General features: G+C 39.1%; 5 protein-coding genes across 15 annotated transcripts in view; 1 reads left to right on the top strand and 4 right to left on the bottom strand.

The window, feature by feature from the left end:
- The window catches only part of LOC113530632 (glucose-6-phosphate 1-dehydrogenase), an 8,135-nt gene extending 5,835 nt beyond the window's left edge, over positions 1 to 2,300 (bottom strand). Inside the window, exons 1-5 of one of the 3 annotated variants that reach the window (XM_034311925.2) lie at positions 2,262 to 2,280; positions 2,017 to 2,095; positions 1,764 to 1,908; positions 148 to 185; positions 1 to 51 (exon numbers count right to left, since the gene is read on the bottom strand). The exon at positions 1 to 51 is cut by the window's left edge and continues 58 nt beyond it. In XM_034311925.2, the coding sequence (XP_034167816.1) occupies positions 1 to 51; positions 148 to 185; positions 1,764 to 1,877 (203 nt within the window). In that variant the 5' untranslated portion in view covers positions 1,878 to 1,908; positions 2,017 to 2,095; positions 2,262 to 2,280. Of the gene's footprint in view, positions 52 to 147; positions 186 to 1,763; positions 1,909 to 2,016 lie in introns of all 3 variants that reach the window. The other 2 variants (XM_026920803.3, XM_026920801.3) reach the window with 2 other exon arrangements.
- Positions 2,301 to 2,936: 636 nt separating this feature from the next.
- Positions 2,937 to 18,904, bottom strand: galnt6 (UDP-N-acetyl-alpha-D-galactosamine:polypeptide N-acetylgalactosaminyltransferase 6 (GalNAc-T6)). Its single transcript, XM_026921242.3, has 11 exons — positions 18,593 to 18,904; positions 15,487 to 15,970; positions 14,186 to 14,358; positions 12,189 to 12,338; positions 11,410 to 11,644; positions 7,827 to 7,944; positions 7,542 to 7,742; positions 5,688 to 5,819; positions 5,495 to 5,596; positions 5,227 to 5,385; positions 2,937 to 3,718 (listed from the first exon to the last, which is right to left on the bottom strand). Exons 2-11 carry the CDS (start codon positions 15,960 to 15,962, stop codon positions 3,605 to 3,607), a joined length of 1,860 nt encoding a protein of 619 aa, XP_026777043.3. The 5' UTR covers positions 15,963 to 15,970; positions 18,593 to 18,904; the 3' UTR covers positions 2,937 to 3,604.
- Positions 18,905 to 21,914: 3,010 nt separating this feature from the next.
- Positions 21,915 to 38,241, bottom strand: nol9 (nucleolar protein 9). 6 transcript variants are annotated; one of them, XM_026920862.3, is made up of 15 exons: positions 37,540 to 37,587; positions 37,367 to 37,419; positions 37,231 to 37,272; positions 35,330 to 35,891; positions 33,760 to 33,982; positions 33,538 to 33,668; positions 32,613 to 32,757; positions 31,474 to 31,570; positions 29,317 to 29,414; positions 29,009 to 29,170; positions 28,622 to 28,874; positions 28,305 to 28,419; positions 26,864 to 27,038; positions 25,404 to 25,537; positions 21,915 to 22,440 (listed from the first exon to the last, which is right to left on the bottom strand). In XM_026920862.3, the coding sequence occupies exons 4-15, from the start codon at positions 35,837 to 35,839 to the stop codon at positions 22,312 to 22,314; spliced, it is 2,172 nt and encodes a 723-aa protein (XP_026776663.3). In that variant the 5' UTR covers positions 35,840 to 35,891; positions 37,231 to 37,272; positions 37,367 to 37,419; positions 37,540 to 37,587; the 3' UTR covers positions 21,915 to 22,311. The 6 variants fall into 6 exon arrangements, with proteins under 6 accessions (XP_026776663.3, XP_026776660.3, XP_026776661.3 ...); XM_026920859.3 differs by lacking the exon at positions 37,231 to 37,272 and having other exon boundaries at positions 37,540 to 37,615; XM_026920860.3 differs by having other exon boundaries at positions 37,367 to 37,604.
- Positions 37,820 to 46,652, top strand: zbtb48 (zinc finger and BTB domain containing 48). 2 transcript variants are annotated; one of them, XM_026920864.3, is made up of 10 exons: positions 37,820 to 38,007; positions 38,925 to 39,671; positions 40,550 to 40,933; positions 41,074 to 41,166; positions 42,311 to 42,397; positions 42,943 to 43,097; positions 43,608 to 43,744; positions 43,922 to 44,086; positions 44,386 to 44,474; positions 44,811 to 46,652. In XM_026920864.3, the coding sequence occupies exons 2-10, from the start codon at positions 38,934 to 38,936 to the stop codon at positions 45,132 to 45,134; spliced, it is 2,172 nt and encodes a 723-aa protein (XP_026776665.2). In that variant the 5' UTR covers positions 37,820 to 38,007; positions 38,925 to 38,933; the 3' UTR covers positions 45,135 to 46,652. The 2 variants fall into 2 exon arrangements, with proteins under 2 accessions (XP_026776665.2, XP_026776666.2); XM_026920865.3 differs by having other exon boundaries at positions 37,820 to 38,002.
- A 1-nt stretch (position 46,653) lies between these two features.
- klhl21 (kelch-like family member 21) lies at positions 46,654 to 59,797 on the bottom strand. Of its 3 annotated transcripts, none has more exons than XM_026920753.3 (5): positions 59,639 to 59,797; positions 53,742 to 54,830; positions 51,969 to 52,374; positions 50,854 to 50,926; positions 46,654 to 50,280 (listed from the first exon to the last, which is right to left on the bottom strand). In XM_026920753.3, the coding sequence occupies exons 2-5, from the start codon at positions 54,766 to 54,768 to the stop codon at positions 49,939 to 49,941; spliced, it is 1,848 nt and encodes a 615-aa protein (XP_026776554.3). In that variant the 5' UTR covers positions 54,769 to 54,830; positions 59,639 to 59,797; the 3' UTR covers positions 46,654 to 49,938. The 3 variants fall into 3 exon arrangements, with proteins under 3 accessions (XP_026776554.3, XP_053096521.1, XP_053096520.1); XM_053240546.1 differs by lacking the exon at positions 59,639 to 59,797 and adding an exon at positions 55,185 to 55,327; XM_053240545.1 differs by lacking the exon at positions 59,639 to 59,797 and adding an exon at positions 55,106 to 55,263.
- Positions 59,798 to 60,948: the final 1,151 nt, after the last annotated feature.

The following is a 60,948-nucleotide window of genomic DNA, read 5'->3' on the forward strand; positions in this document are numbered from 1 at the left end:
AACCCAACAAAGTAGGTCTCCTCTGGTAGGAGTCCATCCTTAAAGAGCCACCTTAAAAACAGGATTAGTTGAATAACTGAACACACACACACACACACACACACACACACACACACACACACACACTACCAGCGTTCAGAGACTCACCAAAGGGTGGGGTAAATCTTCTTCTTGGCAAGATCCCCCTTTAAAAAGAAAGAGAGTATAAAAACCAAATGATTTTCCTTTTTTGGCTTGTAACTGCTACTTCATTGGAATGTGTAACACTGCCCACTCAGTGTAAGTGAAGAGCCAGTGTTCCCTGTACCAAACCTAGTGACACTTTGATATGGCTCAACCCAAAGTTAACAGGCCGTGAAGCATGAGTCTGCAAAACACAACATAAAGGAAGCCCTGTCCTTCACAAAACCTGCTTTACAACAACCATGGAAATGTGAGTATGGTTCTCTGTATCTCTGTGGCACAGCCCTTTAAATGAGGAAGTGGAGTTTCACAGTTCAGACTAGTTCATAAATTTATGTATGAAGATAGTCACTGTATACAGGTTATGTCTTAAACTGTACAGGACCATATTAAATAACACGTCAAACATGAATGAGACAGTTGCATAGTCATCTACGCTGACAAATTTGAGAGTAGTATGTGGTTTAGTTGTAGTATTTATTATTTTTGACACCTGGCTACAGTGACACAGGACACCTGAAAACTACGCTGTTCTGCTTTGTCAAATAAAACAGAGGTCAAACTGGATGCTAATATAATTAACCTGGCAGAAAAGCTACTGATTTACTGAAGGGGAAAGGACGTGAAAGAAGTGCATTTACTTCTCGTAGCAGGTTTTCACTCTGCTCAAACTTTATTTAGGTGAACTGTGATCTTAAGTCACAAACTGTGTTTTGCAGACTAATAGAAAACCAGAGCGTGGGACTGTGATCTCTCTATTTATTTATTTTTTTTGGTTGATGTCCACCTGGAAAAAAACAGCCATCTCATTCACTACCATCAAGGGTTTCTTGTTAACAATGTTAGGACCACTGAATCTGATTAAATAGACTGGTGTTGGGTAAAATTTAATAGCATTGTGCTAAATTAAAATTCCCATCTATAACAGAGACTTTCTCACAACTCATTCAGGAAGCATTATATATGAACTTAGTTAATGAACTCCAGAGACGCAAATGTGAGGAAAGGTTCAGTCATAAACCTGCAAGGTAAGCTAGCTAGCTACATAAAAATACTATAACTAAGAACCAAATTGTGGTTGTTATGGTATATTTTGAGTGGTGTTAACTGCTGTTAAACAATTCACTGAGAATATGACTGAAAATATAGAATATGATATATAATGTGTGTGTGTCGAGACCCCAATACACAAACTGCCCTGACAGCTGAGAGCTAGTTTATTAGCTAGTTTATTTAGCAGCTAGCTAACAGGCTGGATAAATTAGCTAAGGGGATTGAGGATTTAGGGATTTGGGGGCGTGTCTACTTTGCATATTGCATATTCAAATATCTTAATGAGGGTGGAGGTGTTCCAGTGGCAATTGTATAGTCACTCTATACAGATTATTAATAGTTTAAATTTACACGTTCCTGTGACTCTAGCTTTCTGCAGAATTCAGTTCCAGCCCTAATCCAGTACACCAGCTCCAGATAATCACTGAGATTAGAGCTGTAGCTGAACTCTGGAGGAAGACAGATCTCCAGGAACAGGGCTGATGATCACTGTACTACAGTAAAGCACGAAAATTACACTTACTTACCGAGGCGCCCATGATAACAAAGACATGAGTAACCTGTCGAAATTCATGGTCATCATACAGCTCCTTCCGGATTTCTCCAAACACCTCGGACCGAGAGCGAGCTAACGAGCTCATACTCCTAATAACGAGCAGGACAAGCGATCACCTGCAAGCGCCCAATGAAAACGAAACGAAAACACACAAGCAAGAGTTTAACGACACCACAATCCTACTTAACAGTTATGGTAACATACAGTAAGTAAGCTCGTGCCACCTTGCTGCACTAACGGGCCGGTAGAAACGCTTCAGCTTCTCCGTTGGAGATAATCCGTGAGCCGCTATAGCTTTCAGGCCTGCTCATGAGATTAATAGGTGTTAGCAAGCTAGCAACTGGCTACAAACGCTGACAAATAGTTCTCTTTTAAGCTTACATTCAATATTTTAGTTAATAAACTAGCATACAAGTAAAATAAACTGGTTTATAACAGCACGCGAGAGGACACTATACATGTGACTCACTCACGCCGCACGCGGAGCATTCCGTGTAAAGACAATACGAGCTTCCAGCCAATAGGATTTGTCGTGTCGTGACCATCCAACCAATAGGATTCGTCGTAGTGAGCAAAGCGGGTTACGTCAGTTCAAGTGATAGAAGAATGTAAACAACTGTAGAAAATCCAACACCAATAAAATAGAGCATTATAGTAAGTAAGTAAATAAATAAATAAATAAATAAACACACACTTAATTAAATAATAATAATAATAATACATATTATTATTATTATATAAATAATAAATAAGTAATTACTAGCAGGGAAACGCTATAATTTCAGAAAAAACATTGAAAATAACCAAAGACATTAAAAGTAGAATAAAATTAACTAACAAGACAAATATTAAGTCAATAAATCTCACTATTTTTAATTCAAATCATTGACCCTAGATTAAAAGGGTAACTAGTGCATTTGTTAATTATTAAACATTATCACATCCAAAATAATCTCCAGGTCACTTACAGTCCCAGACACTCCCTCTTCCATTAGTGCAGCTTATTTATGGAACAATACAGGGATGAATAAGAAGCACAACCTGATAGGTCACAAATACTTGGCATTCATTAAAGCTAACTAAATATATATCTATCTATAAATATCCTCCAATTAAGAAAAAAATGTGACCACGCAATCATGGAGAAGAATGAAATGTCACAAGAAATCTTTAATTACAACAAGGACAAAGAGTATCCATTTCATGTGTTCACTTAATAGTCTTGGAGCTGTTTCACAATCATTATCGTCGACTCTGTCATATAACTTATAGAATGTCCGGATAGACAAGAGTACCATGATTTCTGACTTAACTAAAAAAGAAATCTTTCTTGATGAAACACTCCACTGGAGTTTGGCTTGTCGCAGGACAACAGAATCATTTTATGACAAAATAATACATAGTATGTCTTATTGGCAACATATAGTCTGTCTCATCCAGCTTCAAATAAAATTGAAAAATAAAAATAATTATTACACACTTTTTAAAACATAAATAAAATCTTTAAAAGTAGCAGTCTGAAGGCTGAAACACAAAGGTTGAAAGCACACGGTTGGTGAACGCATGTAAACAATACTGCCGTCAGGTGATTCTGTCCCACAGTCCATCAGTCCCTCCACTTGTTTTCCTGAGTCTCATAACAAAGTTTTTTTTTTTTTTTAGTTTGGTCCATTGCATGGAAATGCGACCCATATGCTATCAGTTCACACTGATGGGCCAGGAGTGAGGTCCGGTGTGTTTCAAAGCACATGAGCCTAAGTAATAGCTGTCCTTCTGGCTGGGTTGTCAACTTCACTCCAACAGAGACGGAGATCAGCTGAACATCCAGCGTTGATACAGGTCTCTTGAGTCACATGGGCTCATGACTATCTTGTTGTTCTTCAAGTGCAGGCACTTACCTGATGAAGGGTTTTTTAATAACTGCTCCTACAAACAGCAACAGAAAGAAGCAGTTTGATTAGTAGGCACTGCAGATTAGGGCTGCAAAAAATGAATATTTTAATACTCATTTATTCATGTAAAATAGTCCAGAAATATTCGATTAATCTGCTAATAATGAGAAAGGCTTTAACAAATACCATTTGGCATTTGAGTTTGCTCATTGTCTTTTCTTGTTACTCTCCTGACTTTGTCCTTTAACAGTTATTCCCTGTTCCCAGTACCAATACCCAATTTAAATTAAAAATAAGACATTTGATAATTTCACTTTGAGTGCAAGTGCTGATATGAAAGGCATCTCTGCTTTGTGTATGCTGCATTGTACCATGCTTTAACTTTAAGTAAAACTATCACTGTGATGAGTTTTCTTCCATGACGTTGCATGTGGATATGGAAACTAGTGCATAACTTGCCTTCGTGTTTTCTATCACTCATGTTTAAGTTCTCATCAACTCAGCATGAAACATTAGACCTTTTTTCCTCTTTTAGTCTGATGACTCCTTTTAGCCAAGAATAATGTTGTCTTGCAATCAATTAGTCAGTCTGTCTGTTTTTTTGTGTTTTAAGTGTTTAAAAAAACATTGGTTTACGTTTGCCATAACTGGGCTGCCTGAAAACAGTTTTGCACACAGTGCTATGTGGTGCAACAGAAGCAGCAGTGTGTCTTTAGATTCTACCTAGAAATAGAGACCTATGCACTCTTACAAAATAACATGTTTCTGGTGTTAGTTAAGTAAACGATGCATTGAATATAAAAATCCAGATTGATATGTCTGGAAATATGGATCTATTTGAAGCTTCTTGGAGGCCTCTTTTCAATCACCTGCTAGAAATTTCCAATAACCATGACACCGCTTGAATCTTTATAGATTAGTAGTAGTTTTGTTTAACTTCTGTGTCAATGTTAATACACCCATATGTGTGTGTGTGTGTGTGTGTGTGTGTGGTTTTTTTTTAAAATACCACTTTGAATATATGAATCTTTCTATTATTTTTTTTTTTCTTTTCTCACTTGTCAAAGCTAGTGACAATGCTGACACTTGCAAATCTATCTGCTCTCTATTTTTAGTGTCACTTTCCCTACCACCCTTGCTTTAAAGTTAGGTGATTATATATTATTATTTTTATTTTATTGTTATTACTATTATTTGAACTTGTCCATAATGTCACATTGAGCAAAAGTCTGTGTTGTCCTCCCTTGCCTCTATCTGGTGTTGTGGTTAACTGCTAAATTGAATCTGAAGGAGATCTTTTTTTTTTTCTTTTCATTTCATTTTATACCTGTGTAGCTGTGTTTTGTCTTGTTTTGTGACTGTTTTTTGTGTGTCTGAAAATCTAAAAATACCTCAATAAATATAATATTCAAAAAAATAAATCTCATTTTTCATAATTGTTGCAGCCCTAATGCCAATTCTAGTAAACACAACCCTGCACAATTTCTGGAATTACACCAAAACCCGCAAAACTCGCTGAACTGAATGTTCAGTAAAAAATACCTCAGTGAAGATCCACTCTTGCTGAGGGGCGACGCTGGTACCACGACCCTTCAGCCGGCACAGCTCGATCTTCACTTGCTCTGGGTATGAGGTGGCATGCAGGCACAGCTGTTTGCCCACATTATGCCTCAGCTCATTGTGTGTTGAGTACTCAAAGTACTGAAAAGAACCAAACACTCCCATGTCACTGAGAGAATGAACCTTTAACCCCAGGTTTTCAATTCACAGAAACTAACTTGTTTACCAACAGCAAAGATACTGGTCATACCTGGTTTCCTCCCATGTTGTGGCACACATACATAATCACTGGCTTTCCCCCGTTATTACTCTCGCCCACATCCAGACAGTTCTGAGACCCCAAGTTTTTGACCTACATGCCGATACAAAGAACGCAGGGTCAACACATATATGATGAATTGAAATCTGTAAGAGTTTGTTGGCAGGTTGAAATGAAGACTTACTGCTCCAAATTTAACAGGGTTAAGATCAGGAACAAAGGCTTCTGGGTAGACGTTGTTCAAATACCAGGTAAAGTTCTTGCAGCGTAAACTTTCCCGGAGTTTCAGTCTATCTGTGATATCACCGTAGTTCATCTGCAGGACCCAAAACAAAACTGTGTTGGTTAAACAGGAAAAAAAACAACAACGTAATTTTACTCATCTATTAGTAGTAAGTGAAGATGATGATGATGACTTCACTCAGTTTATTGGCTTGCAACTCAACCTCTGCTCGAACATTGGCACTGGATTACACAACTCACCCATCCCAAATAGACAATGACTGTGTTCCATCAGAGGGCCATGGATACAAAGACATTAAAATAAAATCAAACAACATGTGGTCCCATTATAGCGTTCCACATGAAAAACACCAGATGTAAATGAATCTAAAACACCAAAAAAAAAAAAAGATTTGCTAATAAGTTCATACAAGTTAATGCACCAACACCTGCTAGTTAACATATGCAGTTAACACTGATTATGTTTCAGTTATAACTGATATTTTACACTACCACACAAGTACCCATCCATTTTAGGGACTCATCAAAGACCCAAAAATGATTTAGGGCCCAACTCGCTAAAGCTAGAGGCTCTGGACTCGACTCGGACCATAAAGCTAGAGACTCCAGACTCGACTTAAACCCTAAACCTGCAGACTCTGACCTTGACATGGACCCTAAAGTTAGAGACTCCAGACTTGAGTAAACCCTAAAGCTAGAGACTCCAGACTCGACTTGGACCATACAGCTAATGACTCCAGACCTGACTAAACCATAAAGCTAGAGACTCCAGACTCGACTTAAACCCTAAACCTGCAGGCTCTGACCTTGACATGGACCCTAAAGTTAGAGAGTCCAGACTTGACTAAACCCTAAAGCTAGAGACTCCAGACTCGACTTGGACAGTAAAGCTAGAGACTCCAGACTCGACTTGGACCGTAAAGTTAAAGACTCCAGACCTGACTAAACCATAAAGCTAGAGACTCCAGACTTGACTTGGACCATAAAGCTAGAGACTCCAGACTTGACTTGGACCATAAAGCTAGAGACTCCAGACTTGACATGGATGCCAATGCTGCAGATTATGTGAAAGGAACTCAGGATACATGCAGCAGCTATCTTCAGTCCCAGGTACCAACATTGCTAACAAAAAAAAATCCTAGCAGGCAGAGAAAAATTACATTTGACCAGAAAAACCCTAGTGTATGTCAGTGAACAAAATTGCTAATTTTTTCCAGATGTGCACAAAGCAACAGTAAGAAAACAATGAGGTAAAAGGCCGGTGTTAATAATAAGCTTAACCACTTTTTTTAACTAACCAAACTGCCTTCTTTGCTATTGGCTCACAAATCTGAGGCTTGCGAATGAATTCAGAGGTCAAGGTTCAGCCAGACAAAGTCAGCACAAGGCAAAAGTAACCACTACCTGTGTCTTTCATGTGCTTTCACTTCCATCGAATTGACTTTTCTGCCGAGTGACTTTTGTGTTTGGTCTGACTGCTGCTTTATTGTAAACACTATGGCTAAACTGTAGATGCTCTTTTGCGTAGTCGCAGTTAAAAACAAGTACAGCCCCAGCCATAGTAGACAATAAAAAGCTAGTACATGACCAAGCCTGGTGAAGACAACTTCAATGAGGTACAAACCTGAGATACAGTTGCAATCATTCAAGAAGATTCATGGGAAAAATTGGGATTTTGCCATAATTAGTCATCTCAACTAGTTTACGACTTTACATGCTCAAGTGTTTTTATTTTTTATTGTAAAGCCTAGTAAATGTGAATTAAAGGAACCTCATCTCACAAAGACTTATTTACCTCTCTGGCCATCCTGGCTGCATTCGGGTTGCGGCGGTAATAGATACGTTTAAAATCATCCATCCACACCTCAGCCAAGCGGACCTGGTTGCGCACGATGACTTCAGTTCCTTTAGGGAAAGTGTGCGGACTTTTCATCCGGAAGACATGACCGACCACGGAGCACGGGATGATCTCCAGCTGGCCTCCACATTGCCACACCTGAGTATTTATTTCCAGTGAGCAACATGAAATACAAAAAGGGAAACTTCGTGTAATAAAACTTCTCAGAGAGATTTAACAAACCCTGAAGGACATCTCTACGTTCTCGCCACCCCAGATCTCCATTTTGTTGTCATAGGTTCCGATTTCCTCAAAGTAGGCTTTGGAAATGGAGAACAATCCACCAGCAAAGGTTGGTGTTCTGAAGGGAAGAGGAGAGAAATGCAAACAATGAATGAAATGAAAACCAAAATCAACCTAATAACAGTGGAGGGGAAAAAAAATTTGATTTAGAGAATTCCCCTGATTTTGTTGTGTCTGTTAAGCAGGGCTTTTTATAGACAGAAACAGTAACAGCTCACTGAAGAAAGATTGTGGGAGGAAAAAAAAAGAACTTAAGAACTTAAGTTCATTAATTAATAATTTAATAACCTCCAATATGGAGGTGGATTCAGACAGGAACTAGGAAATAATTTATGTTTTTCTTATAATCTTCTCAATGAATTCAAAGGATGAAAGCTAAAAACCTTTGACATTTGGTAAAACTATCTTTGGTACATAGTGTCTACCACATCAAAGCTACGTCTGGCTGCAATCTGCAAGTCAGCAAACTGATGGTTCCTAAGTGGAACAAATAATTTTCAGACTGATTTTTTAAAACCACACTGACATTTCTTCATTGTTTTCATGAAACTGATGATATGGTATGAGATTTAACTCGCATATTCTGTTTGGGGTCACTGTGAGACAGGAGCCTGACTAAAGAAAACGTTAACATTGTTTTATCTGCTTAATACGTAATACTAAACCTTTCCATTTTGGGGGATTTTTCTCTGCATTTTTTTCTCCAATTTTCTCCACAATTTGGTCAATTGCCAATTCCCATATAATGTAAGAGCTACCAACCAACTAACAGTTGCTTCCTCCAAGTCAAGCCAGCCAACTGCCTCTTTTTTTGAACTGCTACTCATGCAGAGTCACAGGTCAGAAAAAGAGGAAAGTGCTATATACCCTCTTTTGGATACGTCAGCTCACAGACACCCATGATTGCCTGGTGCTGCTAGCACCTTTTCCAAACTATATGGCCAAAAGTTTGTAGACACCTGACCAGTCACAATCATATCTGCTTGTTGAACATCCCATTCCAGATTTAGTCCCCCTTTGCCATTATAACTAACTCCATTCTTCTGGGAAGGCTTTACACTAGATTTTGAAGCGTGGCTGTGAGAATTAGTGCTCATTCAGCCAAATTTTTATTCCTGAACTTTCCACTTACATATTTCAAACATATTTTATTGAAATTGTCATTAATTATAGCTTGTTTTTGAGTTACTGAGGTTTGGAATAAAATCAATCGAGTGACCAGTCACATCAACGAATAACTGCACTACATAGGCAAAAGTTTGTGGACAGCTGACCATCACACCCATATGTCGTTCTTCCCCAAACTGTTGCCACAAAGTTGGAAGCACACAATTGTCTAGAATGTCTTTGTATGCTGTAACAGTACAAAACAGCCCCCTTTCACTGGAACTAAGGCAGATTTTCAGTCTACGGTTAGGGGGGACTAAATCTGGGATAGGATGGCATGTTCAAAATGCACATATGGGTGTGATTGGTCAGGTGCCTACATACTTTTGGCCATGTAGCGTATAAGAACTCAAAAATTAATATAATAGCTTTAATAATGGTGGGTTATGATTTCCTCGACTGTAACTACCCTACTTTGAGCACCACGGGCTTAAAGGCATGATTCTGTTTCAGAAAAATAAAATCAATTATTCAGGTGTGATACATTGCAAATTTTGATTTGTTTTATAGATTTTGATAAGTTTGATTGTTTTATTTTTTAATAGGGTTCCTCTCTCATATATAAAATGTTGCTTAGTGTTTCTGTGACAAACCCTGAAATATTTCATTATTTGTTGTAGTAATAATGATTTATGTTCATTTACAGATTTCATCACCTTTCTAAACTGTGCACATCTACGTATAGAATGTTAAAGCTAAATTTTCAGTCCACTGTGGATTCGTTCGAAAAAAGGGGAAAAAATCTGACAGAAAAAAAATTGATTAATTTGTATCTAAGGTATTATTATTATTATTATTATTATTATTATTATTATTATTATTATTATCATACACACCGGGGTCTCCCAGTGAAGTATAATTATAAGTATAAAACAATAATGAAGTAAAGGCAATCTCAATAAAACATAAGTGTTAAGAGATGTGAATGTCCTGGGGTTTGGTCTAAAAGAAATGAAGAGATTTCAGAAATAGAAATAAATGGACTTCTCCCACAGAGGGAACATGATGACAGCTACATCCTAAAGAAATAATTGAATTCATATACCTTTCAAATCATCGGTGTGAAAGCTGTGTGAATCTAATTACTTCTGTAAAATGTGGCTGTGATTCAAGTTGGATTCAACTTTAATAATAATTGTTCTGTGAGTGGTTCAAAAAAACATTATATATATTCAAAGTATTGTAAATGCTTTAATAATGATCCTAATATTTGAGTAAATGGATGATGAGAATTTAAAGGGGTCTCTGTCTATAAAAATTTGAGAACCCTTGCTCTATTTTCCATGAAGACTGAAAAATATAAATATGACACCCTGTTCGATTGTCACAATTTCATCAGTCTTATTTATATTCTTCAGTCTAGAGGGAAAAAGGTTTTTCTTTTACAAGTAAGCTGCACATAATAGCACCATAATAGAATGAACATTTCCTCATTTTTCATTCCTTGACTTGGATCTTTTCAGTCCAGGACCCAAAACAGTGTCATTTTATATATCAGTTAATCCTATAGATTAACAAAACCTTTAAAAAAAATCTTTTTTCCCCCTCAGCTTGGTCATAACCTACTCCTGTGCTGTAGATCTCCCATTATTTATATTTCAGTGCTCACTTAAAGTGTATAATCCCTGATACCATGTTTTATGAAGCTACTTGCCTATAAAAAGGAAATGGTTTTATTCTTTATACCCAAATGTCCAGCACAACCTTTGGACTCATATGGCTATAGGAGCTACTGACTCCATCAGTGCTTTTACTGTAAACAAGAAACTACACCTGCAAACATTCATTAAGCACTATATTATATTTTCAAATGTTAATTTACTTACTGATCCCTATCTATTTCAGGTCGTTTGAAACTGAGTGCTGCAGTAAAACACGGCCATGAGCAATAACTACCTTTACCAACGGGAAGACTTGAAAAACTGTAGACACAGCAACCTTATCTCTGTGACATGGAGCTATAAAATGTGTGTTAAGACAAAACAGAGAGGGAGAGAGACAGCGAGAGAGAGAGAGAGAGAGAGAGAGAGAGAGAGAGAGATAATACGGACATAGACAGAGATACAGAGAGACAGAAAGAGAGAGAGAGAGACAGAGACATGGAGAAAGAGAGAGAGTGACAGAGAGACACAGGCAGAACAAGAGCAAGAATGAGACAGAGACACAGATAGAGAGAAAGACAAAGACAGACACAGGGAAAGAGAGAGAGACAGAGAATGAGACAGGGAGAGACAGATAGAGACAAAGAAACAGAGGCAGAGATAGAGAGAGTGAGACAGAGACACTGAGACAAAAAAAAGACAGAGTGACAGACAGCAAGAGAGAGAGAGAGAGAGAGAGAGAGAGAGAGACTCACTTGACAGGGTAGGTCTCATCTTTGCGCTTTGCCTGCTCATACTGAGGAATGGACTCCCAGCCAAACGTCAGGCTCCAGTCGAAGTTTCCGCGGTTTTGAGCGCGTGCAGTGGCCACAGGCTTGTTAAACCTAAATGTGTTTAAGTCAATGGTGGTGATTTCCGGGCTCACGACTGCCGTCGGCTCTTCCACAATTCGAGCGAGCAGTGGTTCAAGCCAGCCATGGAAACACTCACCTGAAAAAAAAAGCAAAAAACAAAAACACACTTGCGTCAGCTTAATGCATGGTTGCCACAAGAATGCAAAATATGAGCATGAATATGACCACTGGCTCTACAGGTTTTTCATGCTCTTTCAGGTTTTTTTGTACGTCATGAAGGAATCTCTGTGATTCATGAGGGAGGGTAGCATGAAAGCAAACCATGAACATGTCTGCCAGTTGTAACCCTGTTCTGAACTAAACACACCTCATGAAAATATTATCTGACACGAGATCTGAGAATAAGACAGAAGTGAAAATAGGCTGAAATTTGGAACTGGTTTTCCTCATTTCCTTGCACCCTCAAGCTATTTTAGACATGCCTTTATGAGTAATGTTACATATCTCTCTTGAATGTTGAATTTATGTAATCACAAATACCCAACAACCTGTGCTACCAAAAGTAGGTATAATTAAGTGTAATTGAACAAACTGTGTAATCAGGGCTGCATATAATACACCAGAGAAATTATAGTTAAACATAATTGTGAAAGGAAAATGATAGCAATGCGTGATCTTACAGTGAGCATCGAGGAAGGTGAGGATCTCGCCCTGAGCTTGACTGGCTCCCAGCAGTCGGGCCGTGATGAGTCCCTTCCTCTCCACCTGACGCACGACTTTAACCACCTTCAGCATCTTTACATACTCATCCAGCTGAGAGTGCAGGTGACCTGCAGCAGACACCAAGGAAATGAAAATATATGTGTAAAAATATAGCAACAAACCAACAACAACCATACATAAAAAAAAAAACAGAGCGATTACGCAAATTTGATGTTTTTGTCTCTGCTCACATGAATTCTATCAAAATGATTAAGATGTGATAAAATGTAATGTAATCTTTCATGAAAGAAAGATATTACAGAATGTAATAGCAGTCAAATATATCTGACTAAAGTCAGCTTGAGTGATGCTTTTAAAATATGCCTTAAAGCTTTATAGTAAATGGCATCCTAGGAAAAAGTAAAGCATGGTGGTGGTAGTTCACAGGAATGTTTTTTTTTTTTTTTTTTTGAGAGTCTTGGTAGGGGTGAACAAATCATAAATTTGTTTGCCCAGTCCCATGTTTTGGTTGCTGACTGACTAGGCTAAAAATGGTAGAATGTAATGTAATGTAATAATGTACGGTGAGCTAGTTAGCTAATTAACTGCACTGTACAGACTAAGGGCAACAAATGCGTATATGTTCATCATCTTCTAATAAAGTTATTAATGTAGTGCATTGTGTTAGGCACCTTGACAAAATAAATAAATAAATAAAGTTGTTGGCCAAAATTTTGGATATGAGACAACTGACTATCACATCCACATGTGGTTCTTCCCCGAACTGTTGCACAAAGTTCGAAGCACACAATTGTCTTTGTGTGCTGTAGCATTACAATTTCCCTTCACTGGAACTAAGAGGCCCAAACCTGTTCCAGCATGACAATGCCCTGTGCACAAAGCGTGGACCATTAAGACATGATATGTCAAGGTTAGAGTGGAAGAACTCGAGTGTCCTGCACAGAGCTCTGACCTCAACTCCACCGAACACCTTTGGGATGAACTGGAACATCGAATGCACCCCAGTTCTCCTCGCCCAACATCAGTGTCTGCCCTCACTAATGCTCTTGTGGCTGAATGACCACAAATCCCTACAGCCACGCTCCAAAATCTAGTGGAAAGCCTTCTCAGAAGAGTGGAGGTTTAAAAAGCACATATGGGTGAGACGGTCAGGTGTCCACAAGCATTTGGCCATATAGTGTATTTAATATTCATGCATGAATATACATGGATTGTCGGTTTTGGCCGTTTGTGGCCTGTGGAAACTTTTGTGCAGATCTGGTAAAAGTCCCAAAATCTTTACTCACGTAATAGTTCAATTCGTCTAAATAAATCCTCTGAAGATTTTGATCCTGTACTTCGACTGAAACTTTTATCACTCATATACCAGGAAAGCATAAACTCAAATTTACTTAAAGCTTGAAAGTAAAAGTACAGGAAAGATTCATAAAAGTAAAAGATGGCTGCTTCACACACTGATTTGCATTACTGATGGTAACTTAGTACCTCAAATATTTGCTAAGGCTTTGCTAGTTTTGGAAAAGGCAGTCTATACGAATGTGGCTCTTACAGTTTAAGTATTAACTCAAACGTTTCAACAGAGATGAGTTCTGCACAAAGGCAAACTCTAGATGACTCAGTTGTGTACAAGCAAGTAAGCTCTTTTTCCATCCTCCAACTTCCCCTTTTCACAAAACCTCCTTCCTACAACATTTTACCCACAACTTATACCAGATGCATTAATGGCTGACATTCCTCTTTTAGAAAACGTGGCTCATGCATAGTTTACGCCTGAAAGTGGCTTGAGAGCCGAGACGCATTGTACAAATACAGTTACAGGTGTTTGGCATCGTAATGGTGGACTTGTTTGCACTTAGGGTGGAGGTGCAGCAATAAAACTGAGTGCAGAGCCAAGATCCTGGCCTTATTATTGTGCTAAAGTGTTATCTGCGCTCTTGGTAAACACCGCACCCACCTGCTGTGCTTGCGTCATCCACCAGTATGATTTCTCGCAGCAGGATGGCCGGAGCAGTGTGAAGCACGCTGTAGACGGTGCGCAGCAGTGTGGACCAGGCCTCGTTGTGGAACACGATGATCACGCTGGTCGTGGGAAGAGGTGGACACCGGCGGAATTTGCGCTCCACACACCTGAGGGATGGAAATAAGTGGTGTAGTGATAACATCAGTATAACTGGGATAAAATAGAAATACATAAGTAAGGAATAAAACACTTGGGGATGTGTTGTTATAGGAAAATAACCAACGGTGGGGTAGTGTGATGGGGATAGAGTGGCCTGAAGCAAAGCGAAGTTGATTATTTTCCAATAACTCCACGTCGCAAAGAGTTTTATTCCAGCCAATGCAATTTTTTTTTAATTTAATTTATTATTTTTATTTGTTTAACGGATTATAGCTATCATTTGGCAATTTGTGATTTATGTCCTGAAATATGTTGCAGGAATCACAGGAATTACAGAACAGCATGTTAGAAACAACATATCTGGCATGTAATCAGAGAGAATATAATTTCTACACTGTATAGAAAATAATTGCTCAATAGCGCAGTTATATCAACAAATCGTAAATTATTAGATGAAGATATTCTAACAGCTTTCTTGTGCTAAATTTATGAAAAAGCATGATACATGGTTGTACGGATATCACATCTGAAATGGAGGTCTGGATGAATACACTAACTTTTGTAGAGGTGACACTCTACGAGCATTAAAGGAACGTCTTTAGTGCATGAGATCATTCCAGCTGGCACAACCGAGATGCCACGTTAGCAATGTTGGCTAACCCTAACCCTAAGTTTCCATAAGGATGTATCTTATTTCTAAATATCCAGGGAAACAGGTTTTGTGCAACATTTATCTAGTGGACAAATAAACATATAAATATCCATTACACAGTACAGAAGAGTTAAGCCTGACATCAAAACAGTTCCTTCTCTTGTTTTTAGTGACAAAAGCACAAGTAAAATCCTGATTTAGCAGGTCCTTTAGTGAAAACTCTACTGTACATAACATTATCAACAATGAGTGTTTGGCTAACAATAATAAATGTTCAGGTTCAGCCCTTGAGTCAACACAATGCTGCTCAGCTAAGAGAAAGTGTGTCAATATATCAAGTGAAACATGAATGCTTGCACTCGAGCACCAGTATAAAGTACCCAAGACTGTTCTGTGATATTTTATGTAGTCAGATAATAACTATAAAGACCTTGGATTGAAAAAAAAAAAAACAAACAAAAAAACATATACAAAATGTTCTTACTCTGGAGGTCGGGTGTCCTCTCCAAGGCTGCGGTGCAGAGAGATCCGATCACTAGCGAACTGGTTAAAGCAGTGCCTGGTCATGCCCTCTTCTTTCTCCTTCTTTTCATCCGGAGTGAGATTGTCCTTCTGGAACGCACTCCCTCCAGCCCCCTGGCTGTGCGGATCCTCCGGTGGCCTCTCGAACCACGGTTTGAGCTCAGCCTGGGTGTAGAAGCCTGAGGGGCAATTTTTATCCACCTCCCCTCCTGCAGGCAGCTGTGGAGTGCCTGGTTGGCCTGGAATCTGGAAGGCCAGGTTGTTGACGGCACCACGGACTAATTCCAGCATTCGTTCCTTCCGGTTGGATAAATCCTCGAACCAGGGCTCCTGAATGCCACCACTCACATCCCTCTGGAGCACCACAAGGACAAACATGAAGAGCACACCACCCAGCACGGCCAGCTTCAGTGGGGACACACGGCGTCTCAGGCGCATCCTAAAGGCTGAAAAACAGGAGATATAACACCCAGAATAATATGGAGGCATGTAGCAGGTTTCCATGGAAATGCTAGAAAGGGTTTGAATATAACTTCTGTATTATCCTAATTTTAATAGCTGGAGGAGGTTCAGCCAATCTCATTATTAAATGAAGTGGCTGAAGTGAAGTGCACCATCGACTGGACCCCATCACACACTTTGCTTCCACACACACACACACACACACACACACGATCCAATAGTGCCAGGCTCTCGTTTTCAGCTGTCTATTGTACCATTGTACCAAGCAACACATCAGATCACTTAAACACAGGACAAGAACAAGACGCATCCCAGGTTACAAAACTCTAAACCTGAGTTTGCTCAGTGAACAGTTTAACACTGACTGTTGCCCCACGTTATTTAAAAAGTATATTTAACACAAAAAGGAAGGAATTACATTTCTTATTGTTAATTCATTTAGGTGACCTAATTCAGATACTCCAATTCCCAATGTAAATACTGAAAAGTTTAAAAACATACCATGAATAGACAGATAGATTATGAGCTTTGATTTGACATTAATTAAATAAATGAAATTCCTTTTTATAAAAAACACCCCATAAATACTCAATACCAAAAAATAGATCAATTAAATTTCATGGATATCTTTTGTGAAATGAATCTGTTTCGTTCTGTTAGACAAAGAATTTAGCCAAGATGTTTTCCGATACATTTTTTTAAACAAGTAATCTTCAGAATAGTTTTCCTCTTGGTGTAATTTTATATCAGGACACAAATATATATATATTTTTTGTTCCAAATTTTATCAAGAACCATCGAAAAACCACCAGAGCAGTCATTTATACAAAACAAAATAATAATAATAATAATTTATTAATTTATTAAATAAATATCCTAGTGCAAACAACAATTTTATTTAAGGTGTTTGGATAAATGGAATCCATAACACTGTCTTCACTTAAAATGTAGTCATACAAATGTCAAAACAACTGATTTAATCTTGCATTCGCATCGTTATCTGTGATGACGTGTCGACTTGTCACCTGTATTCGCATTATCTCTGTGTGCCTGGGTTTCCTTCAGGTTCTTTCGTTTCCTCCCTCCATCTAAAAATACCGTTAAGTGAATTGGCTTTGGTATGAATGCGTGTGTGAATGGTAGCCCTGTGGCAGACTGGTGTTCCAGCTGGGAGTGAATTCTCTCGCCTTGCATCAAGTGTTCCTGGAATAAGCTCCGGATTCCTGGCAACCCTGACCAGGATAAAGCAGTTCCTTAAGAAGACTGAATGAATGAATGACTCCTGATAAAAAAAAAAAAACACTTTTTTTTTTTTTTAAAACAGTATTTAGTGCTACAAATACAACAATCATCTCTCAGGCAGGAACAGTGCTTGAAAAAAGGTGTTATGTTTCATCAGACTCAGATCAAATTCCTATAAACAAAATCACAAAAAAACAAAACAAAACAAAAAAAACCCCACAAATGTTTAATAGAAAAAATAGAAATTTTTCATTCATTCATCTTCAGTAAGGCCTTTTATCCTGGTCAGGGTCATGGTGGATCCGGGAGACATTCGGTGCGAGGAGGGAAGACATCCTGAACCGGATGCCATTCCATCACAGGACACACACACACACACACACACACACACACACAGTTTTGCATCTATGGGCAATTTAGAGTTCCAAACCCACCTACTAATCCACTTTTTATTGGTCAGTCTTCAGAAACACGTCGGTGTAATGGACTAAGGCAAGCCAGGTGAACAGACACTTGAGGTTTTGGGGGGGAGGTTTGACAAGTTCTTGGAATTTTGTTCTTGGAAAGTCTATAAATCAGACTTTGGGTTATCCTCCATTTCTTGGATCCCAAGGAAGCTACGTACCTGTCTTACCTGTCCTGCTACACCTACACACATACTACTAGCATTATTTTCACTAGTGACTAAACAGATGAGTCAAAAGTGTAGCAGAGGTATGAGCATTCATATGAGACAGCTAACCTCACAACAACAGATCAGCAAAACAGGTTCACCTGGGATTTCTTTTCACATTATCAACCAAGACAATGTAAAGTATTGAAATTCAAATTCCATCCTTCCTCCATGTCCAAGTGACCTATTTTTCTTTCTTCACAAAATACCACCAAATACCTCTAGAATGTTGTGAAATGCTGTATATTTTATGCTAGTCGTGTATATAGGCTACTATGAGGGGTAACTTAACAGTCACGGTTGTTATGTTGGTGTTTTTTTTTTTGTTAGAGATGTGTCAAGCACTTCCTCATGAACGGAAAAACGGTGTCACAGGAAATCCGACTCATTAAATACATTAAAACCGCCTTTCTTATGTCTTTATTAGCACCTTGAGATAAACTAGTGATACTGTTTATGTAGCTGACATTACTGCCAGAAGTACAACAGGTTGTTTAAGGACGAATAACTGAAGAGTTCACAGCCTATTTATACTTTCATATACTAAAGCAAACTCTCTTGTCTAGACGAAAAGTGTCTGAAGTGAAGACAGGAAGGAAACTGAGAGGAAACTGCTGATAGATATTCCTAAAGGACATATGGATATTAATACACATGACTAATCATCAAATCTTAGACAGCTTAGACTTACCTGGAGGTAGCGTCACTCAGATCGCGTGACCGATCAACTCGTTATTTCCCGTCTCTCGCGCTGAGCTCGTGCGTGCGTGCATGCGTCCGTATGTGTAGGTGTGTATATGTGTGTGTGTGTTCAGCAGGGATGTAGTAAACTCTGACTCTTTGGCTGTTTGTTGAAAGGCTTCTCCCAGCAGAAAGACAGCACATCGTCCTCCCGGTTTCCCTTTGAACGCAACAGGTGCCACTCGGCGGAGCATTTAACCAGCGTCCGCGCGGTCCTAACGCCGCCCATAGGCAAGGCAAGGCAAGGCAGGGCAAGGCAGGGCAAAGCGCGCGAGGAGGCAATCGCGTGCAGCGCGGTTTCATTTCATCAACAGGGCGGTGCTTTGTAAATCTCTGAACCACGTCAGTACGTCAGCGTTCTCTGAAAAACACACTCTGTAAAGAACACACTTTCTTTGCAAATTTCACTGACAACTTAATTAAAGTTCTGGAGTGGGCGCAATAGGATTACAAGCATTACCTCGGTAGATATGAATAATGAATAGAGAAGCGATTAAGTACCATCTCGGATGTCGCCGTCTCGTGCTCTCAGGTTACTGACTGGTGAGAGTCGAGATTGTGATCTATTGATTGACATGTGAGTGTTGAGGCTGGGGCCTACCAAATGGCCTAAATATGTAAAGAAGGTTTTTACTGGTGGTCTAAAGTCCAATGGAGTGGCAGGATTTGTAGACATCTTTGAGTGGCAATGTCGAGTGAAAAGAAGCACATTGAAGTTACTTGATTAAATGGCGTATTTATGGTCCACGTGATTGAATTGAGTTATATTAACGCAATTTGTTTTCAGACACCCAACATGATTTGGTCATGTATTTTTAAAGGCCTGAAATAAGACCAGGTTGCAGCTCTTAGCTGACCTGAGGCTCGAACTTGGGTCGTATTGTTCTGGAGCGTGCACGTTACCGCTACACTATTCTACCACACATCTAGTAAATAGAAACTTGTTTAAATTAAGTTTAATATAAGCAATGGAATCACGTTTTGATTTGGTTTTGAATATTTTCTCTAAACTATATTTTTTATTTATTTTTTCACAATATTTTTTCACTTCCTCCTTTTTGGCCCTTGATGCCTACAGTGCACTTTTTGAAAGTTGTATTTGTTTGCTTAAAAACCTTGGAGTACCCATGTACATTTCAGGGTTCTCCCTCAAAATGCTAAAATGGGCTCCAGGTGAGGTGGTACTCCAGGACCACAGTTGGGAACCTGTACACAAGGCCCTTATCAAGAGAAGTCTGCTCCAGTAAGGTAGAAAACACTTGAGGGTGTGCTGTTATAGATAAATAATCAACAACAGGCTGATGTGATGTGGCCCAACGTGAAGCAGAGATACTGTTACTGATTATTTCCCAATAACAGCGCATCCTGAAGTGTTTTTCTTCTTTTACCACAGCAACTTGCCAACAATTACATTTATTTTATATTTATTAAACAATGACATACTTTTTATCCATTTATAGTTCCATTTAATGTTGTGGAAAGTCCCAATGTTAGCACTGATTAAAAATTTATGTAAGGATGATTATTTATTAATAACTATGTATATGACAAGGTTCCCATTGCCAGAGTATATGATTTAATCTGATCTCTGTATCCTTATGGTCAAGGGAGTTGGTCAACACACCCCAGTGGTTTTAAAATTAGCACAAGCTAGGCATGAATTGCACAGGAGCACTAGACCTCTCAGAGCTGGTCAAAGTTCAAAGGTCAGGGAGCAAGGCTTATTTTCAGGGGTGTCTCCAGCAGGCCATGGTAAGTACAGATCCTTTGTAGGCCAGATAAGATGGTACTCAAGGATAGCTGTTAGAGAGATGTGTACACATTTTTTTTTACTTAGCACTAGAGAGATTGTCCTTGATCTTAGAGTTATTATGGAGATTTTTTAAACTGAGGTCACTATCAGGAAGGATTCCTAGATTAATGACACTGTTTTCTCGCCTTCAGAGGCAGGGATTTGAGATCGCCCCTTCATTTGATCTTCCCTTGCAATAATAAGGATCTCTGTTTTTATCTTTGTCTATCCTCACACACGTTAACAAGTTATCTAAACAAATCCAACAGGGAGCTGAAAGACCTCTGAATACCAGGAATTATACAGCTGTGTATCATCTGAATATAGCTGGTTATATTTCTTTATTATCCCAGCTAGTGATTAGTGGAGGCATGCTGGGTGTCTAAACTTTGACATGGTTCAAAGATGACTAAACAGGAAGTTATCTCTGGTGAGCTGTTGTCCCTGAGCAAACAGTAACCTGTATGACACATCTAATATTTATGTACTATATCATCCTTAACATCTTTTGTACATGAACACACAAGCGCACACACATACACAGCTAGCTGTCAGTCAATTTAATATCGCTAAGCTACTACTACTAGATATGCGAAATTAAGTAAGAAAGTAAGAACACTAAGAAAGTATGTTAAGTAAGTAAAATATGAAAGTAAGTAAAGTATTTAAGTAAATATAAAAAATGAGTACATGAAGTAAGTAAATAAAGTAAGCAAGAAAGTAAAGTATTAAAGTAAATATGTAAATAAGTAAGAAATTAAGTAACAAATTAAGTATGTAGAGTAAGAAACTAAGTACAGTAAGAAAGAATGTGTCAAGTAGAGTAAGAAATTATATACACAAAGTTAGAAAGTAAGTAAGTAAATTAAAAAAATATGTAAGTAAATAAGTAACTCTAAATCAGAACAAAAATGGGTAAAATGCATGTAAAGTAACAATTGAATTTTGTCCCTTTGGACAATTTTTAGAAATTAATGCAGTCTTGTCTACAGATTAATGCGATTTATTTTTGTTGTCTCTTTCACATTTGACTCTTCTCAATGTCAAAGGATAAAAATGGGAGCTTTGTACTTAATACCAATTCAAAACATGCAGTATATAAATAATTATCAAAACACTTTTCTAAGGTGTTTTTAAATTCACATCCTTTTTCATCTCCTTCCTTCCTTCCTAAAAATACTTGTCACTTTAATCCTGAACACTGCGTTAACCCTGAAGAACAGTATTCATCCTTCTAGCACAGTTGAAGAGACATGTAGAATTGATGCTAAGGCACAACATCATGGCCTAACACCTTACTAAGACTTTGTTGTGTTTTTTCCTTTCACTTTTCACCATCTGTATTATCTATAACCAGCATGTGCAAAACCACTTGTGGAGATAATTAAAATAGAGTTTTGAGTCATTTTCGTTCTTCAAGGGGTTTAAACACACTCTTTCATAAGTTTGTTGCAAAAGTCAGTGAAATAGTCAGACTTTCTTGACAAAAAAAAAGTGAAACCCATTTTAATATCTTACAGTCTGTACAGTCCGGGAATGTTACCTGAAACAAACTGACAAATGAACAGTATGCAAGCAAACCTATTACTAGTGATACTAGGAAATATGTGGAAATATAAAACAGAAGAGAAAACACAAATATGTCAGGCAACAATGTTTTATCGTAACCGTGTTCCATATGGCAAGGCGCAGGCTTAGGACTCTAAAAACTACCGTTCCCATCATGCACCAGGTCTTTAGATGGTATACTGATCCAAGAAGCAAAATGTCTGTCGTTCTGTACATTCGGTGGCAGCTGTAGCCTCTTTATTTGGTATATAAAACAATTACAGTGATACAAACATCATTCGCTGAAAGAGAAGTCCATACACAAGAGTTTAGTTATTCGTTTTAGATTTGACGAAACAGGATCTTGTGAGCCCTTTGAAAACGTGGACTTTTCCTGCGCCGGTGATCTCAAAGCTGTAATCTGTGGTGACATAAGGGAGCTCCGTTTCAAAACCATGCTGAAATGGAAAAAGAAAGAGACACTTGAAATTTCACGGTGGGATATTTAACAAGCAAAGCAAAGATTTAGCCGGGGGTTGGGGGGGGAAAGACGAGGATGTGAATGGTTGAGATGTTACCTAGTCTTACCATGACTACACTATGAATTTGTTTAAAACATTTAAATCATAAAAGATGATGAATAATATTTTAGTAGTTCATCTTAAAAGCAAATGAATGTAACGAACACTCGGTTTCTAATGAAAACTTATTGGAAGCCATTGAATAGCATGAGACCTGCCTCATATTGCTCGAGAAACGAGTCCTCTCTTAAAGCACAGAATCTTCTTCTTCTTCTCCGAATGCACTAATTTTGGAGTGAGTTCAGTGAGTACGTTTCTGTTCACCTCATTTTCCCTCATGATCTCTCTCTACTACATGCTGTACCATGCTGCAGTAATAGCTAATGGTAGTTCAGTAAGTAGTTCTGCGCTAGTGACCAAAATCCTAGAATTGCAAAGTCCTAAATAATCATCTGATTAGCTGTATGTGTGAATGGGATTCTGTCTCACTTTGCTTGGATCAAATTTTGGATTAAACCCACCAAATCAAATCAATATTGTAAATCCTGCATCATCAATGCACAATATTAACTGAATATTAATCATGATCAATGATAACTGCAAGAGTTACTTACAAGATAACGGTGCAGAATGATCTTGGACACTCTTACATCATGTCTGACTTGATTACCGTATAGAAAAGATGCCGTGCCTTTGTCTACATTTATAAATTTACAACGGGACGCGAGTTCTCATGAGTTATCAGCATCAGCCACATCAGTCTCTGAGGTGAGGCAAGTCATTCGCCGCATTTTTATACGAGTCTTATCATCGTTTCTCTTGAATGATCTCTGCCCCACTTCGGTGACTAATCTCTAATTACTTCACTTAGTCCTGTTGGGTGAATATCTTCTCGTTATTAGGTCATTCAAACATTTTCCAACTTCTTGTGCTGTCATCTGTACAGATTGTGCAAGTGCTCTTCTCTATTTTGATTTTGAGCGTTGAGGACGTTTTGACAATCTGTATCTGATTATATCTTATTATAAATTGCTTATATCCGTTTGGCTACAGTACGTAACTATTTACAAACGTCATCAAATCTGACTTTCGGCTTCCGAGTGGCACCATCTGTGGCTGGGCGTGTGAGAGAGCAAAACTGGCCGTGCTCTCTGGATGGAAGAGATTGCATTATTCTCTCCTCTGACATTCAGAGTTGAGCTCTAGGTGCTCACGTATGCGGAAGAGGGTGGCCAGTGCTTTCCTCAGAGTGTGTTATGCTGTCCTGTGTGGCTGTATGAGCAACGGTTTTAAAAGCTGCGGTTGGTTGGCTGCACGCGTCTCAGAGGAAGCAAGTCTTAGCCTTCATCCTGCCTGTTTGCTTGCTGTCGTGAGAGAGGGGAGCTAGCTAGAAGGTGGGAAATGGCAAATGACCAAAAATGGGGATAGAAATAAAACCAAAAGCCTGACATTCATTGTGTAAAGAAATCACACTTAGTCAGCAGTGTTGAGTCCTTATCTCAACATGATCTTTGCCAGCTGATGGCCAAAGCTAAGTCTGAACATAAATAAAATCATGTTGTTTTGGTGAAATACAGTACTGTGCAAAAGTCTTAGGCACATGCAAAGAAATGCTGTAGAGCAAAGATGCCTTCAAAAAGAATGAAACTAAATGTTTCTACAGTACAAAAATACTATAAAGAGCAATAAACAGCAAGAAATGAAACAAAGTCAATATTTGGTGTGACGATCCTTCGCTTTAAAAAAAAAATAGTAGTCTCAGGTACAGTGTGTGCAGTTTTATAAGGAAATGAGCTGTAAGTGTTACTGAGCGTCTTGCAGAAGCAGCCACAGTTCTTCTGGAGACTTTGACTGTCACATTTGCTTCTTATTTTTGCAGCAAAACCCAGCAGCCTTCATTATGTTTTTTTATCTGAAAAGTATCTTATGTAATATGCTGCTTTCTTTACTGACATGCAAACATTTTTCTGTAACATTTAATTTTGTGCTGGAAAACTAATGTATAGAATTCTAAAATATTTTTGTACTGAATCAATAATGTAGAAGTCATAAAATAAAAATCTATAAGTTTGTACTAAAAAAAAAAATAGGGTGCGTAAGACTTAAAAATACACTGTAGGCAGAAATGCCCAATTTTGGTCATTTTTGCCTGTTTTCCAGAATCTGACAGGATTTCTCTCTCACTACACATGCTACTCCTGAAATAGCAGTGATCCTGCCTCTTTCTGCTCTCCATCCTGATGCCCTACTTCTAGTTGGATTTCTCATCACTTGGAAATCACTCGCTGCTGCTGAGGATGGCCCCACACAGACAGCCTAAAGTTACATGACATTACTGTGGATGGTACCACTTAGATACAACAAAGATGGCTTTGGACTTCAATTGATATGAACAGTTTTGCTACGATGGCTGACGACTACAATTGCTATGATAGCTTTAGGACTGCAATTTCCCTGAACAAGTCTCCATCGGTGACTTGTTCTGGGAAATTGCACTCAAGTCTCCATCGGTGAACAGGTGACAGCTTCAACAAAACAGACTTCATGTGTAAACTATAATGAACTTCTGTGGTTACAGGGAGGGAAAAGTTTTACAGTTGTACTATCTAGTGTCACCCACATGAGGTTGGGTTCCCTATTGAGTCTGGTTCCTATCGAGGTTTCTTCCTCATATCGTCTCAGGGAGTTTTTCCTCGCCACCGTCACTTCTGGCTTGCTCATTAGGGATAAATTCATAAATTTTAAATTGATATCCTGAATTTATATATTTCTGTAAAGCTGCTCTGTGAAAATGTCCGTTGTTAAAAGCACTATACAAATAAAATTTAATTGAATTTTCCAGATGTGCAATTAGTTGTGCATTGTTCTGTGAATGTTTTTGTTGACTGTGTGACTTTTACCTGGACAGTGAGGAGGATTTTAGGCAGTGTGATCTCCCCTAGTAGCAGGCAGTTGACCTGCCTCAGGGTCACAGGAGGCACTGGGGTGACTAGAAAGTAGAGCCCACGAGCCATGTCCACCCCTCTGAGGACACCTTCAACAACATGGGGCAAAAATGACACAACAGTCAGTCAGTTTCATTCGGTTCTTTTTTTATGAGCTACTTTTACATGAGGACCACATTTGACACTGCAAACGACAAACCACAGACCCCTTTTTGCAGAATGTGTAGGGGAAATGAGCAACAAAAACAGACCAGCATGCAAGAATGTGGAAGGCCTTGACTGTAACGTATATATGTATATATATATATGAAAAACCCTCTTGAATAACTTGAAAAACCCTCTTGAATAACTGTGAACCTGACCTTTACATACACACATATATATATATATATATATATATATATATATATATATATATATATATATATATACACACACACACAGTACTGTGCAAAAGTCTTAGACACCCTATTTTTTTTTAGTACAAACTTTGTTATAGATTTTTATTTTATGACTTCTACATTATTGATTCAGTACAAAAACATTTTAGAATGTTTTCTAAACATTAGGTTTCCAGCACAAAACTAAATGTTACAGAAAAATGCTTGTATGTCAGTAAAGAAAGCAGCATATTACATAAGAGACACTTTGCAAACAAAAAACATGATGAAGGCTGCTGGGTTTCGCTGCAAAAATAAGAAGTAAGTGTGACAGTCAAAGTCTCCAGAAGAACTGCAGCTGCTTTTGCAAGATTCTCAGTAACAGTTACAGCTCATTTCCTTATAAAACTGCACACATTGTACCTGAGACTACTATTTTTTTTTTTTTTTAAAGCGAAGGATCGTCACACCAAATATTGACTTTGTTTCATTTCTTACTGTTTATTGCTCTTTATAGTATTTTTTTTTTTTACTGTAGAAACATTTAATTTCATTATTTTTAAAGGCATCTTTGCTCTACAGCATTTCTGTGCGAAAGTAAGACTTTCGCACAGTACTATGTATATATATTGAATCTGGTGACTATATCTTACTCTGAAAGCTCATTGTTGTCATGGTGTTCAGAAGTTTGTTAAATATGTAAACCTGAGATTAAATGGGGAAAATGGCTATGCTGCTTTAGCAAGGCAGGGTGATAAAATACACCACTGACTTTTTGACACAACTGAAAAACCTGAACTACTTGAGTTAATCAAAGAGCAAAGAGCTCACATGTTCTCATATATCTTTAAACCCAAGAGTGAAAGCAGTCAGATCTTTTTAACAGTACAGAACAGATGCTCACTGAGGTTTTGACTTGCCCACTGTGCATCTCACAATGCATCACTGAAGAGGAGTCATAATGTGTTCATGTATAACGTGTCATTTTAGCCATCCTTGATCTCCGCTGAGAAAAAGGAAGTGTTGTGTCCTCACCTAAGCCCACGCACTGACAGATGGGCGTTTGAGACAGCAGCACAGGTCCACCTCTTCCTGCCACTTTTTCACTCAGACAGCACAGAGCTACTAAACTGGCATTAGCGGCATACAGGATGTGGTTGGGAGCCACATCGCAGTGTGTGACTCCAAGAGCTATAGCTGAGTGGGGCACCTACAAGGAGAGAGAGAAGACACAATCACAATATAGTCACGACCACTTTTCCATCTTGTTTAAGCCAGGAGAGGTCAAAGGTTTCGTTTCATTAAAGCCGATATAAAAGTGCAAACACAACGTAAATAGCTGAAAAGACAAGTTCTATTTGTTACATTTGTGACAAACTCCTAAGTATCATCTGACATGCCAGTTAATGCATTCTGATAAACAGTAACCGGAATAATACACGCCATGGCGTGCTGTTAGAGGAAAATAATCAACGACAGGCGATTACTTTTCAATAACAGCACGTCCTCCTCTTATTCTACAGCATTCAAATTTTTATTAATTAAAGAACGATGGTTCATATATTTTTTTTTTTACCCATTCATAGTTACATTTAACATTGTGGAACGTCAGTGAAATAAGTTACTTCCCATTATCACTTATGTTACAGCAGCTATAAACTGTCGTTCCATCACCAGCTTTTCTTTTTTCTCTCTCAAAGATGCTAGCATGGAGCATCCCTCGTTCAAGTCTGCAAGTTTCTTTGCATCTAAACCATAACGTATTGGAGTGCGTATATTATGGTGTAAGGTGTACTTTTATTAGCTTCTGGTTCATTCTCACTTTCTCATCAGCTGATTGTTCTCAGTACTTTGTAGTCCTACTACAAAATTTTATTGGAAAAAAATCCAAGAGGTCTGCGAGAACTCAAACAATGGGCCTGTGAATCGCTAATACTTTGCAAGCGTTATACACTGGCATCGGCACTGATCTAAGAATTTTGTTAAAGTTCTCAAAAATCTAAAAACAAAAATAAAATAAAAAAAACATCCACTCAAATCTACCGTCTCACACAGCTTATGTTCCAAGCCTTCATCTTTTTTCAGGCATGTTTTACGTAAGTCATCAATTCACAGTGTGACTTGAAAAGCCTGACGTACGTATCAAAATAATAAATGCAGACTACAGCTTCGTTTCTGTTTGGCGCTGGATTTTGGTTGATGTTAAACATGTCTGAATGAGTATTACTCGAAACTCAATTCCAAAGCATACTATTTCCAGGTTCTGTGCACCACATTCAGGAAAACAAAGTAAAACCAAAGATAATGGTATGCTATGGTAGCAAAAGGAAAAAAAAAAAAATCTTGATCAAAATAAAAGACAATACAGTTTAAGATCATGTTCGTTGGAGCTGCACTTTAAACATGTTAATGAGGATTTTGTTTGCATTCGAATGAGTAAATATGAAACTGGTTCTGACAGCTCTATTGTGTTTACCTGGTAGGGGGTGAAGCAGTGCAGGGGGCGGATGGGGCCGGGTTCTGCAGACTGTAGCTGGCTGAAGTAACCCAGCAATGCCAGGTCACGCAGCTCGTTACTGCGCTGGTGACGCCTGCACAGAGGGGAAAAAAAAAAAAAAAAGCTTACAGCACATCTACTACAGTGCAGTGCTTTTCCTTCTTTATCCCTTGAATCAGTTAAGTCTTGAAAGCATTACAAAAAAGATAAATACACAGCCATGTGTCCTGCAACACTAGACTTGGAGGAGCTACATAATAAAACATTCACAGCTGCCTGCACTTCACATGGCTTACATTTCCCCGGAGGTCCCGGCTCCTTCAAACTCCGAGTGGACGCTGAGGAGCAGGTGACCCCGCGCTGTGAGCTGATTGGCCGGTTCCTCTGCCAGGGCCGACTGTGCCGGGGGATGCGTGTGCCAGCCGTGGGCAGAGCGCAGGAAGTCGGGGGTGAGAGTATGGCACTGTGGTGTGGCGCCGTAGCTCAGCTGCACCACATGGGTGACGGAGAAGAAGCGGATGAGGTCCACCAGCACCTGGAAGCCATGACCTGTGAGAGAGAAAAAAAAATAAAAAATTGTCTACTGACTTGTAGTGGAGAAACGTTCTAATGACACGATACTACACATGAACTCTGTTCCTCTGTGTCCAAACCCAAAAAGCAGTTTAATGGCAGTGGCTGACCTTTGACCCATCCCATGGTGTTAATGATCACTGGGTTCTCTCCGCTGTACTGTCTCCACAGGGATTTGAGTGAGTCCAGGTAGCGGTCTAGATCAGATTGGCAGTCTGCCTGTCCATAAAACACCATGTGCTCTGGCTCTCGCTGGTGTGTAAACGGAGGGCCTGAGAGAGAACACAACGCATGCTGTCAGTGGCTTTAAAAAAAAAAACACATCTGCTTCATGAATATCTTCATAAATTCCATCAGACTTGTTATTTATCCTAGTCTTATGGATACGGCTTGTGTATGAGTGGTGCGATATACACACCTAGCAGTGGCTCAGTCACTGTGATTAAGGAGAGACACCCGGGAGGTGTGAACTCAGTCTGGCCAAGATCACACTCCAAATACTCCACGCTTGCAGTGCTGCACACACACACACACACACACACACACTCAAAGTTTAACGTACAAAAGCACAGAGTAACATCATATCCATCTGAATCAAGCATCATGTCTGCACGTGTAAAAGAATATGGGGCACATTATGAAATTGATATTCACTGAAATGAGATGGTTTGTGTTATGGGTGTTAGAATTCAGTTCAGTCCTCAGTTTTTGGGTCCAGTTTTGATCACACTACGGTTTAACTTTAAAAGATTAAAGTGTCAGAATGAATGCTTCTGTTGTAGTTATTACTATTATAATTATTACAATGTATTCTCAAGTTAAATTTAATAATCTGAAGAGACATTTACAGAGTAATTTCTGACCAAATAACTCTTTCAAAATATTTCACAATCATCTAATTGTGTTCACTCTGTAGAGAAAAAAAAAAAAAAAAAATAATAAAAAAAAAGCTTTACAGGATAATAAGCAATTTTTATAAAAAAAAAAAAAAAAAAAAAAAAAAAGATCATTCCCAGTTATTTTTGCTTGTACCCACCTGCAATATTTTCTAATGATCGGTTATTTTTCCTAAAATATGAACAAATTAGAATTTAAACCCCAGTGACCATGACCATTTACTGAAGATGAAATGATGCGCTGCTAACAAACGTGGCCTTTCGTCGTCCCACAACCCTCAGATCAGACCGCCTGCTTCCACCTGCACCAGAGGAAAAATCTCCCTCTTCTTTTTTTTTTTTTTTTGGGTTTCACAGGTTCCCCCAGTCAAGCTCTGAAACCGCTGGCAGACGAGTGTTGACCAGTGAGAGGATTTGTTCTTCTCCAGTACATCTTATCATCAGGAAACACTAGCCTCAGTTTACAGCATGTCTCTTTCTCACATGAATACTTTGTTTTATCCTGTGTGTGTGTGTGTGTGTGTGTGTGTGTGCGTGTCCGGTGATTTAATTGCATATTTAAAAAACAAACAAAAAAAAAAAATCAATTTAGGAATGGCATTAAAATCTAATAAAATTCAAATCCCCCAAAATGTAATATATATTAAGCCTTTATTTTGTAAAACTGAATTAAAAAAAACAACAAAAAAACAGATATTGTCTTTTATTGTCTTAATTAATAACTTTAAGTTATTGTTATTATTACTGTTGTATTTGGAAGCTGACAAAATAAGCTTATTCAAAACCTTGAATAAGACTTTCATATATTTAAAGGTACAAATTACATTTCACATTAAATAAAATGATCTTTTTTTCTTGCTGTATTTAATACATATATTTTTGCCTATGGTTTCTCTTAATGAGTGTATGTATGTGTATCCCGGCAAACTTAATTGCTAGGGGTGAGAAATATCTAAAAACATAGAATTCAAAATTACAAGTTATGGTTTTGAGATAAAAAAAAAAAAAGAATTAGAAATACAAATATCATACATCAATCAATACAAATATCAAACTATTTGAATCTAAAAGCTGGAAATCTCAGATGCTTCACTTTTGGCTGTATTTCTAATCTGTATTTCTAATATTTACATTTTTGAGATTTTTATTTTGGAATATTTTGAAATGTCAAAACCGTAATCTGTAATTTCCAGTTATGCTTTTAAAGTAAAATCTTTGCGAAAAAAGTACATTTATTAAAGGCACAAGAAAAAAAAAATTATTAAAATGTGATGTGTGTGTGTATAATTCAAATACACAAAATTTATATTTGTGTACTTTTATCAGCTTCCAAGCTCCAGAAATGTGACTCGAGCATGTTTAACACTGAGTGAAAAATCCGACACCATGAACTGCACTGTTGTTCTGATTAAAAGTCGAAATCTATGTTTCTTTGTTTGGGTGTTTTAGTGAACTTTGGTATAACCTCACGGTGAGAGATGAGAAGAAGGAAAATGCCCTTTATGATTATTTCCATGATTGTTTCTAAGCTAACAGCACACTAGTCAATGTGAATACCAGGTATGTAGGTTATTAATCATAATTCGGCGACACGCCTTGCGGTAAGAAATGAAAAAAATTGTTCACGTCACACACAGATTTAACCTTTACAACCAGTTACCCCTTGCAGTGGCACTTACTGGTTAAGCAGGCTGTTGATGAGATGTCTGTTGAAGGTCGACTTGCCAGAGTTTTTGGCCCCACACACGAGAATAATGGGACAGCGATCAAAATCCCCTGTGGATAAAGATTAGATTTTGATTGCACACAATTTTATACATTTTAGTAAAAAAAGAAAGAATCAGAGATTCAGCATTGATGTATTCAAACAAGAGTTAATGACTAAAGTGAAGTGCATTACGTTTAAACATACACTCGCTGACCACTTTAATAGGAACGCCTGTGCCCAAGAGGCCAATTCACACCAGAATCATTTCTGAACTGGTTTTAGTCGCCCATGTCACAGAATAGATACATATTCAACATTTGTGACATGAATTTTCAATATTTCAATACACACCACCTACGTGAGACAAATAACACATCAGCCACAATGTGACTACAACTTTTTTTAGTGCTCCGACTCATTCACTTGCACTTTCCACCTGTTATTTACTTTGTGAACAGTATTGTGACTGGTCAGTAGCGCTACACAATATTGAAGAAAAATGCAATATGCCATGACTTGTTAAATAATGCGATATGCGATACTATAATGCTGTAAGTGTAACTGTAAAATCAATTTAAATTATATTTATATATATATTTATACATGGTTTATGTTCTTTGAAGGAAAAGAAAGCATTCACTGCTGTCTGCTTCGCCCTAAAACTTTGACATTTCATAACTTTTTGAAGTGTTAAAATCATTCAGTTATTGCAAGCCCTTGTGATATGCATATCTCGATATTTACATTTGCAATATGTCATATGTGTCATATGTATATATAAACACTTCATTTCTATGATACACGATATGCAGTGTTGCTGTCTCGAACCAGAATGTGTTTGTTATAAAAGTACTTATGATGCCTGTGATGTCTCAGAAAAGTTCATGCTAGCATCATGATGTTAATCTTATATTAATATAATATATACATGGATTATCTCTAACTCATGAGTCACAGACTTGGGCATTAAAAACATTAAGTTAAAGACGAAGTGTGCGTCAGAATTGGTTTGAATGAAAGTTGTTTAAGCTACACGCACACTTGCTGCTGTGCAAGTTTGAGGTATGACACCAACATGTAATGTGCGTGTGTATGGTGGAGTGTGTGTACCTTCCCATGCACTGAGCAGGCTGCTGAGAGCCTCTTTATAGCTGTCGGATGCCACCAGACCGCGTGCACAGGAACCTTTTAGCGCTGTAACACCCACGGCTGAGAGAGCTGGGTTATACACAGCAGCCTGAGAGTGCAGCTCCTTCTGCAAAACACACACGATATACGGGTTATCTTCAGAGTCAAGATGTTCTCTACAGGATTTCTGTGGTTGACTTCTGCAGCCAAGGTCAGGGAGTAAAGTTGAAAACTAGTACAGTGCATTTGGTTGAACCGCAGATACCTATGGCATGTCGTAACTAGTAGTGTATCTTGATGGTAGATCAAAACTTTGTTGCACAGAGTGACATCATGCCGTCACCAGCCAATCAGAAACACGATCCGATATAAACTGGAAATACATTTTTTTCAAGCAAGGTATGCTAACCTACGCTACATTAGAGTACTCTGAACAACGGGATAACATTACATTAATAGTAAAATCTTTTATTTGACGAATGAGATCTTGTGCTAGCTAATAAAAATATCTTACTTGTAATTTAATTACTGAGTAACTTTATTTACGATAGATGATGAACCTACCAGGGGGTAGGCGTATTAAGTTAACTTAAGTCAATGCTAAATTTTTACTAGTCTGTAAACTCAAACCTAGCGACAATTTACGCTCAAACTAGGCTACAACAGAACTGGCGCTCTACTGGTGCAACCGGCTGCTGCCTTTATTTTAGATATTTAGCATTTTAATATTAGTGCCACTAGATACTACACGATAATCTCTTGTGGAAGTGCGAATAAATTTGGGGTCAACGTTTTCATTGCTCTATATAAATCTGTATTGCTATTAAAGCCTAAGAAGTGTGGCGTGGATCAAAGGGACATCCACTGCTAGGCTGTGGAAAGTGTATGTGTATCCCGGCAAACTCACCGAGCTGAGGCCAAAGAGATGGCTGAGTTCACTGAAGCTGCCGAAGAAGCGTGTGAGTGACGTGTCCAGTGGCTGAAGCAGCACCACGCACGAGTCTGCGTCCACCTCACTCAGCAGTCTCTTCCGAGGCTCTGCAACACCGACGCCACCGACAGTCACACCAAAAAAAACTGAACAAACTTTTCTGATCTTTACAAAGAAGCAACATGGATAAGCTCTTACCTGACAAGAGGTACTTGCGGACGATGGCCTTGGCCTCCAGTCGGCTTTCCTTCCTGCTCTTGGCTGAAGCTGTGCAGTCGGCCATGGCCCTGATGGTGAGGGGACAGTGGGACGACGGTGAGAAGAGCGGATAAGGCTGCTGGCCCTGCTCTATGGTGAAGCCCAGCACTTCCACGCGACCGCTCAGGCACGTGAGCAGGCACTTCCCTCGAAAACACAGCGACTGCAAACACAAGAGAGAGCAGAAATTCATGAGGCATACAAGCTACTTAAGAGAATTGAGGAAATGTGCAACACTGAATGCTTCTAGTTGCCTGACAGCTTCTGGCAAAAGTTAGACTCAAGCACAGTATAAACACTACAGCTGATAATCTGCATGCATACACATCTGTACCTCCATGAAACGAAATAACTCATCAGGCCAGGAAAGAGCAGTAGTCTTTGTCATAAACAAGCCTGCATTTTAAAACTACATCAAAAATGCTGCCAGTAAGAGGTTCCTGTATCCTGTATCTGATAACATCAGCTGATTTATTTATACATGTACAAAAAACAAGCAGATTTTGTGTCTTGTCTAGCAGTAGTTTTAATCATAGTAGCAAATAAAACTAAATTATAATGGCAATTAAAATTTAAAAATTAAATTAGAAATTAAAAAACTATGGAAACAACGGTATGATTTTTTTTGTTGTTTTTACTGGGGTGAATGAGAATGAAAACCTCCGTCAAAAATTGTCAAAATGTTCCACATCAATGCTAAACAATAATAAGTCATTACTCTGAGGCATAATTTAGATAAACTTATTATTCTGCATTATTCAATGGCATAATTTTTTGTCTTCAAACTCTTGAAAATGGGCTTTAGCAAATTTAATACCTGCTTTTTGGTTGTAATAATTTGCACACGTAAGCGCTGTCCCCCAAGTGACTTTCAGAATTAGTAAAATGCACTGCGGGTGGAAAATTCTTTGATTTGCATAAACACTACCCTCCATTTTGCACTTTTGAGCAGAAACGTCCCAATTTGCAAATTCAGTATGGCAAATATGCACATTTTTGCTCATTTGAAAGATGCAATCCTTCAGATGATCCTTCAGTCAGTAAATCTGCTCTAACAAGGGCTGACTAGTGCTATGTAATAATAATAATAATAATAATAACAATAATAATAATAATAATAATAAAAAGTAAAAATAATAAAAGTAAAAAAAAAATTAAACTTCTGAAAACTTTTACTTTGAAAGTAAATAAGGAGTAGTTGTTTTTCTCCATTTATTAAACCGACTACGATTTAAAAACTAAAAGCCCGGACACATGATCTGTTCCAGGTGCCCAGGCTACTGATTTGTCCACGTCTGACTGTTGTAGAAGTTTTAGTACATTGTGTATAATATGTTCTTTTATGATTTATGTGACTCTTATGCACTGCTTCTTGGAAGAATCAGTTCAGATGCTGTGTGGTGCTGCTTTTGAAAGAGGTTTCTTGAACTCATCACAGCACAACTAAGAACATATTATGCTTATATGACATGTTTATTTAAAAATTATTTATTTATTTATTTATTTTTACCTGGCCTTGCTTCAGGACTAACACTGTGTGGTTCTGGGAGCGGTCATACTGGGCGTGGTATTCGAACACCTCCTCTTCCTCTAACTGATTTGCAACCGAGTTCCCTTCACCTGCTTCTTTCTCCGAACCGTTCTGAAGAACGCTCTTGGCGTAAGACCTCCAGTCCTGGGAGTCCTCCGAGTCACTGCCCGTCTCCAGCTCGGTGCCGCCGTTGGTGTGGACGTGAGGGAAGGGTGCAGACACGGCCTTGCCTTTAGCCTGTGATAAACGTCCGTCTTCAGATGTTACAGTGGCAGCCTTGACGTAAGCCTTCTGTAACCGCTTCACTTTGGGCTTCTGTCTGTTAACAAGCTCATTCTCAAACTTTGCTGTTGAAGGCTTCGGACTGTGGCCGGAGGGATCCACATGGCGGATTTTCTTCCCGTGGGTGCGCCATTTGTTTTTCGTGTGGCGTTTCGTGGCATTTCGATGCTCATGTTTGGAGCGAGTGGAGACTTTATGCACCTTCATGGTCACTGCTTGTGAACTTTCATTGGCACTGGCTCACGGTGTGAAAGAACACCTAGAAAAAAAAAGACACAAGAATATCAGCTCCACATGAAATGGCTTGAGAGCTGATTTGTTTCCTTATGTTGATGTATTTCCTTTTGAAACAGGATATCAGGGTGAAGGTGTGCTGAAGTGCTTGACTGATTTACACAACAGCCAATAGCGTTTGAGATGCACCACACCCCCTGAATCTAAACAAAGATTTCTCATCACTGCATTTAACAAGGACAATGGGATATCATGTGTTTTTAGAGTTACTCTGTACACGTTTGAGCCGTGGGTGATCAGCGGCACCAGTAGTGATGGAGAACCACAGAATCATCGCCGAGAGGCTTCACACGCACCCCAATGGTAGATAAAATGATATTACCTATTCTTACTGATGGAATAGCCCTTATGGTGTATAAAGACTGAGTTGCGTTCTCGATCAGTCTGAGGTAACGACACTCCAACCTTGAACAGCACCACGGTGGTAAACCCCTCTTCTGAAAAGCTCCTGTCACATGATCGCCAACTCTCACAAATTCCACCCTTCTCCAAACGCATAAACTGCAGCCATTTTTATTCTAAAGCAACGGGATGGTTAGAAAAGGGAATAGTGTGCGGGAAGTGTGCGCACAGCCAACAAGCTACTACTGCAAAGCAAGATCCTCCCCCAGGGGCGGGACATATAGATTCTAGAGAGCATTTAATTGGATGGACACAAGACTAGTACTGGATGGGTCATCGAAAGATTTTAATCATTTTCCCTGGAGCGATGCATTATTAAATTAAAATGAGAACTTTTTTTTGCTTTTTTTTTGTCTAGATATACTATCATACTGGTGTCCATAAAACCTAGGGACAAGTACAAAAAGCTTTGAAACACCTATTTTGATTTTTTAATGGAAGTACTTCAAAACAAGGAAGAACACAAAGTGTGGCTTTATCGTCAAAAAACCAACTGGATTAAAAATTTAAGGGTAAATTTGTTGCTTCATAACTAAATTATCCTTATTTTCTGCTACTTGTCATGCGTCACTCAGTGGTCCACTTCCATATGGCACGCTAATGGATAAATAGGGCACTATACAAGCTGTAGAAACCATTATCTCCTAGCCTACTTAGTGCACATTTATAGGGAGCAAGAAGCCATTTGCGATTCAACCAGTGTCACTTCAGCTCACCAAGAGCATAGCAATAAGTGAACTAGCACTGAGTTAACACGAAATATTTTGATATTTATTTTATTTTACATTTCACAAAACACTATGAAAACCACTTCCACTAGAGCTGTTCAATATTTTAACGCAAATTTACGCAATTTCTCCTTAAAGCATTGCAGGCTAACTAGCTAGCTAGCTAGCACTTACCTCTTTGTATGAATAGCTGATGGAAAGAGAACATTTAAGAACCTGCAGCCATGAACATTAATGCATCATTTAATAAATAAGTCTCGGGTTTTATTCAGAATTATGTGGCTTCTTAGATAGCTAGGAAATTAATTACCAGCTAGGATCACTCCATGTGAGCAGGCTGAGTCCTGTAGCGTTAGCGTTAGCCTTCAAACGCAGCGGAAAAGACAAACATTAACGCTAATTTATGCTCTTTTGTGCAAACGCTCATACATGAAGGCAGAAAAATATTATAATATTACTACAATATTATAGAAAATATATTACAATACAGCCTGCTGTTGTCTAGCGTAGCCTCGAAAAGCGGTATGGACCGTACAAAGGGGTGGACAATAAACATTATCCCGGAGTTTGAATTGAAATATTCCACTTTTTAATATACAACAAGTATAATGTATAGGTACGGTTACACAATAAATTAAATTAATAGGCATGTATAAAAATTAAGACTGAGTTTATAATTTGGAACACAAATAGTATGTTATTACAATATTTCTCAAGCAAAATATAAACCCATTGCAATGTATTGTTTGGCCAACTACTATAGAGGTCATCTGAACAGGTAGCGTCATTTCCTGGTTTTCTCCAACATGGCGCCTTTGTTTTTTTTTAGTCGAATAAAAAGCATTTCATGCTCAATGTATTATTTATTTATTACATACCAGTTTTAATGTAGATTAGCTTCATATATGACAGAACATTGCGCGAGGTTGTAGACACTGGAGCGAAGGTGAGGTAAGTCATTCACCGCTGATTTAAGGGAACAGACTTTAGGGAGCGTCACTAAAATACACACATCATTCTCAACGTCGAGTAAAGAGAACCAAACTGAGAACTGCAGCCATTAGGGCACTGGATAAAATGTGGAGAGTGCAATAAGATGCAATTTATTATAAATATTTTTACAAAATGATATTTTCACACAGGGCTACAGCAGTGCCTGAAACTCAGTGCTAATACACTTAATTTATTCTTATCAAGACTGCAGTTGATTAAGGCGATAATACCAAATAATGGTAATTTTTATTACGAAATTAACCTCGTACAAGGCTTAAATATGCAGGCGTGCTCTTTAACATATTACAAAATATTCTGTATATATTGTGTAAATCCTGAATAGTCGACATTGCAGTTGTGTGTTTCTGTGCGTTTGGAGAAATTATGACGGTCACGTGACCTTTAAATATTTTCAGTCTCAATAATTCAGGGGTTTATTTTCATGGAGTTGAGCAGTGGGTTTTAAATCATTTCTGAGGGATTAATTTGAGCATATGAATAAGGTAAAAATTGTTTTAAAAAAAAAAAAAAAAAAAAAAAGCTCCAGTTACAAGTAAACGTATTTCGGTTTACAAAGAAAAGGGGCGGACACGAGTAGTTTTGGGGGCGTTTCTAATTGGCATATTTAAATAATGTTGCTTTCTCAATGAGGGTAGATTCCTCAGTGCCTTTATACTTTTGTCAAATGGTGTTTTACTGTGGAACTTTTATGTCAGTCAGTATATTATGCAATGCAAAAACTATTGTAGGCCTTTAAAAAAAAGGTTTGGGTGATTTTAATATATTGAAAAAATATTTATATCTCCTATATATCTCTTTATTCGATGTGTAAGTAATGTAATTGCAATGCAGTTTTTCTATCATGTCCATATCAGGCAGTCCTAATGGAGACTAGCACACTAGATGGTGCTCACGCTCAGTGGGTGTTGTCTGAGCTCAACCAGCAGAGGGGGCTTGGAAAGTTCTGCGACGTGATGCTCAACACTCAGAACGGTCAGGTGTTCCTGGCCCACCGCAACATCCTAGCTTGCTTCAGCCAGATGTTCAAGGACTCGCCTTCCTCCACACCATGTACAGAGATCAACCTTCCACAAGAGTGTCCTGTCGAAGGACTCGAGCTGCTGCTGCATTTCTTCTACACTGGTGACCTCCAGCTAAACAGTGATAATGAGGAGAAGGTTCGACGTGCTGCGAACGGCCTGTCCGTTCCTGATTCACTCATTCCTGCTCAGAGTTTGGTCAGAATTAAGGGTTCAGTCAGTAGTGAAGACGTTGAAGGGAAGCCACTTTTCCCCTCACTGACTGCGGACACCAAACCGGACTTGACTGCTATGTCACAATCAGCATCACAACAGGAGGTGAAAAGCAATGGAGAAACCTCAGTGAGGCCAGAAGCAGCAGTTGCAGAGCTCGACGAGTCTCCCAGCACCAGCTCAGCCACTGTTACTCGATCTGGCAGGAAGGTGAGGAGCCCGAGCAGGCTGGCCAGAGAGAACGCTGTTCCTGTAGTCCCAAAACCGAGTGTGACAAGACGAAGAACAGCAGCTCTCGAGTCCAAAGATGAGGGCATCATCCCTACTGATGGAGAACAGAGCAGTACACAAGTGCCAAGTGAGGCTGAGGTAATTAATTCATAACTATTATAATATCATAATCATAATTCATAAGATCAATTATGAGAATTCTGTGAAAATCAAAGTGGCCATGTGTGCAGTGAACAGTAGCTGTGTTAGTATAATTCAAATTGTATTCAAATGAAGTGTATTTAGTGTTTAGATTCCATTGAACATTTCTACATAAATGCACTATTATCGGGCTTATAAGATAAGAAAGGAATAAAACATGATGATGCATGCTATTATAATAAATAAATAATAATAAAAACATGTTATTAGAAGTGTTTTATTCCTCTTATAACCACAGCATTTTGATAGTGATTCCAGTTTTTTTTTTTATTATTATTATTAGTTAAAGAATGGCACGTCATTCTGTTTTATCAGGTTGTATGTTACATTTTAATGCTGTGGAGCGTCCAGAAACAACTTAGATCCTGTTATCACTTATGTTATAGCAGCTATAAACAGTCATTCCCTCACTAGTCTCTCTTTTTTTCTGTTTCTTGAAGATTATAAGACAAAAATGCTGCAATGTCATACTGTCAGGGTTGCTGTTATAGAAAATGAATTAACTTCTGACCAATCAAAATCAAGAATTCAACATCACTGTGGGATAAGACTCTTATGAAAATCTTTGTGAAAAGTTGTTTGTGTGACTTAATAATTGTTAGGTGAGATTTGATAATTGTGACACTTGATTTTGGTAAATTGATGGAAACTCTGCCTTTAACGGGATTGTAATTCTACTTCACGTCTAAAAAGTGAATAAATACAATGTAGTGCGAATGTTAAAAAAAACAAACAAACTGATATTTCAACGTTTTTAATAAACATCCTGTAATTGGTGCTCTATATTATCTGTTTCTTGTTTTTTTTTAATGCAGGATGGACCTGGTGATAATCAGGACGATGCTGCTGATGAAGACGATGAGGACGGTGTGGGGATTTTTACAGAAGACACGGACGAAGAGTACATGCCTCATGATTCACCCGTCGCATCTCCTAAAGGTCCAAGAGGGAAGCGTAAACGGAAGGGAAGTGCCAGCGGTAAAGAAAACGGAGGCGGATCTTCGAAAGATACAAAGAAGGGCTCTGTTCAGTGTCCTACATGTCACAAAACATTCCTCAGCAAATACTACCTGAAAGTCCACAACAGGCGGCACACGGGGGAGAAGCCGTTCAAGTGTGAAAAATGTGGGAAATGCTATTATAGGAAGGAGAATTTGCAGGAGCACGAGGCCAGGAACTGCCTCAGCAGGACTGATATGGTGAGGAAATATCAACACAGCGTTAATGTAAACATACCAGGCAGTGTAGAAATGACTTGAAGAAATACAATTCTTCATAAAAGGTTTGGTATGTGTATGCACTAATGATTCATTAAACCCAAAAATCTTGTTCGGGCTAGATGTTTTTCTGTTCCAGGTGTCCCATGAGCTTTAAGAAGAGACAGGAACTGCGTATGCACACAGTCACACACACGGGCGAGATGCCAAATAAGGTGATTTTCCCACAAAAGTGCATACAAATGGGTCAAAAATGAGATTAAAAAAATATATATATATATTTTTTTTTTTGCGCATTTGTTCATTTGATGATAAATACAGCCCTGTATGTGTTAAGTAAGGAATAAAACACTTTAGGACATGCTGTTATAGGAAAATAATCAACGATTGGGTGGTGTGATGCGGTCCAACGTGAAGCGGAGTTACTATCACCACCCTGAAAGCTGATTATTTTTTAAGTAACAGTACATCCTGAAGTGTTTTATTCTTCTTCTTCTACAACAGTTTACCAGTGATTACAATTTACTTAATAAAGAACAACACATCATGCTTTTTATCCGTTTATAGTTAGATTTAATGTTGTGGAACGTCCACGAAACAAGTTAGTCCATGTTATCACTTAGAGGATAGCAGCTATAGACAGTTGTTCCCTCACCAGATTGTGTGTTTTCTCTCTCTTGAATAAGAAAAAAAAAATCGCAGCTTGTCGTAGAGAGTACGTTTCAAGTACAAGAGTACATTTCGGCCTTTTCTGATTAGATTAGATCTAGATAGTTCCAATAAAATAAAGTAATTTCTAATATTTCTAAGTCACTAAACATTTCATAATAAACATGTCTCCAATCGCTTATACCTCTTCCATAGTTACAAAACAATTTTCAATTTTTAGAGGTCATTAAACAAAGAATTATGGTAAAATATAGAGTGTTCGAAAAAAAAAAAGGGGGGGATAACATTAGAGTCCAATACCAAATCCACTACTGATACCTTGATACTGAATCCTACTGTTTTAATTTCAATACCATTTTTTTCTGTTTATATTTCTCATGCACAATTGTAGTTTAGATAAAAAAATTTGCTCTTATTTACTAAAAACCAGTAGGGATGATAACATGTACACTTACAAAACTGTATTAATTGATTCAGTATCAAGTGTAAATTATGTCATAATTAAAATTTCTGTTAGGACTGCTTTTCATTTCACTGAAATATATGGCATCACAGCAAGTCTATAATGCATCAGTAATAAGAGCAATCATGCACAGTTATTTACGGTGGATTTGGACTTTTGAAGGCTACTTTAAGTATTTTTATTAGAAGCCTTTTCTGATCGTGTTGTAACATTATCTCTGTTTGTAGTGCACTTCATGCTCGGAGCAGTTCATGCAGAAGAAAGAGCTCCGAAACCACATGATCAAAGTCCATGGAGCTCCTAAACCATATTCAGTAAGAACCGGCTTTTGAAATTTTGTTCACATCATCACACTGATTTCAGCTCAATTCAGTTTTATTTTATATGTGTAGCGCTTTTGACAATTTAACACAAAGCAGCTTTACAGAAATCCAGATGTAGATTTATATTTAAATCTTAAATTAATAGTTAAATTCCATGAGATGCTGAAAAGATGTTCAGTATAATAAGAGTCCTGGGATGAGCACAGGACAATGTTTATGATTACAGCAGCAGCTCTACAGGTACAAATCTACAGTATCCAGGTCAGATTGAAGCAAGGATGAGAAGATTTGGGAATAAACCGCATTTAAAATAGATATAGTTATGCTTTATGTTCATGTCCAGAAGCCAGAGTTATGTATATTTTTTTAGTTCTAGCATCTAATATTAATCCTGGTGTTCTTTTTGTGTCAAAACTTAATATGATATTAAACGAGTAGCCCTGAGATGCCAGTTGTTAAAGTATTGAACATAATAGAAGAGTTAATTTTTTTCTATACTTGTTTTCATTCTTGAATGTTCCTGATTTTTCATCTAGTGCCCACTGTGCCCCAAATGCTTCCTGTCACGTACTGAGCTGCGCCTCCACGAAGCCGCCAAGCACCGGGGGGAGAAGCTGTTTGTGTGTGAGGAGTGCGGCCACCGAGCATCCAGCCGCAACGGCCTACAGATGCACATAAAAGCCATTCACAGGTTTTCTTTACAATTCCGTATTATATCCTATAGACATCTCCATACCTGTATATAGACAAGTGACAATTTAAAGGCAAAACCAATGTAAAGTGTGTTAGTAAGGTGTTGGTCTACCACCAGAGCAGCTTTAATGTGGCTTGTCACAGATTCTAATTCAGATTCAGACTCTGTTTTTTCCTTTAATTTGTCATCCATCTGTGTATCCATGAGAATTCCATATATTCCAAGTACCTACTATAGGAAAAATTCCATGCAGGATTTGGCATAGAAAAAATATACTGTAGATAAAATATACACAAGACATTTTAGGTAATGATAAAAAGACAAACACACATTATTGTTTACAGTTATTTCAACAGATAAATAAAATGTACATAACCCACTTTAAAATTTAAGTTTTTTTAACGAATGGTGTTATAGAAATAAAGGTTATTATGTTATGATCAGTCATGTTTGTTTCTGCTGCGTCAAACACACGATGAACATGGCAATTTTCTCCCCCGTCTGCAGGAAGGAGCGTCCATTCGTGTGCGAGATCTGCAATCATGCCTTTACCCAGAAGGTCAATCTGAACATGCACCTACGCACACACACAGGAGAGAAACCGTATCAGTGCCACCTCTGCGGCAAGACCTTTCGCACTCAGGGTAATTTGACTTCTAACCTACACCTACACTCTGTATACCATAACCAGGTGTATTCAGATAGAATTAGTGAAGGTCCAGCTACTTAAAATCTGCTTGACCTGTATTCATTTACACGTCATATTAAAAGCTATGTGTGAGATTGTGGAGTTCGAATACCAGTCGTTTGTGTGTGTGTAGCGAGCCTGGACAAGCATAACCGCACACACACGGGTGAGCGGCCATACAGCTGCGAGTTCTGCGAGCAACGGTTCACCGAGAAAGGGCCTCTGCAGCGCCACATAGCCAGCAGACACCAAGAAGGCCAGCCACACTCCTGCCACATCTGCAACAAGTCCTTCAGAGGTGAGCAGGCATCCTGCAAATTCAGGTTTCCTGAAGGAAGGACATTCGCTGATTTTATATCAAATGCTGGCATGTATGGAACAATGTCTTGAAAATAAAATGTTGCCGACATTTTGTAATGTCCTGTCCTATCACCTCGTTCCATGTGTCCTTCATTTGTAGCAAACAACAAAAGAGAACCTCTTCTTTTCATTGAACATGTATGATGTCGTGCACGTATGACCTGTTCCAGTATGCAAACTGTGATGCCATATTGTATTGTGTCAGTGTTTCAAAAAAGATCTTGTTTCTCTTGTCAGCTATCGAGCAGCTTCGTGTACATGTGCGGAGACACAAAGGAATGAGGAAGTTTGAGTGTTCTGAGTGTGGCTACAAGTTCACCAGACAGGTACAGATTCACCGAACAATTCAGACATCAGAGTCAAAGTTACAGGGATATTCTGGACAAAAATGCTAAAGTGAAACATGTCCATGGTCCTACGAGCTATGGGGTGGTATTACATCACATTGGTGCTGATTATTTTCCTATAACAGCATATGCTGAGTATGTTATTCCGTATATAATCAACCTCCACTTTGTTCTGGACTGCATCACACCACACCATATTACACCTGTGCTTATTATTTATTTATTTATTATTTTTTATTACATCATACCCCATCAGTTTTTATTACTTACTTCAAAGACAGCTCTGGTTTGTTAATTATATCGTCTTGTATTCAGGCTCACTTGCGGCGGCACTTGCAGATCCACAACCGTGTGGAGAACTACAACCCACGCCAGAGGAAATTGCGCAACCTCATAGTGGAGGATGAGAACACAGAGACTACGTCCACTCCTCCAGCAGGGCAGGACGTGGCAGACGAGGAGGCCCAGCCAGCTGCAGCGGAAAACATGGAGCAGCCAGACTCGGGTGCCGTGAAGGAGGCTGAGCAGGAAAGCTTCGGCATGGACGAGGTGATGGAGGTGCTGGTGACGGACACGTTTCCCATTCAGTCAGGGCTGGTGGTGGAGCTGCAGGGAGATGGGGCTGATGGGAAGGCTTGAGGGAGAGAAGAAGAGCGAGGTGCTGCAAGGTACAATGCTAGGACCAGTTTTGTTAATTTCCAATGATGTGCACGAGCGAAATGACTGCAGGATACATGCAATGGCCATCTTGAATACACATACGGATACTTAACAGCAAGTATAAATCAGCCTTTACAAGATACCTACAGTATGTTTTTAATGTTGTAGGTTCCAGCTATCCTCCTAGACTACATTCGTCTCATGAGTGAGGGCCATTTTCATAATACAGAACTATACGGATAGGGAATTAGATCATAAATATGGCTGTAGATTCCACAAATAGCATTGGATGCATTTTCACAAAGTCATTACAATATTCTACTTAGATAATATTTGTGTGGCGGCCTGGGAAAACCCTTCGCATGATGAAATTTGCTTTTAGACATCTTTTTTTTTAAATTACACTGGCTCCTTACACAACATGATATTTGCATGGGGGGGGCATTAGTGGTTAGGACGTTTGCCTCGCACCTCCGGGGTTGGGGTTTCGATTCCCGCCTCCGCCCTGTGCGCACGGAGTTTGCATGTTCTCCCCGTGCTTCAGGGTTTCCTCCAGGTGCTCCGGTTTCCTACTCCAGTCCAAAGATATGTGTTGTAGGCTGACTGGCATTTCCAAATTGTCTGTGAATATGTGTGTGATTGTGCCCTGCGCTGGGTTGGCACCCTGTCCAGGGTGTCCCCTGCATCGTGGCCCAAGTCCCCTGGGATAGGTTCCAGGTTCCCCGCGACCACGTGTAGGATAAGCGGTACAGCAAATGGATGGATTGATATTTGCAGGAAGATAGCCTAAAGATTATAATCTATAGATTATAGATTATAAACTAAATAAAACATTGTCAATTTCAATTTTTGAAACTATGCGTTTCTTCTTTCTCAGCTAAAGCACCGGTCGAACCCAAATGCAAAATGAAAAAGGTAATTCACTGAAGGGGAAAGGACGCAGGATGTAAAATATTTGCTTCAGGTAGCGCTCACTTTCATGTTGCGCCAGATTTATCTAGGTGAACTTTTAATTCACAAGCCCCGTTCTTGGGAGCCAATAGACAACAAAAAGGCATGGCTGTTCTCTCTTTGGTCAGTAAAAAAAAAAATGGAGGAGTTGCCGACACCTTTTTTTTTGCCTTGTATTTTTTGGCTGCTTGCCAGAATTCAATCGCAACAACATGGGTTTTTCTAGACACTTTTGTATAAAAACACTGACAGTTTTGTGGAAATACATTTATGGTTTCTTAAAGTTGAGCAGAAGTGTCAACATCTACATATTAGACATAACATTTACTATTTTTGATACGGGAGACCTGAAATCTACACTGCAACATCTGATGGGTTTTCCTATACCGCCACATATTTTCACTTATGTATATATTTGGTCAATACTTTGTCCCCAACATTTCATATGCAAATACCATGAAATGTACATATTGTATGATATCATGGTGATGTGATTGCACCTGTTACTGAACATGTAACAGTGCAAATAAACAGACAAAAACCATAGTCCTGCCTGCAGTTTATTCCTTCATCACACTTACAGACATCACTACACAAACCAAACACAAGGCCTGCACGGTAAAAATGATTTTGGCCACAAACCAAAACTAAACAATGTAAGAAAAATAAAGTAACAAAAAGTTACAAGTACCGTTTCTGCATAGAGTACATAATCATAATTATTAGTAATAACAAACACACAATGTCTGCTTGACAAGAGATTACTGAATTACTACTTCCAGTTATTTAACAGCATAGTGAAAGCTGTAGAGAAAATCAAATAGTGAAAACACAGCATCTTTATCTATTGTTTCACACCTTCATTAAAAACAAACATCTACACATTCATAAATAAACTTCCTATCAAAATATGAAAACTGTTATGATTGAGACATTCACAAAAGACGTGAGGAATTCATGCAGATTGTCTGGTATTTCCAGGTAGAAAGTAGGATGAGAAACAGATCTGAAAAATAGTGGATGTAATTTTTTTTTCTCCACAGTGCAATCCAAATTTGGTATATATCTATATATATATTAACAAAGCAATCCAACCCTACATCTTTTGGAAAGTGTGTAGTCATGATGTTTGTCGCAAGGTTTTGGATTATGAAAAAAAAAAAAAAACAAAAAAAAAAAACACTTGCTTTCGGCAGACTCCTTTGTCTATTGTCAGCTCCCAAAATATGGATCATTAGGCACTACTTCATAACGAGACTTTACCCTGTCTCCAACCCGTCTCCTTGTATGCGGAGTAACATGCAATGCAAATGTACACGTCTCCAGTACCGAGGCTTAGGTCAGTGTGTGTGTGTGTGTGTGTGTGTGTGTGCGCGTGTGGGGTGGGGGAACATAGCCGACATGATTCCCGCCAGAGTAGTGTTTGTACATCAAGGTGTGGATTTTCTTTTTCTTTGTAAAGATTTTTGTATTTATAATACATGTCCTTATTAATAATAACAAAGTAAAACAAATTTAAGGCATATGAAAAACTATACTAATTGTAACAGAGGTGCCAACATTTACGGTTTAGCCATAGCATTTATGATTTTTGACTCCTTGCTACAGTGATACAGAAGATCTTTACTTTTCTGCTTTTTTAGTTAAAGCGGTGCTCTGACCAAACGCTAATAAAATTCACACAGAGAAAAGCTAACTCACTGAAGGGGAAAGGACAGATATTTATCATGCCAGTGAACAGAAAAATCGAAATAATACAACCAGAGACCTGTAGCATTCTCTGTATTAGCACATTAGGACAACCTTATTTTGTCTACACTGCAGAACAGGTTATGATAATGTAATATAATGCTATTATCCAAGCCTTATTTGCGATATACACTGAAATATGTTGTAGGGCTACAGAATTTTTTTGGACAATCATATTGAAAATTTGGTATACGTCAGCCAACATCCATTAGTACAATAGTAAAATGTTCAAAAATAAGTACCCTCTATATGTGTCCACGTAAGTTATGGTAATCTGCGAGAATAATAATAAGATAAAACTGCTAATCATCAAAATCAGCTGATTAGCTGATCATCGGGAGGTTTGGCCACGTCTACACAGCAAAATCGCCAGAGTTGAATTAACACTACAGTAGGTGTTAATTCAACACTAGGGATTTTGCTGTGTATAAAAGCAAAACTTTTGACAGTCTGATGGTCTAGATCATGTAAACTTATGTTCACACCATGCCATGAAAAAAAGATTCAAGCAGCTTGCTGTTTAGCAATCTGGGAATCTTCTATATATAGCAATCTACCCTATATTAAGAAGAATTATTAACAAACTGAGAACATTCAAGACTTTTTTTTCAGGAGTGGGTTTCAGCAAATTCATGCCAAGGTCAAGACTGTTTGATCAAAGAAATCACAAAGAACCCAAGAGCAACATCTAGGTATCTTCAGGCCTTAGTTGATGTTGAAGTTCATAACTCTTAATATCTGAAAAATGCTGATCATATCTTGCTTTTATGGAAGGGTAGAAGAAAAAAAGAACATCCTCTGACTACAATGACTGCTACATTTGAACAAACCTCAGCATTTCTGGAATAATATCCTTTGGATAGATGAGATGTAAAATGGAGATGGTTAGCAAAAAACAAACTTCACCACAAACACCTCATACCAACTATTAAGCACTAGGGGTTGCATAGATTAGTGAACTGATTCATTCACTAGTCGCCGGTGTGGGAAGCTATCCACTAGTCAGGACGGTAAAGTAAAGAAAGGAGGCTAAATGGACTTTGTTAGTCTGCAACACATTTCAGACTAGATCAAACCAAAGTCTAAAGTCAACTGCATCTCTTATAATAAAAAAAGAACAAACAAACAAACAAACAAAAAAAGCCTCCTAGAGGCTGCTGTAAACATAGCATCCTCCATCTAAGAAAAGCCACACATTGAGCTTTAAGGGGAGCTCTGGTGATGGACATGAGCTTCTATGCTGCACGTTCTCAGTTCAAGAATCAGGAATTTCAGCTGAGCTGCATCCGCCAGGTTGAATGCATGTGTGTACTTTATGAATTGGTACTGTATGTCTTTAAATAGTGTAATATGATGCACGTATGTATTATTTTTTCATTTACTGTTTTTTATCATTAACCATGTAGCCTAAAATGCACTGAGGCTGAGAATTTGTAGCCTATTCACTGAAATGCAGTTTGATGCATTCTGCGGGATGATTTGGGGCTCAGAAAACGATTACTTCAGGTTTTTACTGCTAATGGTGATTGCAACCAGTTCTTCTCCAGCTTGTACTTTTACCCACATGGCTTCTGCATATTGGCTGACTTGTTACTAAATAAATATTAACACTTAATATTTGTTAGCTAATTTTAGCACTTTTCCAGCAAGGTGTCTTGATATATGAAGTCACAGAATTGAAAATACGTGACTTCAAATCAAAAACTGTACTAAAGTCTCAGATCAAGTGCTTGTAATGCAGATGTGTGTGTTTTTTTTTTTTAACACCTATATTTTCATTAAAGCATCACGGTGCTTTTATCTAATTACTAATAGAGTTTTTGAAATATTATTTTTGGCTAGTGTGCAACATGCAGTTCTGTGTGTTTCATTTCATTTTAATACTGATATTTGTAGTAGTGTGGCGAGAATTATGCTGGTGTAAGCACAAATCCCAGACACAACTGGCCCAAGCGTAACGGTAATGAGAATTTAGAGAGGCAAACAAGCAGAGAATATGGAACTGTCCATTCATGTTCCTCGCTCTCCAGTTGAGGTGAATAAGTGGTAAAGTGCGTATTTAGTGTTGAGTTCAACAGTAACATCAACGTGCCGGGTTCACCTCCCGATTGCGGTGGTTCTGGTTAAGCTCGTTGTTGAGCTCTTGAAGAGCCTGGTGGTGGCGATGGTGGCGGTGCAGGTGGATGTTGTCTGCCTCGGGGATGTCGACCGGCTCAAACGTACTGGGCACGAGGGGCATGAACTGGCGGAAGATACTGACACTGCCATGCCAGAAGGTGGGCTGGGGGAGACGGCCGGCCAGGCTCCATGAGCGAGCGCCGGGGTCGTACACCTCCACCACGTCAGACAGCTCAAACGTGTTGTCATAGCCACCAGACACATACAGTCGGCCTCCCAGAACCGCCACGCTGCCACCCACGTGTACCTGGGGAGGATAGTATTAGTTTAGGGTTTAATTCCTATAGCAGTAAGTCAGTGTAGCTGGACTTGTAGAAAAAGCATTTTTGAGCATTTGTGAAGACCACATGACTTTTGAGAATTTGCACAAATGAATTTTTGAGCATTTGAGAAGACCACATGATGGCAGGCCCCCACTAAAGACTCTTCTCTCAAACTTCACCTTTGTAGCTTATATGAAAGGTTTTATCACTTCCGCATCCTTATGATAAGTGATGAAGCTCCGTGTATGAGGAGACAAACATCTCCAAGATACTCAAACTGTAGACGTCTGAGAAATAATTGCTACTAAAACCTGTTTGAAAAAGTTGTGTCAATGATCTGATCATTTGTTTGTTTAGATACTAACCTAATACTGTTCTTAGAGATTTGTTTGAAGAAATGAGTTTGTTCATTGTACCATTTGGCATTTTCTTATAACTACTTTTTAAACATACAATATGCCTGTAGACTGTTAAAGATTTACTCAGCACACTGGTCAAGCTGAGATCCAGTCAAACACACAGGGTAAATGTGATGATGGAGAAGAAAAATCCCTTACTTGGTTCATTGGGCTAATCTTGTCCCATTCGTTCTTCTGTGGATCATAGATGTCAATTTCTGCAGAGTCATCCCTGAAACATAGCAACCATGATTTCTTTTGTGTCAATTAGAGATGTCACAATTTGGAATTTTCACTGTATGATAACCAAGTCTTCAAAAAAAAAAAAAAAAAACAAAAAAAACACAGCATCACCGTATTAATCGGCAATTTAAAAAAATCATAGAAAATTTAAGGAAAATTTTACTACGAAATCTTTGTACACAAGACACTCTGAAAAGACATCCTTGCATATATAGCATAAAACCAAAAGTAGACAAAAAGATTAAACTGTTCTTTCCTAGAAAGCTATTTTTGAGAATGGCTTTTCCATAAAATCTCGTTACTGTCAGTATTTATCACGTTGTTATAAGCTGAAAAAGAGAGTGCCTGCGAAGAAAGAACCAAAACTAGTGCAGCAATGTGGAAAGCTGCTTTAGCCAAAAATTTTTGTTTGGTCTTAGCTCTGGTTAGTATTGCCATGTTCTGTGTGTTTGTTAGCTGTCAAGTATGTTAAAGTTATGAATATGCTAGGAGTGGCAGCAGAGGCAGCAACTCTCGCTGGAGTGTGGTTTAGGGAGAATACAAAGGGAGGGGGTTGAGAATTTTTGGGGAGTCGGAGTCAGACTCAAAAGTGACGTGAGCCACTGAAGTAAGGAAACTGACCAGCGTCCAATCATACACTGACTAATCCTGAAACTGTGACACTGTAGCAACCCTAATGCTGATTAAAATCTATATTAATCTATGTCATCATTTATTCAAAAACTGTTCCCTTAACCCAGGGGTGTCCAGTCTTAGCAGGAAAGGGCTAGTGTGGGTGTAGGTTTTCATTCCAACCAAGCAGAAGCCACACCCGAGTCTACTGAAAGCCAACGCCAACGGATTAAACAGATGGAATCAGGTGTGGCTCCTGCTCGATTGGAATGAAAACCTGCACCCACACTGGCCCTTTGTGGATAATATTGGACACCCCTGCCTTAACCTATTTAACCTATCATTATAAGGTTTTTCAAGTTTCCAGAAAAACACATGGATGGACCCCTCACGTGCGCTTTCTTTATTAACCTTCTCACCTCACAAAGTAGATGAAACCATTGAGAGTCACTGATTTGGGGGCGAAGGACCAGGGAGGCAGCTGGCCGCAGTTGACCAGGCTCCAGCGGTTAGTGTCGGCATCGTAGCACTGGATGGCCATGGCATCGTCACCAGTGAGTGAGCCGGTGGCATAGAGACGCCCGCCGCATGCTGTTGTTGAGCAGTTATCCATGGGGTGCAGCATGGGTGCCAGTGGCTCCCAACAGTCCAGCGCGTGGTCGTAGCGCTCCGTGCTGTCCGAGGCCACCACGTACAGCTGGCCCTTCAGCACACAGGAGCTGTGGTACTCGCGTGCTTTAAGCATGGGCGACACCTCGGTCCACTCGTTCACGCTGGAGTTGTAGCGCCACACGCCATCGTAAAGGCGTGAACCATCAGAGCCGCCTGCCATCAAAACGTGGGTAGGGTTAAAAGTAGGCATGGTATGGGCAAAACACCATTTCAGGTTTGTTTTTGTTTTAAAATCCCTCTTTGAGTTATTAAGATGTGACTGCTCAGGGAAAAAAGTGCACCTCCAGTAGCATTGTATATTTAAAGCAGCCTTTACTGCAACAAACATTATCTTTCAAAACACATGAGGATTTGTCACGGCCTGAGATGTTTCTCTGGTGCAAACATTGTCCAGTCCTGTGCGCCTGAATCATTAACTGCTGTTGTTTCCCTGGCAGAACACCATGTCCCCATTACCTCTTTCTCACATATAGCCAAACAGCTAGTAGTTTATTTATACTCGTGCACACTGCCATTTCGTGAGACGTGTTCTAGAGAGCTCTAAAGGCAAGAGACAATTCAGGCCATGAAAGTCTACAGTGTTGTTTTCAGGTAATTTACAAAGAAGATATAATGTTTAATCTTTGGTACCATGGTACCATGTGATGCCAGCTGGGAAGTATGGATGAAGTACAGACCAACTGATTAAACAGTCACACAAATCACCCTGATTCCATCTCTACTGGCACAAAAATCTTCAGTAAAAGGCTACGTTTCTCACTCTTCTCAAATTGTATTAATTTATTATTTATCCACAGTAATGTTTATGCCTCACGCTCAGTATTCCCATGATAGACTTCGGATATGCGGTGACCTTGACCAGGACAAAGTGGTTCCTGGAAGTGAGTGAGTGAGTGAGCGAGTGACATTTTCTTACTGCAATTTAGATTTCTTTCCCATGATCCAAGTAAAATCCACCATCTTCTTACTGGGGCAAATCTTAAATGGCTTCCTATTCCCTCACATGATGGCGCTAAATGCCATACCTACTTCCCTCGTGAATATCGAAGAAAGACATTTGAGATTCTTTCCCAGAAAGGCACGACAGCTTGTGTTTATGTTTTTAATTTCGACTGCTCTGTTTTTTTGCTGTTATAGATTAAAATATTACCTGACTTTGGGAGCATGGGCAGCCATTAAACATTAAAGAATGGCCATATTCTCCTGTTTATTTTCATTAAACATTAAAGAGTTGTCACATTTGGGTGCTGCCACTAAAACAAACCTGCTGTATCTCATTTTCTTTCGCTTTATAAGAGAGAAATGTGGCAGAGCCGTGTGCATTTAAACATCAAATGAGAGATGCCTGGTTTGAATTTCATGTACAACTTCCAGTAGTACTTCTTGAATTTAAGATTAATTTCCAGTAATACTACTACTACCTATTAAGTCACCACTCAATATCCTCTAGAGAATCCTCCAGCGAAAACAAAACATGCACTCAGACAGGATATGGATCAATCATCAATGGTCAAACATACCTGTGACATACATATCATTGCCTAGTGCTGCTATACTGTAACCTCCTCCAAGATGGTCAGGAAACTCAGCCAGGTATCTCCACTGGCCTGTCTGTGGGTTGAAGCAGTCGACGGTCACGAGTTCGTCACAGTCTTGGTCACAACCTCCCACCACGACCAGGATCTCAGCGAGACCGGTAGAAGGACGAGGGCGCATGCGCTGGCATGGACGGTCATGTCGGTCATACTCTCCCGACTGGAAGCTGCGCGCCTCGCCCACCAGGCGCAGACACTCTGGTGTCAGATAGACGAGGGGGTCGCTCTCAACGCGGGCAAGCAGGAAGAAGCGACGAACGAAGGGTAAGCGTACCTGCTGCAGGAGCTCAGGCCAGTACTGGAGCCGTCTCCGTGGGTCAGCCTTAACCCAGCGTGCCGCCATCTGGTAAGCTGTTTCCTCCTTGTCCACACGTAACGCGTCGTCTGACACTAGTTCCAGCAAGCGTTTCCAGGGCAGACGCTCAAACTCCTGGCCCTTGGCCAGTTCCATTATGTTGTTGAGTGCAAAGCGCCGGGCACTAGTGGCCAGCTCACTGCAGGCGTACGCCTCTGCAAAGTCCTGGATCTCCAGGCAATTGGAGACATCAAGGCGCTGCTCCAGGAAAGCGCAGCATGCCGCCTTGACTGACGGGAACTGAAAGAGGTCAGCCGCCTTAAGCAGCACATCCACGTTGTCACATGTGACTGTCACACGACCCGTATAGCAGAAGTCTACAAGAAGGCCGAGCAGCTCAGCCGAGACCTCGTGTAGTGCCACTCTGTCCATAGCGCTCTCACGGAGCGTACCTGCAAACATAGCGCGGAAGTAGGTACTGGCAGCGGCCAGAACTGTTCGGTGGCAGTGGAACTCCTTTCCCTCGGCGCATAGCGTCACATCGAAAAACTTGCGCTCAGCACGCAGCTCGTGAATGCCGCGCAGCAGGTTGACAGCATGGGCTGTATCGAAGAATGGCAGCATAGAATGCTGCGTCTGTAAGACTGGCTTCTCCATCACAGCACAATTGTCTGATAAACAGTCTCTTGTTGGGACTGGATTCAAAACACTCTTGTCATCTGTAAAGAGAAAAACCAAACATGGTAATGTCACATATTGTAGACAAAAACAATGGCATCAGTCCAATTTCCTTTAACTGACTTATTTACAGATAAGGAGTAACTGAAGAACAATGATTTGATCACCCCAAATTTCATGATCAAGATTTTAAAAAACTACACCTAGTTTATCAGGTAGTAGATTTATATAAACACTCATTTGGTTAACAGTCTTAATAGATATTACTGATTTAGTAACTAATAAACTGGCAATGTAGTGTGAATTAAATACATACCAAATATCACCAGAAGGAGAAGACAAAGAAGTAATTTGTGCCATGTAAAGGTATGTTCAATACACAAATTTCCTCCTACCTGTATAGCTTCTTTAGACGTCGTAACTACTTGAAGCATCGAACACAAGATGACGCTTCAGAAGCTTCTAGGCTCTGATATCAGTTATGACAAATGCATGTGACTGTGACTGTCTTAAGAAACAGCTCTTTACTGTCTGCCTAGTCTATAAATACATCAGCAGTGTCCATTTCCACAGGGTGAGGAGGGGGAAAGTACACCTCACACCATACAGCCTGTTTCACTTAGGATTACTGAAACTCCCCCCCCCCAAACACGTTCAATATCCATAATCCCTCTGAATAAATGCATAAACAGGCAGAGGCCCTTCAACTCAGAGCCAGATCTCATAAAAATATCCACAAGGTGCATAATTCATAACTGCTGTAGCTAGGCTGGGACTAAACAAACTTCATAAGCTAAAGGTTTGGAAGTGTTTTTAAAGGCAAAGCAAAACTTTACTCGAAACCTCCAAGCAAATCAGAGGTTATGTGCTTCTTAAAGTGATAGTTTGGGCAAACATGAAACAGAAATCTATCATGATGATAACATTAACCCATTTGACCTTTTGATCTTTCTCAGTTATACATGAAGAAAGGTACAGAAACAAATCTGTGTAGAGTTAAAATTAACAGTTAATGGTTATGTATTACAGCATGTGCAATTTACAGATCTCATTTACAAATAAGGGTCTCACAAAGTCATGCATTAGCCATTTCTCAGACACCGAAAATATTACCTTATTCAGTTCTCCTCAGGTTAATTTCCATCAGACAGTTTCCAGGTCACCAATTAAACCAATTCCCTGGCTGACAACCTTTAAATAAAATATATTAAAATTGTATTTTTCTGATGTGTATAACTTTATGTTTAGATTCACATTAATTGCTTCTGGATGGTCTAGTTTCAAAACAGGTTATGAAACAACCAGCAGTCCTGTGTGACCCCAAAAAAAAAAAAAAAAAAAAAAAAAAGCTGTTGCCAGTGAGCCTAGTTCACATTCCACACAGTGATCCAACTATGTAGCCAGTACAACTTTGAAAGAAACAACACCCTCGAGAGAAGGGCTTTTGAGAAAGAGAATTTACATGTCCTACATTATGCATAATAGCATAACATGTTGATAATTGTATTTCCTTTTACAAATATATGATTCCTTAGAAAATCTGACCCATTTAGAGCTATGATACTAAATTTCTCCATAATTTAGATTATTAAAGCACTATTAAATTTCTTATGTACTATTAAATAGCTATAACCTGATCTCTGCTAAAAGTAAATTTGTAATTTCTAAAGCAAGAGTACTAGATAAGCTGGATATACTCACAGCAACTTTCTGTTTAGACTTTTCTGAGAACGCTCATCATGATAGTCCCCATAAAATAGGCATACAAAGTCATCACAGGCAAGTGTACTCATTATCCAAACAAGCAGGCAGAGGTCAAAACCAGAAAATACCCCAGACCTTGAATGATTGGAGACTACAAATGACAAAGTTTGGAACTAAATTTGAGACACAAGAGGCAGCCAAGAAAGAGACTTGAACACATTACCAGGAACTGGGGCTGGACCTGAATCAGGGACTGAAACTTGAGATTAGAGAGATGGGATCAGGACCAATTCTAAGAAACCTCATCAAGCCTTGGGACCTGGCAGGAGCAAGAGTTAAGATTGAGACAAAATAATAGATAGGATCAAGAACATGGGCTGACACAGGAACAGGGACAAAATCCAAGCCAGAGTCTGTGGCGCAGACTGAGCCAGGGCCAGAATCGGTGGCGCAGACTGAGCCAGGGCCAGAATCGGTGGCGCAGACTGAGCCAGGGCCAGAATCGGTGGCGCAGACTGAGCCAGGGCCAGAATCGGTGGCGCAGACTCAGCCAGGGCCAGAATCGGTGGCAAAAACTAAGCCAAGGACAGAATCAGTGTCAGAGCCGGGATCTAATCTAGACTGGAGACCAACTTAAAATTCAAACTGGGCATGAAGAAGGTCTGGGTATTCGGTGCCTCTCTTGAATTATGGCAGCTGAAAAGCAAGCTTCACCGAAGGACAAGAAATAATGATGGTAACTTTTCTTGCCTTTTCTTCATCCAGAGTCATTCCTCCAAGTTATATCTGACTCAACATCAATGTGGGTCCATATCACATCACTGCTGAATTCACTCCACAGTACCAGCTTGCTTTAAATTTAAAACATGGTTGCCTGCATACAAAACCAAAAACAGACCCCACCCTACCTGAAGGTACATATCAAACCCTGCTCTACACTACATTCCCTTCAAGCCTCTAGCACGGCTTGACTTTACCCACCTGTTTACATGTTTACTGCTAGGCTGTTTACATCCTTGGAATAGCAGTACATGATCACATGACCCAACTCAGGGAGAAGGAGAAAAACTAATTTGCCATTGTTTGACTACCAGTATAAGAAATAGTCAGTACTAATATTTTCAAAATTTGTCATATCATGTCTACCCTTTAATGGGAGTTTATTGTATTATACCATATTTACAAAAAGACTACATATTTAGCTATACATATCTACATATAGGCCTATACATAAACAAAACCAATGGAATCAATGGCAGTAACACAGTGCAAAGTTACTGTTACCACGAAAATTGATTATTTTCCTACAGGGAGATTCCATGTCAAATCAAGCAGTGACAGTGGACTTTTCCACCACCACCCATTTTGCAACATGTCATGTCCCCTTTTCTGAAACACTTTTCCTTTAATAACTCACAAAGTGTACATGCTATGAAGTTGAAACCTGGTATATTTACATAGAATCAGAATCAAACTTATATCTGCATATCTGTAATGATTTCAATGATAAACAGCAAAAACTTTCTAGGGTACCCATGTTTGATCCCCCAGAACCCTACTTCTGTTAACCTGTATCAAGCTACACATTATGTGAGACATTTAGACAACTTCATCTTACAGGTAAATTAAAACTGGGTGTGTTATGCCCCAGTACAAATAGCAGTAAAATCAACAATCGATCATTTTTGTATGTTTTACCAAAATATGTAAAGGAATGTACATAGAAATGTAGAAACAGCCATTTCCCACAATATCTCTCTAAACAAGTAAGCCTATGCTTTAAGAACCAAAACCAGAATGTTTTTTTGCCATATATCATTGAAATGATTACAGATATGCCAAGTCTGATTGTAGATTCTGATTCTACATCACAGCTTACATAAATACACCAAATTTCATCTTCAGAGCATGCATACTTTGAGTTATTAAAGGAAATGTGTCAAAAAAGGGGGCGTGACACGTCACAAAGCCCATCTAGGCTAATTCATAAAATGGCTGCCATTTCATAATTAGTAACGGTTGACTCAAAAACAATGTGTTTTTCTTTCTTTTTTTTTTTTTTTTGGTTCTCATGGTGACAAAAAATCAGCAAAATCCGTGACAGTGTGGTTCCACCCCCGGTGGATCTGACACGTAATCACCCTCAAACAGCACATCCTGAAGTGTTTTATTCCTCTTATACCATAGCAATTTGCTAAAGGTTAAAATATATTAAACAACAACAACATCATGCTTTTTAACTATCTTCAGTTACATTTAATGTTGAAGAATGACCATGAAGCAAGATAGTTCTTGTTATCACTTATACTATAGCAGCTATAAACACTCATTCCCTCACCAGCCTCTCTTTTCTCTTTCTTGAAGTTAATGAGACCAAAAAAAATCTCAGTTTGTCATGACAAGAAACTAGAAATCCTGAAGTCTCTTCTGCTCAAACAGATCTGGTTCCAAAGCTTCAACTTTCTTGCTAATAACACCGTCAACACCATCACGCTCGTTACCTCAGACATCGCTAACTAGTTGAGCAGTTTCTGCACGGCGTAACTTTCTCGTATGGCTGCACTGCATTCTGGAAATCTGAGTCCAGCGGTTGCTTTCCCCACTACTTTTACGTTGTATTTCGCACCGATATTGACATTGAACATCACTGAAAAATGTCGAATGAGAAAAAAAAAGTCTTGTGCTTTTGTTTTTAGGTGCTAACAGTGAAACCTGAATGTTATCTGTTGTGTGTGTGATAGCTGAATTGAATTTTTTTACTCCTGTTGTGGTTATACACCATTGTATCTGGCTTGGCAATGTCTCTCAGTGACGTCAGCAGAGCACAACCACAAACTTCTCAAAAAAATAACGAAAATACAACACAACCCAACAAATTAGCACTAGCATCACTAAATATAGCACAAATACTGCTATATAAACATATATAATGTGCGTCAGAGTGGAGTTTCCCTTTAATAGTGGAGGACTTTGCGCGCTCGCTCTCTCTCTCTCTCTCTCTGTGTGTGTGTGTGTGTGTGTGTGTGTGTGTGTGTGTGTTATTAGAGACAGGAACGAAGCAATTGTCCGTTAGCTGTTTTAGCTCAAGGAGAAACCAGCACGCGATAAGCGACGCATTCAACGCATGCGCACTTTTTCCACTTACCGAAATAACCACGGCGCTTTTTCGTCAGTCGCCTCTCGGCTCAGATTTTTCTTTCTTCAGCACTGATCCTTCGTTCCTTACGGAAAACTTTAACACCGCGTTCGTCTTTTCCTCCTTCATCTCAGCGCCATATTTCCCCTAAGTATCCGGATCACACGCGCCCCACACGGCCGCTCATTGGACACTCCGCCGCTTACAGCGTGACGTGTAGCAACAACCATCCCAAACGGCTGTACGCTTCCTATACAGGTTCACTACCTAGGGAAGAAAATAAAGGCGTGTCCGCACTACATGGTGCACTGTATGTTCCGTAGTGAGCTATTTGGGATCCAGCAAACTGTTGCGAACATTCTGTCCATGTTTTTTAGCTTTAATTACAATTTATTTAAAGCATACAAAACTTTGTAGGTATTAAACATATGTAGTTGGTAGCAATACATTATTATTATTATTATTATTATTATTATTATTATTCGACAGTTTGCCGTATTTGCTTCATTTCCACAGTTATGACGCCCTCTTGTGGTAATGAGTGGAAGTGCAGTTTCTGAAGCTTTTTCTCTATAGTGTAGAGAAAAGGTGCTTGAAATCAGGACATTTTAAAATGCAGTTTATTAAGGACATTTCTACCACTGACATGTTGAATTCTCGAATCTGATTGGTCAGAAATGTTAAGTAATTTTCGATAACAGCAGCTCTGAAAGTAGTTCCGGCTGAAAGGCAAATCACAGGATTATTATATTAATGCGCTGGTGCTAACTCTGTATCGTTTCTATAGTAACAGCTCATTCACAGGAACTTGAATGCTCCGTGTTGGATGCTCCACATAATCTAAGGCTAATGATAGATGGGTTAAAAAAGCACGCTGTTATTTAACAGAGGCATTTATGTAACATGTATGGAAGGAGTCTCCAGTGTCAGCATTTTGCAACAGTAAATGTGTACAAATTTTGGCCAAAAGTATGTGGACACCTGACCATCACATCCATATGTGGTTCTTCCCCAAACTGTTGCCACAAAGTTTGAAGCACATAATTGTATAAAATGTCTTTGTGTGCTGTAGCATTACAATTTCCCTTCACTGGAACTAAGACGCCCAAACCTGTTCCAGCATGACAATGCTCCTGTGCACAAAGCGAGCTCCAGGAAGACATTGTATGTCAAGGTTGGAGTGGAAGAACTCCGGTTATTATAACAGCAAACGGGGACTAAATCTGAAACATGATGCTCAACAAGCGCATGGCTATGATTAATCAAGTGTCATACCTTTGGCCGTACAGTGTATTATGTGTCGCATGTTAATAAATTAA

Source organism: Pangasianodon hypophthalmus, chromosome 16, assembly GCF_027358585.1.
Source record: "Pangasianodon hypophthalmus isolate fPanHyp1 chromosome 16, fPanHyp1.pri, whole genome shotgun sequence".
NCBI classification, from domain to species: Eukaryota; Metazoa; Chordata; class Actinopteri; order Siluriformes; family Pangasiidae; genus Pangasianodon; species Pangasianodon hypophthalmus.

Bases quoted from the DNA above. Each gene is read 5' to 3' on its own strand.
- galnt6 (XM_026921242.3), bottom strand. From the start codon at position 15,962: ATGCGCCTGAGACGCCGTGTGTCCCCACTGAAGCTGGCCGTGCTGGGT. The intron at 14,359-15,486 runs GTAAGAACATTT...TCCATCCCTCAG, and splicing joins GAGGACACCCGACCTCCAGA to GTGTGTGGAGCGCAAATTCC. The intron at 11,645-12,188 runs GTAAGATCACGC...TTTTTTTTTCAG, and splicing joins CACCTTCCTCGATGCTCACT to GTGAGTGTTTCCATGGCTGG.
- nol9 (XM_026920863.3), bottom strand. From the start codon at position 35,839: ATGAAGGTGCATAAAGTCTCCACTCGCTCCAAACATGAGCATCGAAAT. The intron at 32,758-33,537 runs GTGAGTTTGCCG...TGTGTTTTGCAG, and splicing joins ATCTCTTTGGCCTCAGCTCG to AAGGAGCTGCACTCTCAGGC. The intron at 25,538-26,863 runs GTGAGGACACAA...ATGTTGTTGAAG, and splicing joins CTGTCAGTGCGTGGGCTTAG to GTGTCCTCAGAGGGGTGGAC.
- zbtb48 (XM_026920864.3), top strand. From the start codon at position 38,934: ATGGAGACTAGCACACTAGATGGTGCTCACGCTCAGTGGGTGTTGTCT. The intron at 40,934-41,073 runs GTGAGGAAATAT...TGTTCGGGCTAG, and splicing joins GCCTCAGCAGGACTGATATG to ATGTTTTTCTGTTCCAGGTG. The intron at 44,087-44,385 runs GTGAGCAGGCAT...TTCTCTTGTCAG, and splicing joins CTGCAACAAGTCCTTCAGAG to CTATCGAGCAGCTTCGTGTA.
- klhl21 (XM_053240545.1), bottom strand. From the start codon at position 55,223: ATGCTTCAAGTAGTTACGACGTCTAAAGAAGCTATACAGGTAGGAGGA. The intron at 52,375-53,741 runs GTATGTTTGACC...TTTTGATGGCAG, and splicing joins CAATGATATGTATGTCACAG to GCGGCTCTGATGGTTCACGC. The intron at 50,281-50,853 runs GTAAGGGATTTT...TATCCTCCCCAG, and splicing joins AGATTAGCCCAATGAACCAA to GTACACGTGGGTGGCAGCGT.